This window comes from Leucopleurus acutus (genome assembly GCF_964270905.1).
Source record: "Leucopleurus acutus genome assembly, chromosome: 16".
In the NCBI taxonomy this organism is placed as follows: Eukaryota; Metazoa; Chordata; class Mammalia; order Artiodactyla; family Delphinidae; genus Leucopleurus; species Leucopleurus acutus.
The window spans coordinates 63922272-63983219 of NC_139158.1; the positions used below are offsets into that span (position 1 = coordinate 63922272).

The following is a 60948-nucleotide window of genomic DNA, read 5'->3' on the forward strand; positions in this document are numbered from 1 at the left end:
CACACAAAGTAGTGTGTGCATCAGGACCCAGGGGGAATGAGCAGTGATCCCATAGGAGACTGAACCAGACATACCTGCTAGTGTTGGAGGGTCTCCTGCAGAGGCAGGGGGTGGCTGAGGCTCACCGCAGGGACAAGGACACTGGCAGCAGAAGTTCTGGGAAGTACTTCTTGGCATGAGACCTCTCGGAGTCCACCATTAACCCCACCAAAGAGCCTGTAGCCTCCATTGCTGGGTCGCCTCAGGCCAAACAACCAACAGGGAGGGAACTCAGCCCCACCCATCAGCAGACAAGCAGATTAAAGTTTTACTGAGCTCTGCCCACCAGAGCAACAGCCAGTTCTACCCACCACCAGTCCCTCCCATCAGGAAGCTTGCACAAGCCTCTTAGATAGCCTCATCTACCAGAGGGCAGATAGCAGAAGCAAGAAGAACTACAATCCTGCAGCCTGTGGAACAAAAACCACATTCACAGAAACATAGACAAGATGAAAAGGCAGAGGGCTATGTACCAGAAGAAGTAAAAAGATAAAACCCCAGAAAAACAACTAAATGAAGTAGAGATAGGCAATCTTCCAGAAAAAGAATTTTGAAAAATGACAGTGAAGATGATCCAGGACCCTTAAAAGAATGGAGGCAAAGATCGAGAAGATGCAAGAAATGTTTAACAAAGACCTAGAAGAATTAAAGAACTAAATAACAAACAAACAGACATGAACAATACAATAACTGAAATAAAAAATACACTAGAAGGAATCAATAGCAGAATAACTGAGGCAGAAGAACGGATAAGTGATCTGGAAGACAAAATGGTGAAATTCACTGCCGCAGAACAGAATAAAGAAAAAAGAATGAAAAGAAATGAAGACAGCCTAAGAGACCTCTGGGACAACATTAAACACACCAACATTCGCATTATAGGGGTCCCAGAAGGGGAAGAGAGAGAGAAAGGACCTGAGAAAATATTTTAAGAGATTATAGTGGAAAACTATAATCTCTTAAAATATTTTCTCAGGTCCTTTCTCTCTCTCTTCTCCTTCTGGGACCCCTATAATGCAAATGGGAACATGGAAAAGGAAATAGCCACCCAAGTCCAGGAAGCTCATAGAGTCCCAGGCAGGATAAACCCAAGGAGAAACATGCCAAGACACACAGGTTATCAAACTGACAAAAATTAAAGACAAAGAAAAATAATTAAAAGCAGCAAGGGAAAAATGACAAATAACATACAAGGGAACTCCCATAAGGTTAACAGCTGATTTCTCAGCAGAAACTCTGCAAGCCAGAAGGGAGTGGCATGATATACTTAAAGTGATGAAAGGGAAGAACCTACAACCAAGAGTACTCTACCCAGCAAGGACCTCATTCAGATTCGACAGAGAAATCAAAAGCTTTACAGACAAGTAAAAGCTAAGAGAATTCAGCACCACCAAACCAGCTCTACAACAAATGCTAAAAGAACTTCTCTAAGTGGGAAACACAAGAGAAGAAAAGGACCTACAAAAACAAACCCAAAACGATTAAGAAAATGGTCATAGGAACATACATATTGATAATTACCTTAAATGTGAATGGATTAAATGCTCCAACCAAAAGACAGAGGCTCGCTGAACGGATACAAAAACAAGACCTGTATATATGCTGTCTACAAGAGTCCCACGTTTACCTAGGGACACATACAGACTGAAAGTGAGGGGATGGAAAAAGATATTCCATGCAAATGGAAATCAAAAGAAAGCTGGAGTAGCAATACTCATATCAGATAAAATAGACTTTAAAATAAAGAATGTTACAAGAGACAAGGAAGGACGCTACATAATGATCAAGGGATCCATCCAAGAAGAAGATATAACAATTATAAATATATAAGCAACCAACATAGGAGCACCTCAATACATAAGGCAAATGCTAACAGCTATAAAAGTGGAAAATGACAGTAACACAATAATAGTGGAGGACTTTTAACACCTCACTTACACCAATGGACAGATCATCCAGACAGAAAATTAATAAGGAAACACAAGCTTTAAATGACACAATAGACCAGATAGATTTAACTGATATTTATAGGACATTGCATCTGAAAACAGCATATTACACTTTCTTCTCAAGTACACACGGAACATTCTCCAGGATAGATCACATCTTGGGTCACAAATCAAGCCATGGTAAATTTAAGAACACTGAAATCATATCAAGCATCTTTTCTGACCACAACGCTACGAAATCAGAAATAAATTACAGGGAAAAAAACATAAAAATCACAAACACATGGAGGCTTAACAATACGTTACTAAATAACCAAGAAAGCACTGAAGAAATCAAAGAGGAAATCAAAAACTGCCTAGAGACAAATGACAATGAAAATAGGACAATCCAAAACCTACGGGATGCAGCAAAAGCAGTTCTCAGAGGGAAGTTTATAGCAATATAATCCTACCTCAAGAAACAAGAAAAGGGCTTCCCTGGTGGAGCAGTGGTTGAGAGTCCGCCTGCCGATGCAGGGGACATGGGTTCGTGCCCTGGTCCGGGAAGATCCCACATGCCGCGGAGCGGCTGGGCCCGTGAGCCATGGCCGCTGAGCCTGTGCGCCCGGAGCCTGTGCTCCGCAACAAGAGAGGCCACAACAGTGAGAGGCCCACATACTGCAAAAAAAAAAAAAAAAAAAAGAAACAAGAAAAATCTCAAATAAACAATCTAACCTTACACCTAAAGGAACTAGAGAAAGAAGAACAAACAAAACCCAAAGTTAGTGGAAGGAAAGAAATCATAAAGATCAGAGCAGAAATTAAAGAAACAGAAACAAGAAGCAAGAAGAACTACAATCCTGCAGCCTGTGGAACGAAAACCACATTCACAGAAAGATAGACAAGATGAAAAGGCAGAGGGCTATGTACCAGATGAAGGAACATGATAAAACCCGAGGAAAACAACTAAATGAAGTGGAGATAGGAAACCTTGCAGAAAAAGAATTCAGAATAATGATAGTGAAGATGATCCAGGACCTCGGAAAAAGAATGGAGACAAAGATTGAGAAGATGCAAGAAACGTTTAACAAAGACCTAGAAGAATTAAAGAACAAACAAACAGAGATGAACAATACAATAACTGAAATGAAAAGTACACTAGAAGGAATCAGTAGCAGAATAACTGAGGCAGAAGAACGGAGAAGTGACCCGGAACACAGAATGGTGGAATTCACTGCTGAGAAACAGAATAAAGAAAAAGGAATGAAAAGAAATGAAGACAGCCTAAGAGACCTCTGGGACAACATTAAATGCAACAACATTCACATTATAGGGGTCCCAGAAGGAGAAGAGAGAGAGAAAGGACCCGAGAAAATATTTGAAGAGATTATAGTCGAAAACTTCCCTAACATGGGAAAGGAAATAGCCACCCAAGTCCAGGAAGCGCAGCGAGTCCCATACAGGATAAACCCAAGGAGAAACATGCCGAGGCACATAGTAATCAAACTGGCAAAAATTAAAGACAAAGAAAAATTATTGAAAGCAGCAAGGGAAAAACGACAAATAACATACAAGGGAACTCCTATAAGGTTAACAGCTGATTTCTCATCAGAAAGTGTACGAGCCAGAAGGGAGTGGCATGATATACTTAAAGTGATGAAAGGGAAGAACCTACAACCAAGATTACTCTACCCGGCAAGGATCTCATTCACATTCAATGGAGAAATCAAAAGCTTTACAGATAAGCAAAAGCTAAGAGAATTCAGCACCACCAAACCAGCTCTACAGCAAATGCTAGAGGAACTTCTCTAAATGGGAAACACAGGAGAAGAAAAGGATCTACAAAAACAAACCCAAAACAATTAAGAAAATGGTCATAAGAACATACATATCGATAATTACCTTAAACGTGAATGAATTAAATGCTCCAACCAAAAGACACAGACTGGCTGAATGGATACAAAAACAAGACCTATCTATATGCTGTCTACAAGAGACCCACTTCAGACCTAGGGACACATACAGACTGAAAGTGAGGGGATGGAAAAAGATATTCCATGCAAATGGAAATCAAAAGAAAGCTGGAGTAGCAATACTCATATCAGATAAAATAGACTTTAAAATAAAGAATGTTAAAAGAGACAAGGAAGGACACTATATAATGATCAAGGGATCAATCCGAGAAGAAAATATAACTATTATAAATATATATGCACCCAACATAGGAGCACCTCAATACATAAGGCAACTGCTAACAGCTATAAAAGAGGAAATCAACAGTAACACAATAATAGTGGGGGACTTTAATACCTCACGTACACCAGTGGACAGATCATCCAAAATGAAAATAAATAAGGAAACAGAAGCTTTGAATGACACAATAGACCAGATAGATTTAATTGATATTTATAGGACATTCCATCCAAAACCAGCAGATTACACTTTGTTCTCAAGTGCACACGGAACATTCTCCAGGATAGATCACATCTTGGGTCACAAATAAAAAAAAAAAAAAAAAAAAAAAAAAAGAAACAGAAACAAAAAAAACAATAGCAAAGATCAATAAAACTAAAAGCTGGTTCTTTGGGAAGATAAACAAAACTGATAAACCTTTAGCCAGACTCATCAAGAAAAAGAAGGAGAGGACTCAAATCAATAAAATTAGAAATGAAAAAGGAGAAGTTACAACAGACACCGCAGAAATACAAAGCATCCTAAGAGACTACTGCAAGCAACTCTATGCCAATAAAATGGACAACCTGGAAGAAATGGACAAATTCTTAGAAAAGTATAACCTTCCAAGACTGAACCAGGAAGAAACAGAAAATAGGAATACACCAACCACAAGTAATGAAATTGAAACTGTGATTAAAAATATTCCAACAAACAAAAGTCCAGGACCACATGGCTTCAGAGGTGAATTCTAACATTTAGAGAAGAGCTAACACCCATCCTTCTCAAATTCTTCCAAAAAACTGCAGAGGAAGGAACACTCCCAAACTCATTCTACAAGGCCACCATCACCCTGATACCAAAAACAGACATAGATATTACAAAAAAAGAAAATTACAGACCAATATCACTGATGAGTATATATGCAGAAACCCTCAACAAAATACTAGCAAACAGAATCCAACAACACATTAAAAGGATCATATACCACGATCAAGAGGGATTTATCCCAGGGATGCAAGGATTCTTCAATATACATAAATTAATAAGTGTGATAAACCACATTAACAAATTAAAGAATAAAAAGCATGTGATTATCTCCACAGATGTAGAAAAAGCTTTTGACAAAATTCAACACCCATTTATGATAAAAACTCGCCAGAAAGTGAGCATAGAGGGAACCTACCTCAACATAATACAGCCCATATACAACATATCCACAGCAAACATCATTCTCAATCGTGAAAAACTGAAACCATTTCCTCTAAGATCAGGAACAAGACAAGGATGTCCACTCTCGCCACTATTATTCAACATAGCTTTGGAAGTCCTAGCCATGGCAATCAGAGAAAAAAAAGAAATAAAAGGAATCCAAATCAGAAAAGAAGAAGTAAAGATGTCACTGTTTGCAGATGACATGATACTATACACAGACAATCTGAAAGATGCCACCAGAAAACTATTAGAGTTAATCAATGAATTTGGTAAAGTTGCAGGATACAAAATTAATGCACAGAAATCTCTTGCATTCCTATACACTAACAATGAAAGATCAGAAAGAGAAATTAAGAAAACAATCCCATTCACCACTGCAACAAAAAGAATAAAATACCTAGGAATAAACCTACCTAAGGAGATAAAAGACCTGTACTCAGAAAACTATAAAACACTGATGAAAGAAATTAAAGATGACACAAACAGATGGAGAGATATACCATGTTCTTGGATTGGAAGAATCAATATTGTGAAAATGAGTATACTACCCAAAGCAATCTACAGATTCAGAGCAATCCCTGTCAAATTACCAGTGGCATTTTTTACAGAACTCAAACAAAAAATCTTAAAAATTTTATGGAAACACAAAAGACCATGAATAGCCAAAGCAATCTTGAGGGAAAAAAATGGATCTGAAGGAATCAGAGTCCCTGACTTCAGACTATACTACAAAGCTACAGTAATCAAGACAATCTGGTACTGGCACAAAAACAGAAATATAGATCAATGGAACAGGATAGAAAGCCCAGAGATAAATCCACTCACCTATGGTCAACTAATCCATGACAGAGGAGGCAAGGATATACAATGGAGAAAAGACAGTCTCTTCAATAAATGGTGCTGGGAAAACTGTGCAGCTACATGTAAAAGAATAAATTTGGAACACTCCCTAACATCATACACAAAAATACACTCCAAATGGATTAAAGACCTAAATGTAAGATCAGACACTATAAAAACTCTTAGAGGAAAACATAGGCAGAACACTGTATGACATAAATCTTTTTTGACCCACCTCCTTGAGTAATGGAAATAAAAATAAAGAAATGGGACCTAATGAAACTTAAAAGCATGTGCACAGCAAAGGACACTATAAACAAGATGAAAAGACAACCCTCAGAATGGGAGAAAATATTTGCAAATGAATCAATGGACAAAGGATTAATCTCCAAAATATATAAACAGCTCATGCAGCTCAATATTAAGAAAACAAACAACATAATCAAAAAACAGGCAGAAGACCTAAATAGCCATTTCTCCAAAGAAGACATACAGATGGCCAAGAGGCACATGAAAAGCTACTCAACATCACTAATTATTAGAGAAATGCAGATCAAAACTACCATGAGGTATTTCCTCACACTGGTTAGAATGGGCATCATCAGAAAATCTACAAACAACAAATGCTTGAGAGGGTGTGGAGAAAAGGGAACCCTCTTGCACTGTTGGTGGGAATGTAAATTGATACAGCCACTATGGAGAACAGTGTGGAGGTTCCTTAAAAAACTAAAAATAGAATTACCATATGACCCAGCAATCCCACTACTGGGCATATACCCAGAGAAAAACGTAATTCAAAAAGACACATGTACCCCAATGTTCATTGCAGCACTATTTACAATAGCCAGGTCATGGAAGCAACCTAAATGTCCATCGACAGAAAAATGGATAAAGAATATGTGGTACATATATACAATGGACTATTACTCAGCCATAAAAAGGAATGAAATTGGGTCATTTGTAGAGACGTGGATGGACCTAGAGACTGTCATACAGAGTGAAGTAAGTCAGAAAGAGAAAAACAAATATTGTATACTAACACATATATGTGGAATCTAGAAAAATGGTATAGATGAACCGAATTGCAAGGCAGAAATAGAGACACAGATGTAGAGAACAAACGTATGGACACCAAGGGGGGAAAGTGGGGGTGGGGTGCGGTGGTGGTGGGATGAATTGGGAGATTGGGATTGACATGTATACACTAATATGTATAAAATAGATAACTAATAAGAACCTGCTATATAAAAAAATAAAATTCAAAAAAAAGAATATATAATCTTTTGTATGTATTCAATATTACATGAACATTAAATGAATATAATGCAAAAACAAACAACCCAATTAAATAATGGAAAGAGAACCTGAATAGACATTTTTCTAAAGAAGACATACAGATAACCAACAAACACATGAAAAGATGCTCACCATCACTGATCATCAGGAAATGCAAATCAAAGCACAATGAGATATTACCTCACACCTGTCAGAATGGCTATCATCAAAAAGACAACAAATAACAAGTGTGGGCGAGGATGTGGAGAAAAAGGATCCCCTGTGCACTGTTGGTGGGAATGTAAATTGATGCAGCCACTGTGGAAAACAGTATGGAGATTCCTCAAAAAAATAATAATAGAACTACCATAAGATCCAGCGATTCCATTTCTGAGCATTTATTTGAAATAAACAAAAACACTAATTTGAAAAGATTATGCATGCCTATGTTCATTGCAGCATTACTTACAATAGTCAAGATATGAAAGCAACCTAAATGTCCACCAATAGATGAATGGATAAAGATGTGGTTTGGACGAAGTGAGAGAGTGGCATGGACATATATACACTACCAAATGTAGAATGGATGGCTGGTGGGAAGCAGCTGCATAGCACAGGGAGATCAGCTTGGTGCTTTGTGACCACCTAGAGGGGAGGGATAGGGAGGGTGGGAGGGAGACCCAAGAGGGAGGGGATATGGGAATACGTGTATACGTATGGCTGATTCACTTTGTTGTACAGCAGAAGCTAACGCACCATTGTAGAGCAATTATACTCCAATAAAGATGTTGAAAATAAAAAAGATGTGGTTTGTGTACACACACACACACACACACACACACGTGTGCACACGCAGTGGAATATTTACTCAGCCACAAAAAAGAATGAAATCTTGCCCTCTGTAAAAATATGGATGGACCTACATGGTATTATGTTAAGGGAAGAAAGTCAGAGAAAGACAAATACCATATGATTTCACTTATGTGAAACATAAAAAAACAAAACAAATGAACAAACACAACAAAACAGAAACAAACTCAAACTGGTGGTTGCCAGAGGGGTGGTGGGGTGGGGGGAAGAATGAAATACGTGAGGGAGATTAAGAGGTACAAAATTCCAGTTATAAAATAAATAAGTCACAGGGATGTAATGTACAGCACAGGGAATATAGTCAGTAATACTGTAATAACTTTGTATGGTGACAGATGGTAGCTAGACTTATCGTGATGATCATTTTGTAATGTATAAAAATATCTAATCAATATGTTGTACACCTGGAACTTATGTAATTTTGTAAGTCAACTATACTTCAAATAAAAAGTAAAAAATGAAAATCCCTCCCCCCCAGAAAAGAACTAACAAATACATTTATAACACCCTCCAGAAAATGGGAACTTTGAAAGGAAGGGAGATTCAATTATCAACCCCTGGAGTCTTTTATGTTTAGCTGTTTCTCCAACTGTATGAGAAAAACAAACTAGATTCGCAATTGTTTTTAGCCATGAACCCTTTCTTTGAATGAAATCTCATGAAATGATCCAATATGTAAAATAGAAAACCATGATCATCAAAAGCAGATTTATTGTTATAGTTTAGTTTCAAAAACAAACAAAGTATCATCCAGTGGTTATGAGGAATCTAGGAAAACCTGTCCCAGTAATGCCAACTTTGAGGTAAAGGGCTGACTAGGGCAGCTGAGAAGTGGGATTTTCTGCTTGGTGGGCTTCTTCTCCCTTGCCCGGTCATAGTTTTCAGGGGAGGACAATGTCCCTGGCCCTGTTGGGGGTTCCCATGGCCCTGAGCTCATAGTTTTTTTCTGAAATCTCGACCTATTCCGTTTGAGAGAGTAGAATTCCCTCATCAGATCTTCTACTTCCCACTGCTCTTCCTTCAGCCTCCGGCAACAGTGCAGGGCGGCGGGGTCAATGGGGTGTGCTTCAGTGTTGAAGATGTAACCCCCGGCCCCCAGGATGCACTCCCCGTAGGGGGTTATCACCGCATCGAAGGTGGAGCCATTGTTGTGGATGAAGTTGGTCGGGTCAAACAGCAGGTAGAGGTATTTCACGGTCTCGGCCAGGAAGAAAGACTCCATGCGGTTGTCAAGCTTGTGGTCTCGCAGATCTTTGATCTGCCACGTGGGGGAGGGAAGCAAGTCAGACCAGCATCACAGTACAGCAGAAAGGGTCAGGGGACCCTGTCAGGCATTCCCACTCTGCCACTAGGTGACTGCAGGCCTTTGGGCAAATCACTTAACTTTCCAGAACTCTGTCCCTAAAGTATATTTATATCATAAATCTTACCTGTCACTCCTTCACGGAAAACCCTCTGTTGACATCCCATTGCCCACAGACTAAAATCAAAGTCCTTATCGTGGCCTAACAGGTCCTTGGTGATCTGGCTTCTGCTCCCTCCCTGACCTCATCTCTTCCTGCTCTCTCCCTGGTTCTCGCAGGTCCAGCCACATGGCCTTTCTGTTCTGTGAACAAGCACATGCCCAGCCCGGTTCTTTTCGTTGGTGTCCTCGCAACCTGGAGCACTCCTCCTTCAGATGCCCTCCCACTCTTTCACTTCCTTCAGGTCTCTGCTCAAATGCTACCTCATCAGAATGGTCTTCCCTGGCCCCTCTACATGATACAACAATCTCCTAACCCCTTTATCTTACCCTTTTGTGACTCTAAACATTGATCTAATCATTCTTCTTAATGATGTAAAAATGTAGCATCATTTACTTAGCTAATCCTCCCTTGACAGACATTAAGGAGGTTACCAAGTTTTTTGCTCTTATAAACAACTAATTAGGAGTCTTTATGAAGAGAAATTCATACTGAGTTTACAGTCGGGGATGAGTAAGTTTACTTGCTACAAATATTTATTTTAGCTTCTCAGAATTAGCAATACATTTTCTTAAACGAAACTAATTCTCAGTAGACATCTATTTTACACCAAAAAAATGTGACTAAAACATGGACTTGATGTACCAAGAATTATTATTCTCTTGCCCTGTTTGCCAAAGGCCAAGGAGTCAGTTGCCTGTTCCCATCATTCGCCTTGGAAGGGCTCCAAGAGACTTCATTTTCATGGAAATAAGTCAAGAGTTCCTAAGGGCCCAACGGGCTCATCCACTTTGGCTTTTCATAAAATACAACATATTAGAAACTAAAACATATCATTGCTGTATATTTCTCCTACACATATAGGTCTTTTCTTTAAAAACATGTATCTATGTTTTACTTATAGAATATAATCACATTACAACTTTTTGAAAAATAAGGTTTTTGCTTGTTTTTAATTCCTTACCCTAAAAAAAACCTCTGCAGGCTTTTTGGCAAATAGGCTTCCAGGCTATTTGCTTACACATTTGGTTTTTACATGTCTGTAACCACTGTTTATTTCTGTCTTGCCTGCCTGGGTCCTCTCAGGATGTGACATGGCTCTCATCCTTAACCCTTTCAGTCCATTCCCCACAGAGCAGCCAGAGTGATCTTTCTAAAATACAAATCAGAGCATGTCACTGCTCTGCTGTAAATGCTCCCAAGGCTTATCATTCCAAGCAGAACAAAAGCCAAACTCTTCCCCACGACTTATACAAAGCCCTGCACAATCTAGCCGCTGCCTACTTCTGGGGCTGTATCTCCTCCCACTTTCCTCCTTGCTCACGCCCTCCAGCCACACTGGCCTTCTTTCTGTCTTCCAGATACACATTCTTTGTTTTTTCTACTAAAATGTCAGCTCAGGGGCTTGGTCTTTCTTCATTGCTATAACCCTCAGCCTAGCACAGCGCCTGGCCCGTGAAAGACGCTCAGTAAATATCTGTGAGACCAGTACAGCTGTTCCATTAAGGATCCCTGGGTTTGCAAATAAGGCTATGGGACTCTGTAATTCCCTTCTAGAATCCATTTTACAAGCCTTTTCGCAAAATGTTTCACAATATTCACCCATGCCAAGTAGCCTATTCTGACAGCTAAAGGATCTATGAAGCAGGGAGAACGCCAAGGGCATGGAGTCAAGACCCCTGGGACTAATCCTAGCTCCACCTCTACTAGCTCTGTGACCTTTAGCAAGGCTCTCAGCTTCTGCTCCTCAGTCTCCCCATCTATAAAATAAAGGCATTGCTTATATCTCTAAGGTTCCTTCCAGTGCTAATATTCCAGAGGCTCTTTAGCAGCAGGGGGAGACATTTCCCAATTCTTGGGCCCGTGGAAACACTTACTGTGGCAAATCCACATTCCACCTTGCTGATTTTTTCGATGGATTCCACAGCATCTCTTCCGAGTTCTAAGAGGGTGGGGTCCCCCGTGGCACGGTAGAGGTACATGGCGCTCTCAATGAGTTCTGCAAAGTTCAAAGTAGACCTTCCTTCACCCAGTGGCTGGGCAGAGAAGGCTTGGGGACTGCCTGGGCCAGTGAGAGATTCCTTCTCTCCACACCATGTCCACAGGGTCCCAACTAGGGGGAACATGGGACAACTCACTCAATACTGAATCTTCAGAGCCAATATACCCAGTCTGAAGCTTAGTGGACTTAGTGGACCATGGAATCCCATCCCAAGGGAGAGACAGGCAGCCAGGTTCTGGGATAGGGAAGGTGGCGGAGGCGGCTGCCTATCTCCCAATATCTGTTCCCTCCTTCTTCCTTAGTAAAAGAAGAGCTAACTTTATCCAAGCACATGGACGCCTAGACTAACAACTATTCCCAGCAGGCAGGTGTGGGATTAAGGTCCCTGCCACCAAAGACAGTCATGTAAGACCAGAGAAATAAATTTCTATTTTATCTAAGCTACTACTTTGTATCTGTCACTTACAGCCTAACCTAATCCTAAAACTTAAAAGAGTATGAGCCTGTCATTACAAGGCCCTTTCCAAGATGTGACAGGCCAAAAGATAAAGGTTAAGATACTCAAGAATCAACTTTCAATCTAACAAAGATGCAGCCATCAGTTCTCTGTGCCCAGAACAAGGCAACAGTCTTGCCCTGTCCTACACCACAACTGGAATTTGACGTTCACACATGGGCCCCATCATAAGATGAATATTCGCCAACTAGTCAACAGGAATTGGACCAGATGGGAATATTTATTCCAGAGAAAAGAAAACTTAGCAAAATGTGTTTGTTGCTTTCAGATATCTAGAGAGCTGTTATGGAAAAGATCTGATTTCTAGGGTGGGCCCAGTAGGCAAAAGCTACAGCTCAACAGACTTTCCTACTTCTTCACCTCTTTTTTCTCAGAGAGGAAAGAACACCTCTCCCCTCCCTATACCAACGTCTCCTCCTGATGTTCTACATCCTGTTTCCTCCTAGCCCTTGATCAGTACTTTTCCCCCTTTTGATTTTTACTGCATTACTTATTTTTGGAGAAAAGATCGCTGCCTATCTCTCCAGTTTTCTCCTACTTCTCTCTCTGTTTACCCCACAGGCCTCTAGACACTGGCTAATCTAATCACTCATATTCTAAGCAAAGATTGGGGCACATTTACTGGTAGATGAACACACTGTGTGTGTTCAAAGACAGAAAAGATGGTGTCCTCATGGGAAGCCTCTCCTTATGCTTCTCACAGCTGGCTGACTCAGTATACTCAGTAAACAAGATACTCAAGTATCTTGTTTCTTGTTTTCTCTTCCTCACACATGGGCCTGTGTGTGCTAGTAAATGCTTTAATTTCCTGTATATCTAGCCAACTCTCTAGAAGAGGGTGACAGCCCAAGGTTTAGATTTGGACTTAGGTGGAGGTTAAGCCCTTCAGAGGCTTTTAGGCTAGGTTCTGTGCTCCAGCACTGCTGATCGGATACATGCACCAGAGCGTCAGGGACTGGCCAATCTAATCATAGAATAGTACCTTATCTCCCATTTGCTATTGTTTTGGGATAGGAAGGGTGACTGGTCTAAGACATTTCTGGATTCCTGGCTGTGGTACCTTGCTTTCCACTGAGCATTCCTGCAAACAAAACATGTTGCCTCCTTAAGTAGTGAGCCCCCTGTCACTGGTGGTAATCAAACAAAGATGAGATAACCACTTGACAGGCCTATTGCAGGGGGATTTCGATTAGAAGACCTCTCAGGTTCCCTCTAACCTTGAGAATGCACATGTCTAAGTCTTACATTTAGTCCCAATCTCTGTCTTCATTTTATCTATTGGTAACATGGGATCCAATACCATCTGAGTATTTTCTCTTTAAAAAAAAAAAATGCCATGAGAATAAATGCATGAGAAATACTAAAAACAGCAGCCTCTAAGGAGTCAAAAGTGACTAATTTGCTGCTTCCAGTTGCTGCTTTACTCCCGCTTCTGGTCCCCCTCCAAGACTCCTACAGCAATCACTTAGAGGACTACAGGGTTAGAGGAGGAAGGAAGTGGAGCCGAGGATGGCAGGATGGGCAGAACCCATTAGAAGGCCCATCCCACAGCTAAAAGGCATTCAGGTAGGAAGAGTCTAAAACAATGGGAATGTGACCTATTTTAGGGGGGAGGGGAGATGACTGTGTGCTGACTCAGCTTCCTTCCTCTGTCCCCCTTTCCCTTCCTCTCCTCACAATGTTTAACTTTCCTTCAGTGAGTCATAAGATCGGAGCTGGAAAGGAACTTAGAAGAGTTCTCAAGTGTGTTGTCCCTTTCTTCTCTACATCTTGACTGCTGACCTGCAAGTGGGGAGGTGGACGAGAAGAGATGATTCACTCCTAAAGTCCATTCCAAAGTTCTAACGTTCCATAGATGCACAACTTATCTGACCTGACCCACTGACTTAACGAAGTGTGCCTCCACATCTGAAATCCCAATGGCAAGAACTCAAAAGGCGTCAGCCTGGCTTTTTCCATCTCACTTGCTTGTCTGGGTTTGAAAGAGCATAAGATGTAATCAGGAGACCTGGGTTCCAGTCCTAGCTCCTATACTTAACAGCCTTGGGCAAGCCATTTCAACCCACTAGGCTTCCGTCTCCTTCTCTGAAAATAAGGGGGATAAATAATTCCTAGAAGGAAAACCATCCAGAGCCACTGGAAGAAGCAGATGGGAAAAAAATGGAGCTGTGAGCACTTGTGAGGCACGGAGCCTCATAGATATGCGAGGGGTTGGGGTTCTGAGAATCAGAGCCTGTGGGCTGGCAGTAGGCCAGAGATGCTGCTTACCCGGTCGAAGTGGGTAACCCTCTCGCTTCTCCACTGTATATCCCTGAGGAATGTTGTAGAATTCCGGGAGCCCCCCAAACTGCTTCCAGACGGTGTAGTAGTTCAGGAAGGTCCTCATGGCATTGTCAATGTCCCCAATGAGGGTCTGTAGGAGAGAAGTGGTTGTCAGGCAAGCAGCCACCAGGCAGGAAACTCACATACAAAACCCCACACACGGGCTTCCCTGGTGGCGCAGTGGTTGAGAGTCCGCCTGCCGATGCAGGGGACGCGGGTTCGTGCCCCAGTCCGGGAAGATCCCACATGCCACAGAGCGGCTGGGCCTGTGAGCCATGGCCGCTGAGCCTGCGCGTCAGGAACCTGTGCTCCGCAACGGGAGAGGCCACAACAGTGAGAGGCCCGCGTACCGCAAATAAAAAAACAAAACAAAAACAAAAACAAAACCCCACACACAACCTCAGGGAAAAGAGGAAGCGAAGGCTTTGGAGCCAAAAAGACCTGTGATCAAACCCAGAGTCGGCCATTTACTCAGTGTGCTGCCTCAAACCAGACACTTAACTTCTCTGAGCCTCGTCTCTAACATGCAAAATACAACGTATATTTTACATTGTTGTGAGGGACAGAGGCTGTATACAATGTCCCTGCCTACCAGTACGTGCTCAGTCAATACTGGCTACTAACTGCTTTTAAGTAGGTAAGTCAGCCATCTGATTCAAAATTCTAAGAATAAGAAAAAGATTGATTGTACTTAATCTCACTCACACCCTACCCCCCAGCAAATAACCATTTTGCATTAGTTTGTAAACATAAGCAAAGATGTATGAGTATGTATTATTTCCCCCCACATTAAATACGGCTTATTAAATATACTTTTCTGTAGCTTCCTTTATTCATTTAACAATACATCTCAATTTTTCCATGTAAGTACATAAAGCACTCCCTCCTCCTATTTATACAGTTGCATAGTATTCCATTGCTTGGACCACAATTTAATTAGTTCCCTATTGATAGCTAGTTGGCTTGGTTCCAATCTTTTGCTATTTGCTACAATAATCAATGCTGCAATAAATAACCGCATACATATGTCACCTCAAACATGTGAAGCGTGTCTGTAAGACACATTTCCAGAGCTGGGATTGCTGAATCTGAGAATATATGCACTTGTAATTTTACTAGGTGCTTCTATGTAGCTATTCATATTAGTGTAAGCTCACAGGGAAACAGCTGACCTTCTTGACATCTCCACTGGATATCTCAAGGATAGAACAAACTTGACAGTTTCCAAACAAAACTATCGGTCCCTTCACTCTCCCGCAAAGCTGCCTCCCTCCTCTCACCTCTCTCCTTTTTCAGTAAACGGCACCACCTTCCACTGATTCCACTCTGGCCAGATACCTGCTGGCCATCCTTGACTCCTCCCTCTTCCCCCACTCCCACATCCATTCCATCAGCAACTCCTATCAATTCTCTCTCTCTAAAACATCAAGAGTTTTCTCTTTATCTCCAGAGCCACCACCTGTTCACCTGCATCTTGCACTGGGATGACCTCAAAGGCCTCCTCACTGGTCCTACCACTTGTCTTCTCCAGTCCACTCTTCCCAAGTCAGCCAGAGTAACTGTCTTACTCAGTGGTTTTCCACAGGCTCAGCTTAAGGTCAAGACGCCTCACCATGGCCCTCAAGGCCCTGAGCAATCTGGCCACTGCTGACTTTCCATTGACCGATCTTTCCCTTCCCTGGACTGTGGCCATGCTGCTTTTGTCTCTGATAAACACCCAACTCTTTCCTGCCTCGGGACCTTCACACATCATGTTTCCTCTGCCTGGAACATCATCCCCCACCCCAGTTCTTCACATATCAGCTTGAGCATCACCACTTCTGAGAGGCCTTCTTATCTAAAGTAAGTCCCCATCCAATATTCTCTCTTTTAGCCTCTAATTTGTTTCCTTCATTGCAACTTATTATTTTATGAATTTGTCTAAGTTTTTCTTTGTGTCTCACCCTCTATAAAGTTCACGAGGACAGAGCCTGGAATACAGCAGGCACTCAAATATTTGTTGAGTAAATGAACAAATGTAATGTCTATAAGCCTCCTTTCTTCACCTATGAAACATTGTTTACCTCGGCGTGTTGTGATGATTCTGTGTAAAATGTCCAGCACATAAATCATTCTTTCATAAATATTTATCACCTCTATGTGCCAGACAGACTGTCAGCTTAATGTTAGCTATTAGTGTTATTATAACCTTATAGAGAAATAACCCCAGGACCCGTTCTTAAAGCAGGAAAAGTGCCACACACAAAGCACACAAATCCTATACAAAGACGGCAAAGTGTGGTATATACATACAAAGGAATATTATTCAGTCTTAAAAAAGAAGGAAATTCTGACACATGCTACAAGCATGAACCTTGAGGGACATTATGTTAAATGAAATAAGCCAGCCACAAGAAAACAAATACTGTATGATTCCACTGATATGAGATACCTGGAGTAGTCAAAATCATAAAGACACAAAACATAATGGTGGTATGACCCAGCAATCCCACTGCTGGGCACATACCCTGAGAAAACCATAATTCAAAATGAGTCATGTACCACAATGTTCACTGCAGCACTATTTACAATAGCCAGGACATGGAAGCAACCTAAGTGTCCATCCACAGACGAATGGATAAAGAAGATGTGGCACATATATACAATGGAATATTATTCAGCCATAAAAAGAAACGAAATTGAGTTATGTGTAGTGAGGTGGATGGACCTAGAGACTGTCATACAGAGCGAAGTAAGTCAGAAACAGAAAAACAAATACCATATGCTAACACATATATGTGGAATCTAAAAAAAAAAAAAAAAAAGGTTCTGAAGAACCCAGGGGCAGGACAGGAATAAAGACGCAGACGTAGAGAATGGACCTGAGGATACGGGGAAGGGGAAGGGTAAGCTGGGACGAAGTGAGAGAGTGGCGTGGACATATGTACACTACCAAATGTAAAACAGATAGCTAGTGGGAAGCTGCTGCATAGCACAGGGAGATTAGCTCGGTGCTTTGTGACCACCTAGAGGGGTGGGATAGGGAGGGTGGGAGGCAGACGCAAGAGGGAGGGGATATGGGGATATATGTATATGTATAACTGATTCACTTTGTTATAAAGCAGAAACTAACACACCATTGTAAAGCAATTATACTCCAATAAAGATGTTAAACAAAATAATAATGATGGTTGTCAGGGGCTAGGAGAGGACAGAATGGGGAGTTATTGTTTCAAAGGTATAGAATTTCAGTCTTACAAGGTGAAGAGAGTTATGGGGATGGATGGTGGTGATGGCTGCACAACATGAACATAAATACCACTGAACTGTACACTCAAAATGGTTAACACGGTAAATTTTATGTTATGTGTATTTTACCACAATTAAAAAAAAGAAAAAAATACAATCATTTATTTTTTCTTCCATTACTGGGCATTTGGACCATTTCTAGTTTTTCTTTGTCATGAACTTTGCTGCTGGGAATATCCATGTACAGGTTGCATCTTTCCCTGGTCAATTATTTTCTTGAGGAACATGCATAGAAATAGAATCATGCAAAGTCAAAGGGTGTGATCAGTTGTATGGCTGGGTGGTACAAGCAGGTTTTCCAAGAGGAATGTAGTCACAAATAGTTTTAAGGAAATAGATTTCCTGATCCTTAATTTTCCTAAAATGGATCTGCCTGAAAAGAGGCTTACAACACAAAGGCAGGCTACCCATTCTATCTCTTCCACAACTGTCCTACCATCTTACAAAAGCAAGGTGTACCCACCAACAATCTCCAGCCTTACTGCGGAACATTGTCCTTGGATATAAAAATGTCCTGAGCACTGAACTAGGTTAAATTTAAAATATTAGTGTAGGTGTTGAGAAAAATGAATGGCTCTAACCACTGGGTAACAAATCCTTCTGCAAATCCGATGGCTTTCAATTCTTTGCCTTCAAAAAATTGAAAGAGGAACTGGTCAAGTCGTCAGCAGAGACATCATTAAAAATAACTTTTGATGACAGATCATTTGTGATTTTTTTTAACCATATAAAGAGTGAACCATAAAATACTGCCACATTTGCAGGTCAAAAATGGTTGATGCTGGCAATTTTACATGGTTCAATCTATTAACTCAATGATTTCAAAGAACTGAATGATATTACAATATCAAACTCCTTCCATCTCCATCTACTTATTTATGTGCATAGGCTCCGCGGCACTTACATCTAAAATAATGAAAAGCAGGAATAAAACTGATGCTTAACAGTGCTCTGTTTTAGCAACATGTATTATTCATGCACAAATACATGAACTACTTAAAAACTTTAAAAAGCCCCAAAAATCTCATTAAGAAATGCACTTCCAATAAATTACTTTCAGGTTTATAATCATCCAAAATTGTAAGCTATGAATGTTGTTTTAATCAGTTACATACTAATGATAACTAAATCCAGAAGAAAACAAATTTAATACTCAGAGCTTATGATCACGGGAAATTTAAAAACATTTTAAATTTCTATGTATGAACAAATTTTGTCACAGAGAAATATGATATGGTGAACAATAAAATGCTTTCAGCATAAAATATAATAATTAGGATAAAATCCTGTTGGAGTGGTAGAATGGAAATATGAGTTGGAGGAGAAAAAGGAATGGTATGCAACTATTTAAACTCATAAGATTAAAAACATGCATGGGGCTCTATAATTTTTCAAACTTCTTTTAGGGGACACTCAGCTAAATTTGAAGATCTTAGAAGAGTTGAACCAATATTTAATGTTATCAACAAGTTCTCTCTGAGCTTCTTTCCCCATCTATAAAATGAGAGGGTTGGCTAAAAGTATATAATGGGGAACAAGTTAAATAAATGACAATATATCTATTCAATGGAATATATGCAACTGTTTAAAAAAGTAAAATTGATCTTTATGTATCAATAAAGAATGATCTCCAAGATACATTCAGTGAAAAAGAATAAAAATGTTCCTATTTACGTAAAGAAAAAAGGGTGCTATAAATACGCATATACCTATGTATATGGATTTCTGGAAAGAGGTACAGAAAACTGACAACAAGGGCTGGATTGGGGAGAGAATCTGAGGGTGGGGGCTTGAGACTTATCATTGTATTCCTTGTTGTGCTTTAAAAATTTACCACCAGGCTTCCCTGGTGGCGCAGTGGCTGAGAGTCCGCCTGCCGATGCAGGGGACCCGGGTTCGTGCCCCGGTCCGGGAGGATCCCACATGCCGCGGAGCGGCTGGGCCCGTGAGCCATGGCCGCTGAGCCTGCACGTCTGGAGCCTGTGCTCCGCAACGGGGGAGGCCACGGCAGTGAGAGGCCCGCGTACCGCAAAAAAAAAAAAAAAAAGTAAAGAAGAATTTACCACCATCTACATGTTACTGCCTTTTCTTAATTTCTTAAGATTAAAAACAAGTTGTTTATAAAAATATTAAAAATATTTTAGGACACATAGGGGCTGGATTAGATGGGCTCTAAGATCCCTTCCAGCTGCAACTCTATCAGACCACGTAATGGACACACATAATGATGGCAGACAGAGCAGTCCCAGCTGCTGTCACGCCCTTTCCTAGGCCCGCTGTCAAGAATGAGGATACGTGACAGAAATGTCCAGTGGAGAAATGGTCATTGCCAATGACTATTACCGCCCTGTCTACTTTAAGTGGTACAACATTCCACAGCAAGCTGGAAGTTCAGTTCCTGACACCTTAAAGCTCCCCTTGGAAAATTCAGTTTGGCAGAACTTTAAATCTGTCTCACTCTAAGCCCCTCTCCCATCCCCAATCCACCCCTCCAAAAAAAAGTGCTCAAGCACTTTTTTGACTCATACATTAGAATGAGCTTGCTTTGCCGGTTCCATAGAAAAAGGACCACCCTCTCTGATCGTTCCTACCTGAAGACCAGGCCAGTAGGCCTCCAGAGACTGGAAGACTGGCATGGACACAGTCCCCTTGTACATCTGCACCCACAGGTACCAGTCATCGAAGCGGGTGTAATTCCGAATGGCTTTGTTATATTCTGCAGAGGAGATAAGATGATGGACACATCAGTGATGAGGGACACAAAAAGCAGGCTTTGGCAACAGAAGGATGGACTTAAACATTTGCAAGACCCTAGGGTGGCCCAGCCTCAAAGCAGACTAGGATGCAAGGAGGCACAGAGGAAGGAGCATGGGTTCTGGAGGCAAACTTCCAGGCACAAATTCCAGCTCCAGCTTTACCACTTGTTAGCTGTGACCTCGGGCAAGTTTTTCCCTCTTAAGCCTCAGTCTTATTATCTGTAAAGTGAGGAGAGTAATGTTATATACCTCATGGGACTGTGCAGTCATTTATTCACTCAACAATATTCACTGAGTGCCTACCGGGTGCCAGGCACCTGGGGGGTGGCAAATAAGACAAAGTCCAGCCCTCAGGGAGCTGGCATTCTAGTGGGAACTTGAACTTATAACTCCCCCTAGACTGTAAATCTATGAGAGCTAGGACTTTGTTTTGTTGATTGCAGAATCCCCAACATGAAGATAGTACATAATAAATATGCACAATAAGCATTATCTGAATGAACAAAGTACCAAAAACATGCAAATAAATAAGACAATCTCAAACAGTGTTGTACGGATGAAATGAAATAGTCCATGTTCAGTGCTTGGCACAAAACTTAACACATCAATGGTACTCAGTAAATATTTGCTGAATAAATGAATGGTAGCTATAATTATTATTAGGTGCCCAACAATACCTCAGTATCATTACTACTAGTGTCTAAGGGCCTGAAGGGTAAACTGCTTTTATTCAACAGGCATTAATCTACAGCTGCCTCCTGCAAAGCACTGTGGGGAGTACAGATGAATAAGGCCTGGATGCTGCACTCAGTTAGAAGAGCTATAACTGTGATGATAGCTGACTGCAAAAATGATGCCGGGCTTCCCTGGTGGCGCAGTGGCTAAGAATCCGCCTGCCAATGCAGGGGACACGGGTTTGAGCTCTGGTCTGGGAAGATCCCACATGCCACGGAGCAACTAAGCTCATGCACCACAACTACTGAGCCTGCGCTCTAGAGCCCGCGAGCCACAACTACTGAGCCCACGTGCCACAACTACTGAAGCACGCGTGCCTAGAGCCCGTGCTCCGCAACAAGAGAAGCCACTGCAATGAGAAGCCCGTGCACCGCAACGAACAGTAGCCCCGGCTCGTCACAACTAGAGAAAGCCCGCGGCAGCAACAAAAACCCAACGTGGCCAAAATAAATAAATAAATTTATATATTAAAAAAAAAAAAAGATTCTGAAGGCCCTAAATTCTGAGGAAGAATCAAGCTATTTTCTGGGCAAAGTGACATTTAAGCTGGGCCTTAACGGGTGGACAGAATTCGGACACATAAAGGCAGGAAAAAAGGTATTTTAGGCAAAGGAAACACCATGTGCAATGGCCAGGAAATAAAAAATCCAGGGCTGCATATAGAGAAGCCAGCATGGTTCAGTTGGCTCTTGCAGGAAGGCATGAAAAGGTGTAGCGGGCCTCAAGTGGGCAGTGTAAGTCCATGGTGGTTTTGAATGCAGAGCTGATTCTGTAGGCACTTGGGAGCAACTGAAAGTTTATAAATAAACTACATGTCAATAGGGAAAACCATGGGGAAAAGCCCCCTTACCCTGCCCTTTTTACCTAGGAACATGGCCATGAGCTTCTTATCCTGAAGCAGGATGGCTCCTTTTACCAGGTACTCAAAGTAGGAGTCCACGCCAGCCCCAATGCCCGCGTCCTGGGCCACCCACTTGCCAGTGAGCACATCGATGTGGTTGCCGACCTAGGAGAGAGACATTTGGTGTCAAAGGAGGGCCCAAGACCAAACAAGGATGTCCCCACACCCCTGACTGTCCCGTGAGATACAAGGCAGGCACCCCAGTGCTTCTTGGGAGACATGCAGGCTATCAGGGTACAGGGTTGGGGGGCAAGGCTGGATCATGGCCAGCTCTCTTGCATATATGTCCAGTGGAGACACATCTCATGCACATTTAGGAGGACTTAATTATACACACTGGTCAAAAACTGAAAAAAGAACAATGACTTGGAGTGTTCATGCCCTGTCTAGAGTGAGTGTGAGCTGGGAGATGAGAACGTGCTGTTCCCACAATCTGTCTCAGACTTCTCAGCCTGAGAATCTGCATGCGATTCCAGTGTCTAAAGACGTAAGATATACTTTCCGTATTTCCATAAATCAACTTGGGAAGGACATCCAAGAAACTGATAGAGTAGTTGCTTGTAAGGAGAGGAACTGGGTAGCTGGAGGACGGGTCACAGGTGTCACTGTGTACTTTTTTGTATCCTTTGACTTGTGAACCATTTAAAAATAAATTTTAAAGATTTAAATGAAGAGATATGTTGTCCATATAACTTAGACCCCGATGGAAGCTGATAACTTCACTTGGTACTCATTCAAAGAAACAGCTAATTGTCCTGTGTTAGTTTGGGCAGAGCCCCAGCAAGGAAGCCAGGAAGTAGTTGATTTGGACGGTGAGTCCCTGGAAACTCTGGAAGAGGAGGGGAAAAGTGAGGCAGGGCAGGGAGGCAGCCCTAAAGGGTGTGCTGTCAGGCAAGTTACCACCATGCCCACCATCCCACCGGGCAGCTCTGGGAGTCAGTGTAGAGCATGAGCCTCAGCACGGTCCCACCCGAGGGCCGTGGAACAAGGGTGATTGTCCATAAACTCCCATCAGTATCAGCCACTGATTGAGAACTGCTCTGGGGTAGCATTTAAGACCTGGCGTTTCCAGCCAAGTGCAAGCAGAGCAGGATCCAGGCACCAGAAAAGGCCCGTAGCCAAAGAGACATGGGTGACGGCAACTGGAAGACAGGCCAGTGTGCACGGAAATGATAAAGGGCTGAGAGGATGTGGGCAGGGTGGTCACGGAGTCACTATGGCTTCCGAGCTGGAGAAAAAACTGCCTGTGTTGGACACTAAGGGGGTTACTCTAGTTCTCCAGAGTGGCACCTTCTTAAGGGACTGTCAAGGAGTCCTCACACAAGTTTCACTTTTCAAGCTGACTTAGAACCAGACTTTGCATAAAACGTGCCTCCACCTGAATCACTTTCGGACAACACAGTCCTTATAAGTCATAATGACTCAGCAAGGAGGTATTAATCCATCAATATTATTGCTGAAGTAACTGTGGATCAGAAAGGTTGAGTGACTTGGCCAGGGTCACACAGTTTCAACATAGTAAGGCTGGGGCTCAGTCTCAGTTCTGACTAAATCTAGTGCTATTTCCTGGACAGCTTTGGCTCAATTACTGTTAGTTTCACTGGATCATCTAGTTTAGGAGCCGAAACCGACCTTAAATTTCCATAGGTGAGTAGGTTTGTAGGAGAAAGAAAAACTCTGGGGTCAAATAAGTTTGTGAAACGTTGAGTTAAGCAAAGTTAAATAGATGAATTTATCATAGGATTTGATAACCTTTAACCTGCTCGTGTTCATTACGACTCTCCAAAAAAAGGATACTATTTATAGTGTTGCCCAAGTTTAATTGACCAGTAATCATTTCCTCATGCAACAGCCATTCAACATCTCTCAAATCTTTTGGTTCTAAGAAACACAGTTTTACAAACAAAAATATGTAAAAATGAGGGCCAGACAGGCTGACGATCTAAGGTCACCGAGTGAGTCAGGGGCATGAAGCATATGACCCGCTCCCTAGATCAGAGAAGCTCAAGGAGCCAGAGCTTATCTTGGCCCCTTTTCCTGCCAGAGGATGTGCTCTCATGCTCTCCTCCCCTCTGTGCCAAAGCATGAACTGGAGGCTTGGTCTACTTTTGGTGTCGTGAGCCTAAGCCTTGGATCACTCCTGAGGTCACCCTTAGTTTCCTTCGGCTGGACTGCAACTTGTTGCTCAGAGCCCTGAGCCTCATAAGCAGGGGCCAAGGTGGCCAACTTGAGCTAGACAGGAAGAGTGGCAGCAGACCTACCAGCCCAATATCTGACCGGCTCTCCCAGAGGCGCATCAGGGCCACTCTGGCCACGTCTTCGAACACAGGGTCACCGGTGAGGCTGCTCAGGGTGGCAAATTCCACGATGAAGGTCCCGATCCCTGCTGTGCAGGTGACAGGAGTCTCTCCTGGGTTCACGCCATGAAGCAGGTTCACCGTTCCATACGGCATGCCAGTGGGGGTCTGAAAGGCTGAACAATCGCAAAATTAAGAACCCAGATAGGAGCGGGGAGGTGGGCATGGGTGGACACAGGACCAAAGCCTGAGGCCTTGTCCAGCACTTCCCTTTTGTCTCCTGGGTGATCTGCTAGAGACTGAGCCAAAGAAGGATAAATGTCACAACTGGAGGGCCCTCAGTGGCCACCTAACCCAGATGCTGTCAAACACTGCTCCTCATGCCTTGGGCTCTTGCCTGTGGTGAGCAGGGAAGCAGCAGGCTGTGCTCGGGGGTATCACACTCCACACATGCTCACTTTAGCTAGAGCACCTCTACTTTTACTTATTTTACATTATGCCTCAGAGCCCAGGCAAGTAACTGAGTGTGAAGCAGGCAGGGCTTAAGCCACAGGCAGTGGGGGAGCTGGTGGCACAATGAAAAAGCCATTCATCTACTTCTTAAAACACCATTCTGACCAAATGAAACATATCTGAAGACTGTAAACAGTCCCAGAGCAGCCAGTTTAAGATCCCTGCTCTAAATAAAGAGTTTCAGGGGCTATGTTATATTCTTTAAAAAGGATATAAACCACAAAACTGCCAATGTGGTCCAACCCTCAATTCACAGGTAGGAAAGGTCAGGCTTGTGAAGAAATGACTCAGAGATCACAGAGAGAGCCAAATGGAGCTGGGACGGGAATGACTATCACGTGCCCACTCCCCTTCCCCCCGCAATGGGCCCAGAGCCCTGTCCACCTCACCCCAGTGCCTTCCAATTCAAGGCAAGGAACTAAGACAGCAAGTCAGAGGCAGAGATTTCCTCTCCAGGCTGAAAGGTCAAACAACCCCAAAGCAGCCTATGCGTCACCAAACTGTGAACAAAGTTGTCAAAACTTCCAAGAACCACAAGGTCCAGCAACTTTACTGTAAGAAGAGAAACTTGCTATCTGGCAGACATGAGTGGTAAGCAAGGAGGATTCAAGTCACAAGCAAGAAGGGCCCAAAGGGATAGTTCAGAGAAGTCAGGCAGTATTAAAAAGGGGGTGGGGACGTGACAGAATCCTGTTTCTCAGCGTGAATGCACTTTTCAATATGTATATTTCTCAATACAAAAAAAAGAAGGGAGCAACCAGACAGTTTCCCTCCAGGGATGAGTCACACAGGACATGACGTTTGTAAGGAGACATTCAGGCCGTGAGTGAGACCTGAACCCAGTTCGCTCACTCTCCTCAGCTCTTCCCCAAGGATGAGAGGCAAGTCCTGGGTGAAGGGGAGAAGTGAGACGGCCAAGAGGTTGGTGGAAAGCACAGTGTAACGTGTTTGGGTGTGAACAGCTCTCAGAGCCTCCACCACACCCTGAAGAGAACACAGCGTCCCCGCTGATGCTGCCGAGCCCAGCTACTGCCCCTCTGGACAAACACTGCAGCTTGGCCTGCAGCCCTGGACATGGCTCAGCTACAAAACAAGTCCCTCTCATGTCTCAGTGGTGTTTGAGGTTCTCCAAGAACTTTCTCCTCTCTGACCTCATTTCACGTCTCCCCAGAGGGAGGCAGGAATTATGACTCCCATTTGATAGACGGGGAAATTGAACCAAGGAGAGGAAGAGCGGCTTGGTCAAGCTATTGGTTGTCAGAGCCGAGTCTAGAACCAGAGGTTCCGAACGCTCAGACCAAGGCTCTTCTCTGGAACCCTTTCATTCCAGTGGCGTGTGGGCCTGGGAGGGGCAAAAGCACTCACTCAAATAAGCGCAAGAGCCTTCCAGCCACCAGGCTGGCCTTCAGCGCTCCTCGCAGACATTAATGAGGTCAGCTCATCCATCCTAGCCTAGCCGTCAAAATGCCAAGGACTCTCCTGTTTTCCATGGTGGGCGCCAAGAGGTAGAAATACCAAGTGCTTGGGTGAGCAACACGAGCAAATAATTCTGCACAGCCACCCTCTTCTCCAGCAAGAGCAGCAGGACCTACCGGACTTCATCTCTGCCCCATCTCCATGTGGGTCTTACCTGGGAGGAGTTTCCGGGCTGCCTCCTCAGCCATCCTCAGGAGAGGTCCCGAGCAGGGCCATCCAGCCTCCACTTCTACCCCAGCCCTCTTTGATAGCAGGTGAGCAGACAGAAGTCCTCCTACTACTACAGATGGTACAAAAAGCAAGTGTCAGAATCCTAAGGACCAGTCTTTCCCTTGTACAAATTAAACTTAATGCTCTGTTCAGTGGCTCACTGGGAAGGGGCTGGAGCCATGTAGCAAAAGAAGAGTCCTTAACCCCCCACACTGGTACAGTGTTAAGTTCATGAAGTTTTTTTTTCTCTTGGTGGGTCACAAAAATAATGGTTATCGGGCTTCCCTGGTGGCGCAGTGGTTGAGAGTCAGCCTGCTGATGCAGGGGACACGGGTTTGTGCCCCGGTCCGGGAAGATCCCACATGCCGTGCAGCGTCTGGGCCCGTGAGCCATGGCCGCTGAGCCAGCGCATCTGGAGCCTGTGCTCCGCCACGGGTGAGGCCACAACAGTGGAGAGGCCCGCGTACCACAAAAAAAAAAAAAAAAAAAAAAAGGTTATCATTTTTTTGCAGTCCCTACTGTATACCAAGCACTAGGTACTACTGTGCCCTCTTCAGACGGAGATACTGTGGTTCAGAGAGCTAAACTGACTTGCCCAGGGTCATCCATCTAGTAGGTGGTAGGGCCAGGTCTGTCTGACTCCAAAGTCCACGCTCGTTGCACTTGGTCACTGTCTCCCCATCACCCCAAGACCAAGGGAGGATACTTATTACCTTGATTTTATTCATTTATCTATTTCAATGTATTACATAATATTTAGGACTTATAAAAAGATACAAAGGTTAGCTGGAAATATGGCTAAACAGATATCCTGAATGGCCCTCCCACTGAAAAAACTGGTAACCTTGAGCTTCAGTTTTCCCCTCCTCCTGGCAGACCAGGAATAAGAGACAAAGGCAGGACCTACCCAGAGTGGGAAGTCTGATAGAAGATCCCTCCATGAAGTTGGGATCTGGAAGAATTATATACCCCGTGTAAAGATGAATTAAAAATAAACCCTACACACCTCCCCTAGCATAGAGTAAGGAAAACTGTATACCTCAAATCTCAATGCCAAGTAAAGTGAAGAAAAAAAAATCTCTCCTAAGAATTAATAACCACAAACTGGTATCCACTAAGTTTTACAGACTGAATTCACACTAACTGTGTAGTCTAGAAAACCTCAAATCTTTAGCCTAAGGTGGTTTTAGCAGATAATGCCTCCAGCCACATGGCAAGAGTAAACAAAAAATATATCTGGAAAAACCCACATTCAACCCGGGCCTCAAAGAATCCCACAGGTAAAACCTAGGCAATAAGTGTTCATTAAAAAATAAATAGGGACATTTAGAGAAGAGCTAACGCCTATCCTTCTCAAACTCTTCCACAATATAGCAGAGGGAGGAACACTCTCCAACTCATTCTACAAGGCCACCATCACCCTGATACCAAAACCAGACAAAGATGTCACAAAGAATGAAAACTACAGACCAATATCACGATGAACATAGATAAAAAATCCTCAACAAAATACTAGCAAACAGAATATAACAGCACATTAAAACGATCATACACCATGATCAAGTGGGATTTATTCCAGGAATGCAAAGATTCTTCAATATATGCAAATCAATCAACGTGATACACCATATTAACAAACTGAAGGAGAAAAACCATATGATCATCTCAATAGATGCAGAGAAAGCTTTTGACAAAATTCAACACCCATTTATGATAAAAACCCTGCAGAAAGTAGGCATAGAGGGAACTTTCCTCAACATAATAAAGGCCATATATGACAAACCCACAGCCAACATCGTCCTCAATGGTGAAAAACTGAAACCATTTCCACTAAGATCAGAAACAAGACAAGGTTGCCCACTCTCACCACTATTATTCAACATAGTTTTGGAAGTTTTAGCCACAGCAATCAGAGAAGAAAAAGAAATAAAAGGAATCCAAATTGGAAAAGAAGAAGTAAAGCTGTCACTGTTTGCAGATGACATGATACTATATATAGAGAATCCTAAAGATGATACCAGAAAACTACTAGAGCTAATCAATGAATTTGGTAAAGTAGCAGGATACAAAATTAATGCACAGAAATCTCTTGCATTCCTATACACTAATGATGAAAAATCTGAAAGTGAAATTAAGAAAACACTCCCATTTACAATTGCCAACAAAAAGAATAAAATATCTAGGAATAAACCTACCTAAGGAGACAAAAGACCTGTATGCAGAAAATTATAAGACACCGATGAAAGAAATTAAAGATGATACAAACAGATGGAGAGATATACCATGTTCTTTGATTGGAAGAATCAACATTGTGAAAATGACTCTACTACCCAAAGCAATCTACAGATTCAATGCAATCCCTATCAAACTACCACTGGCATTTTTCACAGAACTAGAACAAAAAATTTCACAATTTCTATGGAAACACAAAAGACCCCAAATAGCCAAAGCAATCTTGAGAATAAAAAATGAGCTGGAGGAATCAGGCTCCCTGACTTCAGACTATACTACAAAGCTACAGTAATCAAGACAGTATGGTACTGGCACAAAAACAGACATATAGATCAATGGAACAGGATAGAAAGCCCAGAGATAAACCCACGCACATATGGTCACCTTATCTTTGATAAAGGAGGCAAGAATATACAGTGGGGAAAAGACAGCCTCTTCAATAAGTGGTGCTGGGAAAACTGGACAGGTACATGTAAAAGTATGAAATTAGAACACTCCCTAACACCATACACAAAAATAACCTCAAAATGGATAAAAGACCTAAATGTAAGGCCAGACACTATAAAACTCTTAGAGGAAAACATAGGCAGAACACTCTATGACATAAATCACAGCAAGATCCTTTTTGGCCCACCTCCTAGAGAAATGGAAATAAAAATAAAAATAAACAAATGGAACCTAATGAAACTTAAAAGCTTTTGCACAGCAAAGGAAACCATAAACAAGACCAAAAGACAACCCTCAGAATGGGAGAAAATATTTGCAAATGAAGCAACTGACAAAGGATTAATCTCCAAAATTTACAAGCAGCTCATGCAGATCAATAACAAAAAAACAAACAACCCAATCCAAAAATGGGCAGAAGACCTAAATAGACATTTCTCCAAAGAAGATATACAGATTGCCAACAAACACATGAAAGAATGCTCAGTATCATTAATCATTAGAGAAATGCAAATCAAAACTACAATGAGATATCACCTCACACCGGTCAGAATGGCCATCATCAAAAAATCTAGAAACAATAAATGCTGGAGAGGGTATGGAGAAAAGGGAACACTCTTGCACTGTTGGTGGGAATGTAAATTGATACAGCCACTATGGAGAACAGCATGGAGGTTCCTTAAAAAACTAAAAATAGAACTACCATACGACCCAGCAATCCCACTACTGGGCATATACCCTGAGAAAACCATAATTCAAAAAGAGTCAGGTACCAAAATGTTCATTGCAGCTCTATTTACAATAGCCAGGACAAGGAAGCAACCTAAGTGTCCATCATCGGATGAATGGATAAATAAGATGTGGCACATATATACAATGGAATATTACTCAGCCATAAAAGGAAATGAAATTGAGTTATTTGTAGTGAGGTAGATGGACCTAGAGTCTGTCATACAGAGTGAAGTAAGTCAGAAAGAGAAAAACAAATACAGTATGCTAAGACATATATGTGGAATCTAAGAAAAAAAAAAAAGTAAAAAAGGGTCATGAAGAACCTAGGGGTAAGACGGGAATAAAGACACAGACCTACTAGAGAATGGACTTGAGGATATGGGGAGGGGGAAGGGTAAGCTGTGACAAAGTGAGAGAGTGGCATGGACATATATACACTACCAAACGTAAAATAGATAGCTAGTGGCAAGCAGCCACACAGCACAGGGAGATCAGCTCAGTGGTTTGTGACCACCTACAGGGGTGGCCTAGGGAGGGTGGGAGGGAGGGAGACGCAAGAGGGAAGAGATATGGGAACATATGTATATGTATAACTGATTCACTTTGTTATAAAGCAGAAACTAACACACCATTGTAAAGCAATTATACTCCAATAAAGATGTATAAAAATAAATAAATAAATAAGGGACTTCCCCGGTGGCTCAGTGGTTAAGAACCCGTCTACCAATGCAGGGGATACGGGTTCGAACCCTGGTGCAGGAAGATCCCACATGCCGCGGAGCAGCTAAGCCCGCGAGTCACAATTACTGAAGCCCACGTGCACAGAGCCCATGCTCTGCAACAAAGAGAAGCCACTGCAATGAGAAGCCCATGCACTGCAACGAAGAGTAGTCCCCACTCGCCACGACTAGAAAAAGCCCACCCGCAGCAACAAAGACCCAACGCAGCCAAAAAAAATAAAGTTAGTTAATTAATTTAAAAAAAAAGAATCACTGGGTCAAAATTCATTGAAATGTGTAGATCTGTGCATTTCAGTATATGTAAATTTACCTCAATAAAATGAATGATTCATTAAAAAAAAAAAAAAAAAGATTCATTGGGAACCTGCTAAAAATACTGACTGTGGGACCCAACCCAGAGATCCCAATTCATTAGATTTAGAGTGGAGTCTACACAGCTGAACTTTTTAAAATGTCCCAAATGCTTGTGATGGGCAGCCAGGTTTGGAAACTAATACCCTAGCCTTGCACTATGTAACACAGTAATTAGTAACCACATGTCACTATTTAAATTTAAATCCATTAAAATTAAATGAAATTTAAAATTCAGTTCTTCAGTTGCAGTAGCCACCTTTCAAAATGTTCAATAGCCACATGTAGCTAGTGGCTACTGGACTGGACAACACAGATATAAAACATTTCCATCAACAATGCAGAAAGTTCTAACAAACTTTCAATAGGCAATAAGCTACAAGAAGGCAAGGATTACATCTTTCTTGCTCTTGGCTGAAAGCCTGGTACCAAATATATGTTAAATATGTGAGTAATCCTGGCATATTTCTTTTCAGTCTTTTCTCTGTCCCCTGCTCACTTTCATGTCTGAAACTGATGAGGGATCCCGAGACCTCCCTACCCAACCCTACAGGAGGGAAGACTCTGTCAATCTGGCTTGAGTCAAGTGCCCTGGCAAGGCTGGCGCTTAAGATCCTGTTTATCACCTCTTGGTTTACACAGAAGCCAAAATTCCACATTCTCCTTTCTTCCAAGGGCCCTAGAAGGCAGCCCTCACCTCGGATGTTGGTTTCAAACACAGAGGCGTTCACATCAATATCAAAGTCCACGTTGTCCTGGAGCACTTCAACCACTCTTTGGAATTCTGAGACATTCCCCAAAATCTGAAGGAAAGAGAGACCTGACAGTGAGGCTCTCAGGCTTGTGGGCACTGAAGATGCTAGATTCAGAGTCTAGGATCCTATGCTGGTGTGAATCCTACTTATTCAACTTCAGACCTACAGTTTCTGTTCTAGGACTGCTGGTAACAGGAGAAAACACTGAGAGCTGGAAATCACACAGACCCAGTATCAAGAGACTGGTAAAGTAAATTCTTTGGTACCAATTTAAGAATTTTTATGTACTCATTTAAATGAAACCAATATAAAGACTGTAGACCACATAAGGAAATCTTAGCTTGACATTTACAGTGGATATTTATTGTTTTTAACCTTGTCACATTCAGCCTTATAGAAAATACTGCAGGTTGGTTGGCCCAACATTGATTCTCAATCTTCTTTACCCTTGTAGCTCCCAGCCATAGAGGCTAGAAATCCACATATTTGCTTTCTCAGTCTCATTTGCTACTGGGTGATTGTGTTACCCAGGCAATTCTGAGCTTTGTAAAGTCTACTAGGGGCACTTCTCAGAAAGCTCCTGTTTTCCTAACAGAAAGGGACAAGACACAGTTGGCATGGCTTTTACTCTTTTTCTTTCTGCTGTGAAAGCAGACTTGATTTCTGGAGCTGTGGCAGCCATCTTATTAGGCCATGAGGTACTAAGCATGAGAATGAAAGTCAGTATACTAATGATGGTAGAATGGAAGGATACAAAGAGCATGGGGTCTCTGATGGCACAGTTGAGCAGCTGATCCAATGCTAGAAATTACCTTCAATCAGATTTTCTTATACTTGAGAAAATTAAACCCTTTTGTTTAAACCATCAGTCAAATGCAATCCTGATGCCTTTTATTCTGATATCAGTGTTCCAATTTTCCCTTGAGGAATCACCTTTCTTCCACAGTCACTCCTGTAATTTGAAGAAGCTAACTCCATCCCTTCAGCTGCAAGAATGGGCACTTCACCTGGACCAGCCAACGTACTATATCCCTTGGCCAACTGATTGATTCAGGGATAGATGTGTAACCCAAGCCAGATCAGTGAGACTCAGCCCACGGAATTAATGGAAAAGGACTAATTCTCTCCACACACAGGTTACTAAATGAGTGGGATGTGCGTCTGGAGCTACCATTGGCTACCCTGCCAGCTTAAGGAGAGCCTGAGAATACAGCCAGCAAGGAAAGTAGAAATAAGAGATGGAGAAAGAGATTCCTAATGACGTTATTTAAATGTCTGGAACCAGCTGGGTTTGAGGTCAGTCTTTACCTGGACTTTTTAGTTATCCGACTCAGTAAATTTCCTTCCTGTCTAAATCAGTTTGATCACTTGCAGCTGAAACAATCCTGACTATCTCAGCATTCAAAGCCCTCTATGATTTATACCTAATCTATCCTTCTAACCATGTCTCTCACTGTTCTTCTGTCGACTTTAGTACCCACTGTTCCCTGATTTTCTGCCCTCAGACATGCTGTTCCCTCTACCAGAAATCTCACTCTGTGTCTTCCCATTTCCAAATCCAACCTATCTTCGATTATCTAAATGTCACCTTCTCTAGGACTCCTTCGATTCCTCCAGCTGAAATTAACCTCTTCCTCCTTTAAAAGACTCCAGCAAGTTTATCCCCACAACTCTCAGGGCATCTATTTCTTTCCACATTATGAGAATCTTTGCATAGGCAGGAGCCTCCCTCATTCCTGCACTCCCCCAGAGGGCTGAGCACAGTGCATGAAGCAATTACTCATAAAATGTTTGTTAAATGATGACATGAATCTTTCTCCACATTGTAGCCAGTGATCTTCTCAAAACAGGAATCTCATTTCCTACCCTCTTCTTGAAAAAAATTCCACTGGCTTCCACTGCCCCCAAATTAAAGATCAAAATGAAAGATGAAAATAAAAAGCCCAGGTGAAGAATTCATTTTTCACCCACAGTCAAGCTACCAAAAGAAGAAGGATATTGGTCATGCAGTGTTGGAGAGGAAAAGGAATAGATGAGACACTTACCAACAAGGTGTCCAGAGCATCAATAAGAGTCAGAGAAAAACTGTAAAAGGACAAAAACCCCAGCTGCTTAGTAAGAAAATCAAACAAACACCAGTTATTAAGGCTGCCCCAGATCAGAGACCCCAAAAACTAATAAGTGAAGCACAGCGATGCCTCTGCCAGTCCCACCTGAAATCACAACAGAGAAGCCATCGTGAAAATCGCCGGGAACCTCTGACCCATTTAACGTACCTGGGAGGTGGGCTGATGTATAACATCTCATGCAAATAGCTCGACTGTAGTTAAACACATTGCCTATATTCTCTGGCATTCTTCTCCACCATAGGGAGGCAGTATAAGATTGTATCTCAGAGCGCAGGCTTTCCACATCTAAGAGTTTATCTCGCAGTGCACAGAACTGTAGCCTTGAGAATGCTCATGGCAATATTGTTTTTAGAACAGCAAAAAGCTAGAAATAACCCAAATGTATACCAGTTGAAAAGTGATTAACCAAACTGTAATACATTCAAACAATACGAAACTATGAGGTGGTCAAAAAGATTGTTATCAAGAGTTCTATGGGCTAAGGGGAAGACATTCAAATTATATAGTTAAATGAAAAAGACAAGGTACAGAATAGGCAGTGTCGTGTGTCGTATTCTAACTGCATTTTTCAAAAAGAGACAATATAGACAGAAAGCAGATTAGCAGTTTTTTGGGCCAGTGGTGGTGGAGGGATTAACTATAAAGGGCCACCAGGGAACTTTCCAGTGTGACAGAAATGTTCTCTATCCTGTGATGGTGCTCACTACACACTTAAAATGGGTGCATTTTATATAAGTTACACCTTTAAAAGGTTATTTTAAAAGATACACATATACATACCTATATGATGGTATAAACCAAAAATATTTCTGGAAGGATACACAAGAAGGTTAATAGTGGTTGGAGTTCTAGGGTATGGGAGATATTTATTCTATTATATGATATTGGACTGCTTGAATTTGCCATTTACTTGTATTACTTTTTTCAACTAACAAACGAAAACCAGCACAATTTGTGTTGAGCTTAATTTCTCCAGTCCCTAGCATATTCATTTGTAAAACAGAGATAACAGCAATTAACTCCTAGGGGTGTTAATTAAATGAGATGACACAAGTAAAATGCTTAGCACAGTGTTTAATCAAGGTTAGCTAAATGCAATGATTCTTCACTTACTCAGCGAGGAACAAGACAGAGAATTCCATCTCTCACAGATTTTTCTTCTAGTGGAAGTGAGAAAGACAAACTAACACATAAGTGAAAATGACAGTATAAGAGTGAGAAGTGCTACGAAGAAAGTAAAAAGGGTGGTTGGTGAGAGTGACCTGTCGGGGTGGGTATTTAGGGGAACTGATGCTAAGGTGACAGTTTGAGCTGAGATCTCAAGAAGCAGTCAGGGGTGTGAGGGTAATGGGGGAAGTGGGTTTCAGTTACACTAACAACAAAGGCTCTGAAATTTCATGTTTAGGAGAGTTACATCCCCTCCTAGGCCTGTTTGCCCACTTATAACATGAAGGCGTTGGGTCTTCTGACTTTTTGAAGCCCTTCCACATATCCTAAGCCTCCAGAGATTTGCCCAAGTCCTAACAGCTGGTGTCTGTCACTGCTGTGGCCAGAGCCCGGAGGTCCAGACCACCAGGCTAACCCAGCCTTTTTCCACTATGGGAATCCAACTTCCCAGGAGGCTGGGTGGATCCTGGTGGTGCTGGCCTGAATTAGGGGGAACGCGACCCCACGCTAGCTAGGAGGTTTTTCTGGAACCGGTGAGATCATGAAGCCACCAGCTCCAGCATACCCGCCCGCCTAGGACCGGACTGCCAGACCCAGGCCGCCCCCTTGCTCCTCCGCTCGCACTACCTGCCCCAGGTGTCGTGCCCGTCACAGGTGAGAGGTCGCAGCTCGTCGTAGGGAAAGGCATTCTCCAGGTAGCTGTCGTAGGCGTGGTAGAACATGGCCTTGACTCGCGCCCTGGTGCGGGGTACGAGAAATAAGTCAGAGGGCCACCAAACGAAGCCAGGCAGAGGAAAGGACAAGAATTAGGGCGGAAAATGGTAATCACCACCTGATTTCTGCGAGGAGCCCAGTGGCGGGGTCCCAGCAGGTCGGGGGGGTGGTCTGGGATGGAGGGAATGGGGAAGGGACCAGGTCTGGGATTCCCATTCCCCAACTATGGAAGGGCGGGGAGCCTGACCCCCTTCACCTGTAGTGGGCGGGGTCGGGCGCGGTGCCATCCGGGCCGGGCGCACCATGGTGCAGGGGTAGCAGCGCACACAGGAGGCCAAACGGGACGAGCAGCCGGAAAGGCATAGAGCGCGTGCCCTGTCAGCGCCGCCGCTGCAGCAGCAGCCGCAGCCACCCGCACATCCTGCGACCCTCTGCTGGTTCTTCCGGGAATTAGGAGCACTGCGCCTGCGGGCCGATGAATCATCCATTCACTTCCGGACTACAAGCCCCAGAATACAATGGGCGGTGGAACCCAAGCAAAGAGCATCTTGGGACATGTAGTCTCTGAAGCGGAGATCAACGTGTCTTAAAAGACAGTGGCTAGTACAGCTACTATTATTAATTAATGTTTTAGCAACAACATTTTTAAAATATTTCTTAAATTTAATTATTTTTATTTAAGTATAGTTGATGTGCAATATTATATAAGTTACAGGTGTACAGTATAGTGATTCACAATCTATAAAGTTTATAACTCTATTTATAGTTATTATAAAATATTGGCTATATTGTGCTATATATTGTGCTATACAATATATCCTTGTAGCTTATTTGATACGTAACAGTTTGTACCTCTTAATCCCCTACACTTATGTTGCCCCTCCCCCCTTCCCTCTCCCCACTGGTAACCACTAGTTTGTTCTCTATATCTGAGTCTGTTTCTTTTTTCTTATAGTCACTAGTTCATTGGTTTTTTTAGATACCACATATAAGTGATATCATACAGTGTTTGTCCTTCTTTGTCTGATTTATTTGACTTAGCATAATGCCCTCCAAGTCCATCGAAGTTGTTGCAAATGGCAAAAGTTTCATTCTTTTTTATGACTGAGTAGTATTCCATTGAATACATATACCACATCTTCTTTACCCAGTCATCTGTGATGGACACTTAGCTTGCTTCCATAACTTGGCAAATGCAAATACTACTGCTATGAACATTGGGGTGCGTGTATCTTTTTGAATTAGTGTTTTTGTTTTTTTCAGATATATACCCAGAAGTGGAATTGCTGGGTCATTTGGTAGTTCTATTTTTGTTTTTTTTGAGAAACCTCCATACTGTTTTCACAGTGGCTGTACCAATTTACATTCCTACCAACAGTTTACAGAGGTTCCTTTTTTTCCACATCCTTGCCAACATTTGTTATTTGTGGTCTTTTTGATGATAGCCATTCCTTCAGGTGTGAGATGATATCTCACTGTGGTTTTCATTTGCATTTCCCTGATGATTAGCATTGTTGAGCATCCTTCCATGTGCCTGTTGGCAATCTGCATGTCCTCTTTGGAGAAATGTCTATTCAGATCTTCTGCCCATTTTTTAACTGGGTTATTTTTCTTTTTTGATATTGAGTTGTATGAGCTGTTTATATATTTTGGATATTAACTGCTTATTGGTCATATCATTGGCAAATATTTTCTTCCATTCAGTAGGTTGTCTTTTTGTTTTCTCGATGGTTTCCTTTGCTATGCAAAAGCTTTTAAGTTTGATTAAGTCCTATTTGTTAATTTTTGGTTTTATTTCCTTTGCTATAGGAGACTGATCCAAAAAAACATTGCTATGATTTATGTCAAAGAATGTTCTGCCTATGATTTATTCTAGGAGTGTTATGGTTTCAGGTCTTACATTTATGTTTTTAATCCATTTTGAGTTTATTTTTGTATGTGGTGTTAGAGAATGTTCTAATTTCATTCTTTTACATGTAAGTGTCCAGTTTTCCCAGCATCACTTACTAAAGAAACTGCCTTTTCTCCATTGTATATTCTTGCCTCCTTTGTCATAGATTAATTGACCATAAGTGTGTGGGTTTATTCTGGGCTCCCTATTCTGTCCCATGGATCTATGTCCCAGTTTTTATGCCAGTAGCATACTATTTTGATTACTGTCTTTGTAGTATTATCTGAAGTCAGAGCAAATGGTTCCTCCAGCTCTGTTCTTCTTTCTCAAGATTGTTTTGGTTATCCAGGGTCTTTCGTGTTTCCATACAATTTTTAAGATTATTTGCTCTCGTTCTGTGAAAAATGCCATTGGTAGATTGATAGGGATTGCACTGAATCTATAGATTGCCTGGGGTAGTATGGCCATTTAAAAATATTAATACTTCCGGGCTTCCCTGGTGGCGCAGTGGTTGAGAGTCCGCCTGCCGATGCAGGGGACACGGGTTCGTGCCCCGGTCCGGGAAGATCCCACATGCCACGGAGCGGCTGGGCCCGTGAGCCATGGCCGCTGAGCCTGCGTGTCCGGAGCCTGCGCTCCGCGATGGGAGAGGCCACAACAGTGAGAGGCCCACGTACCGCAAAAAGAAAAAAAAAAAAAATATATATATATATATATAAATTCTTCCAATTCAAGAACATAGTGTATCTTTCCATCTGTTTGTGACATCTTCAATTTCTTTCTTAGCAACAGCATTTTAAAGGACTTGTGTACTAAGACTGTATGGGTACTTTAAATACATTATCTTTTTTTAAAACCACCTTATTAAGCATGAAGGCAGAGACCAGTGGGGCCTCAATATTTATTAGTGGATGTATTTAAAGATGGATGAAGAATGTTCAGGCTTTATCATAATTAGAATTTTATTGAGTTTCCCAAACGAGTTCCTTGCTAATCATGTAAGAGACAACTTACTTCCAAAGCTGCTACTCTCAAGATTTTCAGAAATCCCTTCAGTTCTAGGAATTCATGAAATCTTGCCATTCCTTTCCTCCCATTTGGGACATGGTCACATCATCATGGTCTCTTCAGTCTCCATCCCAATGCAGAAGCTACCCCCTCCCAATCCCCTGGACCATCTCAGCCCTGCACCTCAGGGCTGCAGCCCTGTAGGTTACCCCATGTGAGAATGAAGACCTGGGACACTATAGCTTTGAGAAGGTTGTGACCCATTTTTCCACTTTCCTTCTTGCAAGTTCCCAGAGTTTTGTCAGCCCTTTGGACCATAGCAACACACATGACTTGGGGCAGTGTGATGTGCAGTAGAATCAACCCTAGATTTGAAGTGCGACCAGGACTTCAATCCCAACTTTATCACTTAAAGCCTCTATATGTGACCCTAGGCAGGGCCCTCCCCTTCTGTGAGCCCAGCTTCTTCATATGTAAAATGAGGAATTTGAACAAATGGATCTCTGAGGTCCTTTTAACCTGAGCTTTCTGTGATGCTAGGATTGGCCATCCTCTGCTCTTTGCTAAAAAATGGCAGCTCAGTGCCTCGAGCTGCAATGAAGGCATGTTTGGTCTCCTTTGGTCCAAAGTCCTTGAAAATATCCCTCAGATATATATATCCTGAAATTTCGCCAGTAGATACGAGAATTAAAACCTTGACTTACCCCAGAGATCTTGAGGTAGTACAGTACAGAAGTTAAAAGTGTGGGCTTTAGATTTGAGCAGACCTGAGTTGGAATACTAGCTCCATCACCTGTTAGGAGTGTGGCCCCACCAGCTTTTCTTCTGAGCCTCATTTTACTCATCTGTAAAATAGGAATAATATTAGTATTATATTCACCTAATAGGATTATGAGGGTTCAGTGAGCTACTGCATATAAAGTGCTTGTCACAGTGCCTTTCAGAAGAGACAAACAAAAGATATTAGGATGCTTTTGGAAACTCTTCTTGGAAGTGCCAGATGGAAGGGAAAGGAGATGACAGTAAATTGAGACTTGGATACCAACACAGGGGCACGGTGTTAGTTTTCTGTGACTACGCTAACAAATTATAATTACCACAAACTTGGTGTTTTAAAGCAACAGAAATGTATTCTCTCACAGTTCTGGAGGCCAGAAGTCTGAAATTAGTTTCACTGGGCCAAAATCAAGATATTGGCAGGCCCGGAGCCTCTAGGGAAGAATCTGCTCCTTGCCTCTCCAGCTTCCCAGGGAAAAGAGAATGTTACTGACATTCCTTGGCCTGTGGCCGTGTCACTCCAATGTCTGCTTCCGTGTTCACATCACCTCCTCCTCTGTGGATTAGTATCATATCTCCCTCTGCCTCTCTAAGGACACTTATGACTGCATTTGGGCCCTACCTAGATAATACAGGATAATCTCCCATCTCAAGATCCTTAACTTGATCACATCGGCAAAGACCCTTTTTCCAAACAGGGTACACTTAAAGATTCCAGGAACTAGGACCTAATTGTCTTTAGGGGGCCGTTTTTTTTTTAGCCTAGCATAATAGGTACTAAGCATTTTTTGGGTCTGGGCCCTTCCATGCTATGAAACTCAGCCAGGCCTAAGTGTCCTTCTCTACATAAGTCCTGTCACTTATCTTCTTGTCTCCATTCAAAACTCTCATGCGGATTAAATGTTTGCAGGGAGAGTGGGGCCAGGTTGCCTGGATTTGGTAATGATCGGTCTCTTTTGATGAGCAAGATTGAAATACTCATAATTTTTCTTTGTTTTCTGTTTCTAGCTTGATAAAAATGTGCATTTCCACACTGTCACAGAGCAAATACAATCATGACTTATATTTTCACAATTTATATGGTTGATTTCATCGTTTTTCATGAGAAAAACTCTTTTTTTTTTTTAACCTTTTGGAATGTATTAGGTCTCTTCCTTCTTGGCTTTACCTCTCACTCTGTGATTATAATACTAGATTCTAAAAGGTTGTGGTCCATCAGAGAAATGTCAATCTTGAATATTTACTCATGAAGACTCAGAGTAACCTTAATTTCCTGATTCAAAATCTGGAAATTGACAATGCTACAAAGGATGTCTGGGGGTTAAATGGGATAGTGGTGAAAATTCTAGCACAGTGACTAGAACGTATTAATTTCTTTTTTTTTTTTAATAAATTTATTTATTTTATTTTTAGATGGGTCTTCGTTGCTGCGCGTGGGCTTTCTCTGGTTGCAGCCAGCAGGGGCTACTCCTCGTTGCGGCGCGCGGGCTTTTCACTGCAGTGGCTTCTCTTGTTGCGGAGCACGGCCTCTACGCACGCAGGCTTCAGTAGTTGTGGCACATGGGCTCCGTAGTTGTGGCTCGTGGGCTCTAGAGCGCAGGCTCAGTAGTTGTGTCGCACGGGCTTAGTTGCTCCGCGGCATGTGGGATTTTCCCAGACCAGGGCTCGAACCCCTGCCCCCTGCGCTGGAAGGCGGATTCTTAACCACTGCGCCACCAGGGAAGCCACGTATTAATTTCTTAATAAATATTCTCTTCCCTGCGCCCCATTCCTCTTTTTTTAAAGGTGGGGGTATGTTAATTAGTTCCATTTATTGAGCATCTGTCCCTAATAATCCCAGCTGTTACAGGCAATAATTTCTGCCCTCAAGAACTTGAAGCACAGTGCTGGGTATACAACGAAGATTACAAGTCAAGCCACAGACCTTTCCCTTGAAATGCCTGAAATTTTGCTAGAAAGGAAAGACATCTTTTGGAGAATACCTGGAATCACAGAGTGTTCAAGTTTTCCTGTGCATGTTTGGAGGATGGGCAGAGTGTATTAATACCCCAGGTCAGTATTCTTGAACTCTGTGTCGAGTGGAGCAAGCCGTGGACTCGTGGTCAGAAGTCCTTCGTTCTATTACTGGTTTAGTCATTGTCTCTGTGTGATCTTGGGCAAGTCACTTTCCCTTTTGGGGATTCAGTTTCCAAATGTGGAAAATGAGAGAATGAGACTACCTTTCATACAACAAAAATGTTAACAGATTCATAGAGTTATTGCAAAAAATCAAGAAGCAGAATTCAATACACATTAACCGCAGAAATTTTCCCCCAGAAACAATCAAGAAGCAGAATAAAACTGTAGGATGACACTCCAAATAAAATTTGATTATTTCCCAACTGAATAATAATAATAATAAAGAAGAGGAGAAGGAGAAGGCCAAAATGTCTAGATAATAGCAAGAATTTATATAGCAGTTACTATGTCCCAGGCTCTGTTCTTGGGACGTTCGTCCTCACCACGATCCTCTGACACAATACTATTATTATTACCATTTTAAAGATTTTAAAAATTGAGACACAGATTTTAAAAATTGAAGAGAGGTTTAGTAATAATCAACGTCTCACACTGAATAAGTTGTAGAGCCAAGATTCAGACCTAGTCTATATTCTACTACATTGATGAAATTAATGACAATTGTATAAATAAAAGTCCAAAACAGAATTAAAACGTGGGGATCTGATTGACTTCGGCAGTATCCTCTAACTTCAGCTTCATGCGATTCTACATTCACCATTCCCTTCCTTTTTGCTGGAAAGTCAGAATAAAAGGTTCCATTCCCTGAAGCTGGAAGCCCAGGCATTTTAGTTTTCCTTTGACCCAGTACTCTTAACTACTTTTAGCAGGGAAGTATCTGGAAGTTCCTTTTCTAGCATCTGGAGGTCATATGGTTCAAGCAGATTCTCTCAACTCCCAGAGCAGAGCTTGCATACTACATACTTTTGGACTGCCAAGAGATGGCTAGTTTGTTCCTGGGAAATTTCCCATCTGTTGCTTTGTAGAAATGCTCGAATTTCCCGTCCCCAGTATATACAAAATCTAGAGCACGTCAGAGCCCTAGAACACGTTTTTTTGTTTGTTTGTTTGTTTGTTTTGCGGTACACGGGCCTCTCACTGTTGTGGCCTCTCCCGTTGCGGAGTACAGGCTCCGGACGCGCAGGCTCAGTGGCCATGGCTCACGGGCCCAGCCGCTCCGCGGCATGTGGGATCCTCCCGGACCGGGGCACGAACCCACGTCCCCTGCATCGGCAGGCGGACTCTCAACCACTGCACCACCAGGGAAGCGTTTTTAATGCTCATATTCCATGTAAACATTCTCTAGGCTAAATCTGCCTAGAGAAATTTAGTCATCCTGGTTATATTTAGGCAAAAGTACAAAATCAAGAAATGACCACCCACAGATGGTCTCATAGTCTGGTTAGTCCCAGGCCCTGAGCCAGATTATAATCTTTGAGATCTCAAGCCTTGAAAATGGTATCCATCCCTCATATGCAATTCAAAACAAAAATAATCTTATTCTATAAAATAAAGGGAGGTGATAGCCAAAAGATGGAAGCAATGCAAGCATCCATCAATGGATAACAGGATAAACAAAATGTGATATAAATACAATGGAATATTATTCAGTGTTAAACAGGAAGGAAATTCTGACACGTGGTACAACTTGGATGAACCTTGAGGACATGATGCTAAGTGAAATAAGCCAGCCACAAGAGAACAAATGTTGTATGACACCATCTATATGAGGTACCTAGAGTAGTCAAATGCATAGAGACAGAAAGTAGAGGGTGGTTGCCAGGGGCTGGGGGAAAGGCAATGTGTTACTGTTTAATAGGTACAGAGTTTCAGTTTTGCAAGATGAAAAGAGTTCTGCAGATGGATGGTGGTGATTGTTGCACAACAATGTGACTGTACTTAATGCCATTGAACTGTACACTTAAAATGGTTAGGACGGTAAATTTTATGTTATATGTATTTTACCACAATTTTCTAAATTGAAAAATTGAAAAAAAATAAATGGATAGTGGTCCCCAAAATTTCTGATTTTTTTCCATGTTGCCTACTGCACTGCCTTTTTGGAAATATCCAGTTCTTTCAAAAATATATATACATGTTCTTAAGGAGGGGAGAGATATGTGCCTGCTTTGCTGATGCCCAAAGCAGATACTTCTTCTGCCTATTTAATGAGACAGAATTGGCATTACAACACCCCAGGCTGAAGGAAGGAAGAGCATAGGGTCCTGCAGGGTTCCCCACTCAGTCTACCAGTTCTATAGGTCCCAACTCTGATGCTGGGGAGAAGGAAAAAAGCCTAACAGAATGAAAATCCTTTCAGCAAATATTTATTGAGAGCCTTATAATAATAACAGTATCTACTAAACTAAACTTACCAGTGTTAAGAAAAACTATCTAAAACATGTTACTAAAGTAAAAAGATGATTATGTGACCTTTTGATGTCACAATAAAGCACTGATCAGCAAGTCTACTTAAGAGTCATCTGCCTCTGAAGAGCAATTTAACATTTACACAACTGATTAGGGCCCAGACATTTCACAATTCTGTTAAGTAATAGGACGGGATGATTTCCTTTTCTGTCTAGTAGAGAAGATAATCCTTAAGGTTATGGTTTTATTACCCTGTAGGACCTTAATCCATTTGAATATAATTTAGCAATATCATTTCAATATTTTTCTTTCCAGTGACTATAAAACCCCCAGTTTTCGGGAGGGGGAGGTGGCCGTGGCGGGATGAACTGGGAGATTGGGACTGACATGTATACACTAATATGTATAAAATAGATAACTAATAAGAACCTGCTGTATAAAAAAAAAAATTAAATTTAAAAAAAACCCAGTTTTTATATTCTGTTTTGAACTAGCTTTGTCATCCTGCTAGCCCCCTTACTAATGAGTTAAATGAAATTTTGACCCATGCTCACTGTTTGTATGAGAATTATGTGTTTAACATGCTGAGAATTAGCCTTTACACTAAATGTCAGATCCTAGGTTAAGCAATTCACAGACCCATGATACCCCTTTGAGGTAGTTTCTATTTTTATTCCCATTTTCCAGATGATAAAGCTGACGCACAATAAAAGATTAAATACTTTTCTAAGGGCCAATTATGTGCCAGGCATTTTGCTGGTCACAATTTTCTCTCCTTCCCTAGATGTTCTATTTATTTGTTCATTCATCCAATAAATATCTATTGAGCACTTACCATGTGCCAGGTACTCTACTAGCCTTGTGTTACAGAAACGTTAAAACCCATTCCCTGCCCTCTTACAGCTTTTGGTATGAAGGAGAAATGATGCTTAAACAGACAATTATCATGGAAAGAAGTTAGCTGTGATGAGGGGAGAGGGCTACGGTAGAACAGAGGGAATATCCAACACAGATTTGCGTGACATCAGGGAAGGCTTCCTGGAGTAAGAGACACCTACTCTAATAGGTGTTAGGTGCGCCAAAAAGGGGGTGAGAATTATCTGAAGATAAAGTCTCCATTCCTTAGTATAGTATGACAGACTCTTCATCGGACTCCTACTTACCTCTTCACATCACTTTGCCCTCCCCGCTGCCCACCTATTCCGTTTTGGCCACACTTAAGTACTACTAATTTCTAAAGCATGTTATATTCTTTCTCCTCTCATATTATATTCTTTTGCACCTTCTTCTCCCTCTATCTGAAAGAACTCTTCCCCACACCTTCTGCCCTTCCCCCACTGCCATCCTTCATTTGCCCTGCAGGACCACCTTAGGCATCACCTCTTCCAAGAAGCCTTCTCTGACTCCCAGGCTAAGTTAGAGGACTCTGCTCTCATAAGCTTGATCCCCCTCGTGCTCCCCAACCCCAGTCCTCTACGTGCTATAGACTAAGATACCAAAAATACTACGTGCCCGGATCTGTACTAAGTGGTTCACTTATATCATTTCATTCTCACCACAACTCTATGAGACAGGTATTATTATTCTTCCTATTTAACTGATGGGCTCAGGGAGGCCAGGTGGCATGCCCTATATCCCACAGCTAGCAAGTGGCCAAGCTGAGATGTGAGCCCAGGCAGCTTCACCCCAGAGCCCATGGCCTCATCCTTGGTGTTACACTCAATACCACCTCTGCTCTGGGTCCTGGGAGGAGGAAGCAGGCTGAGAAGAAAACACAAAGATGCCTTCCAGGGGGTTACAGTCCAGGAGAGAAGACAAGGGGATAGAAGGTGACAATATAGCTACAATGAAGCTACCAGGGGAGGCAATGTTCCCTTGGTTTTGTGAGTAGAGTGAGAAGTCAAATATAGCTGGGGTCATCCTGCAAGGCTTTCAAAAGGAAGTGGTATCCCAGCAGGGCTTTGAAGGAATGGAGAGGACATGGAGAATTCTAGAGAAAAACAGCAGGAGAGTAAAATATATATAACAAGGATAATACCTCATGAAGAATTGTCTTCAACAGCGCAAGGTTAGTTTAACACTAGAAACAATGCATTTGCCAGATTAACAAATTAAAGATGGAAAATCATATGATCATTTCATTAGATGATGATAAAGGATTTAAAAAACTCGAAACATTTATGTTAAAAACTCAGCAAACTGGGAATAAAAATAATCTTCCTAAAGAAAAAAAGATTCTTCCTTACTCCAATAAACGGTATCTGGTTTTTTTTCAATATAGCAAACATCATAAAAGCTTTCCTTTTTTTTTTTTTTTTTTATTCGGTACGCGGGCCTCTCACTGTTGTGGCCTCTCCCGCTGCGGAGCACAGGCTCCGGACGCGCAGGCCCAGCGGCCATGGCTCACGGGCCCAGCCGCTCCGCGGCATGCGGGATCCTCCCGAACCGGGGCACAAACCCGCGTCCCCTGCATCGGCAGGCAGACTCTCAACCACTGCGCCACCAGGGAAGCCCAAAGCTTTCCTTTTTAAGCCAGGAAAATGAAAAGAATACTCACTTATATTTTCTATCATTTCTATTCAACATTGTACTAGAGATCAGAGCCAGAACAATAAGTTAAGAAAAAGAAACTATAAAAACGAAAGGAAGGAATAAAACTATCACTATCTACTAATGATGTGACTATGCATATAGAAAATCGAAAGAATCTACAAATAATTACTGAAATAAATAAAATAGTTAAGGTTTCTAGATACAAAATCAATGCAATAAAATTATCAGTATCTCTATATACCAGCAATAAACAGAACATGAAATTTCTTGTAATTACCATTGTCAATAACATTTTAAAATATGAAGGACCTAGGGGAAAAAATCTAACAAAGGATGGGCAAGATGTCTAGAGAGAAACTCATGTAACTCTGGGAGACACCAGAGGAGATAGAAATAGAAATAAATGAAGAGATATACTCTATCATGCGTTGGACAATTCAATATTGTAAAGATGTCAATTTTCCCCAAAGCCATTAACACATTAAATGCAATACCAACTAAAATCCCAACAACTTGACAAAATGATTCTAAAATTTATGTATAGAAATTCAAGACTCAAAAATAGCCAAGACATGGGAATTCCCTGGTGGCCCAGTGGTTAGGACTCCTGCTTTCACTGCCGAGGGCCCAGATATGATCCCTGGTCGGGGAACTAGAATTCCGCAGGCTGTGTGGTGTGGCAAAAAACAAAAAACAAGACACTATTGAAGAACAAGGTGGGAAGACTTGATCTGCAAGAAATGAAGATATATTATAAGTCTATACTAATTGAGAGACTGTGACATTGGTGCAGGGAGAGAAGAATAGGCCACTGAAACAAAAGAAACACATTTACTATAAGTCAGAGATGTCACTGCAGATCAGTAAGGAAGGGCAGACTTTCAAGAAGTGGTGCTGGGACAATGGGCTATCCACATAAGGGAAACTAATCTTTTCTTTTTTTCTTTAATTTAATTTATTTATTTTTATATAGCAGGTTCTTACTAGTTATCTATTTATACATATTAGTGTATATATGTCAATCCCAATCTCCCAATTCATCCCAACACCACCACCACCCCACTTTCACCCCTTGGTGTCCAAACATTTGTTCTCTACATCTGCGTCTCTATTTCTGCCTTGCAAACTGGTTCGTCTGTACCATTCTTCTAGATTCCACATATATGCGTTAATATACGATATTTGTTTTTCTCTTTCTGACTTACTTCACTCTGTATGACAGTCTCTAGGTCCATCCACGTCTCTACAAATGACCCAATTTCGTTCCTTTTTATGGCTGAGTAATAGTCCATTGTATATATATACCACATCTTCTTTATCCATTCACCTGTTGATGGACATTTAGGTTGCTTCCATGACCTGGCTATTTTAAATAGTGCTGCAATGAACATTGGGGTACATGTGTATTTTTTGAATAATGGATTTCTCTGGGTATATGCCCAGGAGTGGGATTGCTGGGTCATATGGTAATTCTATTTTTAGTTTTTTGAAGAACCTCCACACTGTTCTCCATAGTGGCTGCATCAATTTACATTCCCACCAACAGTGCAAGAGGGTTCCCTTTTCTCCACACCCTCTCCAGCATTTGTTGTTTGTAGATTTTCTGATGATGGCCATTCTAACTGGTGTGAGGTGATACCTCATTGTAGTTTTAATTTGCAGTTCTCTAATAACTAGTGATATTGAGCAGCTTTTCATGTGCTTCTCGACCATCTGTATCTGTATCTTCTTTGGAGAAATGTCTATTTAGGTCTTCTGCCCATTTTTGGATTGGGTTGTTTGTTTAATATTGAGCTGCATGAGCTGTTTATATATTTTGGAGATTAATCCTTTGTCTATTGATTAGTTCACAAATATTTTCTCCCATTCTGAGGGTTGACTTTTCATCTTGTTTATGGGTTCCTTTGCTCTGCAAAAGCTTTTAAGTTTCATTAGGTCCCATTTGTTTACTTTTGGCTTTATTTCGATTACTGTAGGAGGTGGGTCAAAAAAGATCTTGCTGTGATTTATGTCAAAGAGTGTTCTGCCTATGTTTTCCTCTAAGAGTTTTACAGTGTCCAGTCTTACATTTAGGTCTTTAAACCATTTGGAGTTTATTTTTGTGTATGGTGTTAGGGAGTGTTCTAATTTCATTCTTTTACATGTAGCTGTCCAGTTTTCCCAGCACCACTTATTGAAGAGACTTTTCTCCATTGTATATCCTTGCCTCCTTTGTCATAGATTAGTTGACCATAGGTGTATCGGTTTATCTCTGGGCTTTCTATCCTGTTCCATTGATCTATATTTCTGTTTTTGTGCCAGTACCATATTGTCTTGACTACTGTAGCTTTGTAGTATAGTCTGAAGTCAGGGAGTCTGATTCCTCCAGCTCCATTTTTTTCCCTCAATATTGCTTTGGCTTGGGCTTCCCTGGTGGCGCAATGGTTGAGAATCTACCTGCCAATGCAGGGGACACGGGTTCAATCCCTGGTCTGGGAAGATCCCACATGCTGCAGAGCAACTAAGCCTGTGCACCATAACTATGGAGGCTGCGTGCCGCAGCTACTGAAACCCATGTACCTAGAGCCCCTGCTCTGCAACAAGAGAAGCCACCACAATGAGAAGCCCATGCACCGCAACGAAGAGTAGCCTCCACTCACCGCAACTAGAGAAAGTCCGCACGCGGCAACAAAGACCCAACCCAGCCAAAAATAAATAAATAAAATAAATACATTAAAAAAAAAAAAAAAGGGCTTCCCTGGTGGCGCAGTGGTTGAGAGTCCGCCTGCCGATGCAGGGCACACGGGTTCATGCCCCGGTCCGGGAAGATCCCACATGCCGCGGAGCGGCTGGGCCCATGAGCCACGGCTGCTGAGTCTGCGCGTCCGGAGCCTGTGCTCCGCAACGGGAGAGGCCACAACAGTGAGAGGCCCGCGTATCGCAAAAAAGAAACAAACAAAAAAAGATTGCTTTGGCTATTCAGGGTCTTTTGTGTCTCCATACAAATTTTAAGATTTTTTTGTTCTAGCTCTGTAAAAATTGCCATTGGTAATTTGATAGGAATTGCACTGAATCTATAGATTGTTTTGGGGGTATAGTCATTTTCACAATATTGATTCTTCCAATCCAAGAACATGGTATATCTCTCCATTTGTTTGTGTCATCTTTGATTTCTTTCATCAGTGTTTTATAGTTTTCTGAGTATAGGTCTTTTACCTCCTTAGGTAGGTTTATTCCTAGGTATTTTATTCTTTTTGTTGCAGTAGTGAATGGGAGTTTCCTTAATTTCTCTTTCTGATCTTTTGTTGTTAGCATATAGGAATACAAGAGATTTCTGTGCATTAATTTTGTATCCTGCAACTTTACCAAATTCATTGATTAGCTCTAGTAGTTTTCTGGTGGCATCTTTAGGATTGTCTATGTATTGTATCATGTCATTTGCAAACAGTGACAGTTTTACTTCTTCTTTTACAATTTGTATTCCTTTTATTTCTTTTTCTTCTCTGATTGTCACAGCTAGGACTTCCAAAACTATGTTGAATAATAGTGGTGAGAGTGGACATCTTTGTCTTGTTCCTAATCTTAGAGGAAAGGCTTTCAGTTTTTCACCATTGAGAATGATGTTTGCTGTGGGTTTGCCATATATGGCCTTTATTATATTGAGGTAGAAGGAAACTAATCTTGACCTCTATTTCCCACCATACACCTAAAGGTGAAAGACAAAAGTATAAAGCTTTTGAAAATAAATAGGAGAATATCTTCGTGATCCCAGAGTAGGGAAGGATTTCTCAAGCAAGGAACAAATAGCATGAACTAACAGAAAAGACGATAAAGTTGACCATCTTAAAATTAGGAATTTCTGTTTATCTAAAGATAAGATAAAGAAAGTGAAAAGATAACATTTGTGTGCTCTGTGTTCAGGAAACCAGAAGGAGCAGGTTTGGCTGAGACTGGAATACTTGGAAAGATAAGGCTGGAAAGATAAACAGGTACCAAGCCAGGAATGCCAGGCTCCCACCACTTGCTAGGCAGGCAGGAGCTGGAATCATCCTACTTTAGGGGCTTCTTTTCGTGTTTCCTAAGTTGGGGTGTGTGAGTGTGTACAGGGGGAAATTTTTTTTTTAACATCTTTATTGGGGTATAATTGCTTTACGATGGTGTGTTAGTTTCTGTTTTATAACAAAGTGAATCAGTTATACATATACATATGTTCCCACATCTCTTCCCTCTTGCGTCTCCCTCCCTCCCACCCTCCCTATCCCACCCCTCCAGGAGGTCACAAAGCACCGAGCGGATATCCCTGTGCCATGCAGCTGCTTCCCACTAGCTATCTACCCCACGTTTGTCAGTGTGTATATGTCCATGACTCTCTCTCGCCCTGTCACAGCTCACCCTTCCCCTTCCTACAGGGGGAAATCTTGAGGAAGATTCATATCTATTCCTTTGCCTCTCCTTCAGGAAATCCTACTTAATGTCTGCCCTCCATTCTTCCTGTGGCACAGTCAGTTCTGTTTGCTGCCCCCAAAGCCAAGTTTCTTTCTTCTCTCTCCCACCTACTGAATACGTACTGTGTTCTGGCACTTTGTACGAGTCATCTCATTTACTCTTTCAGGATGGCCTGATAGTTAAGAAAACATATTTGGGATACAAGTCACTTGGATTTGAGATCTGTCTTTACTAGTTGGGTGTCTTCCAGCAGGTCAAGTAACTGTTCTATGCCTCTGTGTCCTCAACTGTAAAACGGGAGTAATGGCTATGTCTTCCTACTTTTCATAGGGCACTAGTGAGAATAAAACACAAGTACTCTGCTGACTTAATACCATGCTTAGCACATTGTAAGCTCTCAATACATGTTATTGTTATTATTTCACATCCTAAGGGGTAGGTGATCTCTGAAGGGACCACACTCCGCTGTTATCTGTTGTTATCCGAGTTGGGCCTGGTTGCTTCAACTGCCTCTCTTCAGTAGCTAACAGGGAGGGAGAGGGCTGGTCCTGTGAAGTCCCGCTGGGCACTCTGCCAGTCCCCAGCTCAGCCTAGCTCCTACGGACCTGGCAGGGCCTCTCCTCACCTACTGGGGCTGCACCGGCACTGGCCCCTGCTCAGCTTCCTGTCTCCCTTATCTACCCCCCACATGTGCGCTCTGCAGTGGGAAATGCTACCACTTGCTTCCTTTACTCAACAGGACCTCATTCTTTAGTCCGCAGTCAAATCCCAGCAGCTGGCCCTGTGCCCACTCTGCTCAGTGGTTTTCTGCCCCTCAGCCACCCAGGCCAGATGCAGCAGAGGCTCTGCCTCCAACCCTCACCCCTGGCTTTAGAAAGGGAATGGGGACACCCCTTAAGCTGCCCCCACTTACCAGCTTCCCCAGCCCCAGTACTCTCTTTGTTCTCCCTGTATCCAACCCCATACACCCATCCTCTTTGAGTTCCAATCTCTGCTCTGAACTTCTCAACTCTGTGACCCTGGGCAAGTTAATTACACCTTCTGTCCTTTAATTATCCAATCAGTCACATGGAGACAACGAGCCTGGTGCTATCTGCCCCAGAGGAAGTGATAAAGGGGTAGCACTTAGTATAAATTTTTGGCACATTTTATATTATACATAACATAAATATTCAAGCATGTTGGAAGTATGTGTTCAAAAATATACTGATGGAGAGTTATCTCCTCAAATTTTTGAGATACTATGTGGTGGTTAAATTCACAAACTTTGGCATCAGAGAGATGTGGGTTCAGATTTTAGCTTTTGCTCTATGACCTTAGGTAAGTCACTTACCCTCTCAAAGCCTCAGTTTCATTAGTAAAATGATGTTAATGAAACCCACCTGGTAGGGCTGGCATATGAATGTGAGATTATTTGTGTAAAGAGCTTAACACTGTTCCTAGCCACGATAAATGTTACCTATAATAATTGTTGTCTCTGCTATTTAATTTTCAGGACACTGGTGTGTGAGGAGGGTGCTTGGGAAACAGCTGTAGCTGCTGCCACTTCTGTCCATGACAGATCTTAGCTTGGTGGGAAAGATCTCTCTGTAATTAGCTCTGTGCATATTGGTGTGGATCCACTTTAACCCCAGTGACCCAGGCCCTATCTGCTTAGATCAAAGACTCACAGCTCTCAATTGGTTCAATCATATGCTTTATTACCCTCCATCCCAAAGTACCCTTCTAAGCCCCCAAGGGAGAAAAAAGGCAAAGCAAAAATGCACAAACTCACCAGGAATCAGATAAAGCAAAGTAAAACCAAAACAAAGTGCCACTTACATCCAACCATCTGACGTCAATGGCTAGCAAGGAAGTAGAGCCAGGGAACTCTCACGCACTGCTGGGGTGTAAATTGGCCCAAACTTTTTGTAAATCAGTGTGGCAATATCTAGTAAAATTGAAGGTATGCATATACCCTATGACTCAGCAATGCTACTCCCAGGTTTGCACCTACAAAAACTCTCCCACCCATGCACAAGAAAATGTTTATAAGAACATTCATACCAGCACTGTTTATAGCAGCAAAAACCTGGAAAAAAGACTGTAATGTCTAACAACAGGAGAATGGATAAATAAATTGTGATATAGTCATAAGATGGCATATTACAGAGCAGTGGAAATTAATGGACCTACACAGGGCAACGTGAATGAATCATTAATATGTCAGGTAAAAAAAGCACTTCAATACTATTTCTATAAAGCTCAACTTATGCAAAATACCACTATATATTACTTAAGGATATATGCATATATTGTGCAAGTATACAGAAATGTAAGGATATAAAAAACAGCAAATTCTGATTAGTGGTTACTTTGGTGGTGGGGCACGGGGGAGAGAGATGCAGTTGGGGAGGAGTACAGAGGGGGCTGCAATTATATTGGTAATATTTTATTTCTTATGCCGAGTAGTGGGGCCTTGTATGTTTGTAATAAAATTCAAGCATGAATTAATTCTTCAAATATGAATTATTTCATAATATTTTTTTACAAAAGGCAAGACAATATAATTGGCAGTGATTTAAGTCCTTTTGCTTTCCTGAGTCCCAGTCCAGGAAAACAAGGCCCCCATTCTCCTTCTAACTAGACCACTTTGACGAACTGGAAAAAACTTTGTTATTTCTATGCTGGTTTATAACAACTGAGAGGTAAGTATGGACACTCTTGCATATTTTCAGCTCAGAGACTGGGAGTCTGGTATGTGCCTAGGGTTTGCCCCAATTCCACTACGACATCTACTCTCCCTCCAAGAAACAGTGTATAAAATAAAAAGTTAAAGTCCCCCCTCAGCCCTTTATCTAATCCCATTCCCCAGAGGTAATCTCTACTGACAGTACCCTTCCAGGCATTTTCCCTATGCATATATAAATACATAGATACACAAATAAAGTTTTTTTTAAATATAAGAATGGAATTAAATATGGATTACTTGGACAGAAGTAAAAATTTTAAACTAAAAATAGATGGAATTTTACTATATGTATCGTTTACTATATAAATCGTTCTGCAGTTCCTTTTTTCATTTATCAGTGTCTCATGTCAACACATCAGTTCATAATGTGTCTTCTACCACAATCTGTTACTTAAACTTCTAGTTTTAATCCAACAAGAGATATATGATCACATTCTAGATGCAAAATTTTCAAACAATACAGATAGAGTGATAAAATCCTTCACAAAATAGAGAAAGCCTTTCACAAGATTGTCACCCCTAACGCATACACCAAACACACACACACACACACACACACACACACACACTTACTCTCAGGCCCCTCCCTGGAGATGAACTACTGCTATATTTGGTGTACATCTTTCCAGATTCCTTTACTCGCATAAAGAAATAGGTTGTTTAGTTGTTGTGTGCGTGGCTGACACATAAACGGTTCTAAACTGTACATAATATTCTGTAACTTACTCTTGGTTATTTAGGCATATAATCACTATCTCACTGAGTCATCCATTAGCTGACATTTATTATTTATTATGCTATTATTTATGATGTGCACTGTTCCAGGCACAGTAGCAAATAAGATGGACAGCCTCTATCCTCATGGAGCTTACATCCTGATGGGACATTCAGACAATAAACATGTAAATGAATAAGTAAAATCATTTCAGGTAGTGCTAAGTAATATGATGAAAACAGAGTGGGCATTGGGCAGAAAGGGTTTTTTTTTAACAACTGCATAGTATCCCACAGTATAGATTAACAGAGTTTGGGAGAGTGACTTTCAAATTTTTCTACTTGCTTCCTAGAGTAAGAAATAAACTTCACACTGCTACCCAATATCCACCATAGAAATATATACACACAGAACCAACACACACACATATACAACTGAACAAATATTTCATGAAATAATGTTTACCCTTATTAAGGGTGATGCACTGAAAACTTTTATACTGTTCTATGTCATTCTTTTATTTTTTTTTTAATTCCTTACATCTCTCTGGGCCTCAGTTTCCCCACCAGGAACATGCTGATCTCAACATCCTAGAATCTGCTCTAAGTTGATGCCCCACCCCCTGACTCAGCGAAGGCAGGACTTCTCTCTGGCCCTTCTCCCCCTTTTCCACTCCCTGTTCCTCAGAAGTTGCCCAGGGAAAAGGGAAAAGGCAGGTCCCTGCAGGCAGGAGAGTGTGATTCAGGGTGGGGCAGAGGGAGGGAAAGAGAGAGGCCCGCCTCCTAGTAGGAAATGTGACTGGGTAAGAATAACAGTTTATAAGCCTGCCGACCTCTTTCTCTTCCCATGCCCTGGCCACCTTCCAGCCTCCTCCGTCCAGTCTCCTCCCCTCCCAGACAGTCCTCACTTCTTTTTCCCCTAGGCTGCAGTCAGCCGGAGCCCCCAGCCTGCCAGAGCCAAGAGCCCAGGTGGGGTCGAGAAGCTCAGCTACAGGATGTTGACAACACTGCTGCCCCTGCTGCCACTACTGCTCCTGCCCTGCTGGGCCCTCTGTAGCCAGGAAGCCTCAGATGGTGAGTCGAGGGCACATCTCGTGCCCCGGGATGGTTCTGGAGACTCTCAGCCTGTCTGGGTACACAGGCAAGACCAGAGGGGAGCTTATCCCACAGTGTCTGTGTCTGCAGCCGGCTGGATCTCTCCAGCGGGCAGGCAGGTCCTGGGGACTGGTTCGTGTCCCAAAGCCAAGGTGAGGAAGCATAGTTCAGCCCCTGGGAAGGGGGAGATGCAGGAGGCTGGGGGGAAACAAGACTGGAAAAATGGGAAAGGGGCTTGTAGAAAGGGTGAGAGAATTAGCCATGGGGAGAGAGGAAAGATGGGGCGAAGTCTGGAGAGGGAGGTCTGAGGGTGATGGGGGATGGAGGTGAGTTTAGGGAACATGGGAAGAGACTTAGGGATGAGACAAGAGATGGAAGGAATGAGAGACACTGGGAGAACTGACGGGAGACTTGGGGAAAGACTGGGGCTGAGACCTGTGAGGCAGAAGAGGAGACTAGATAAGGTGGAGGAAGACTGGGGGCAGGCTGGTGAGGGGAAATCCGGGGGAGAGACAAGCTGCGGTTGATGGGAGAACTTGTGAAGGATCAGGCTGCCACAGTGGCTCCATTTAAGCAGGGAAGGGGAGTTACTGCCTTGCACTGTAATTGCACAGGGGCCTCGTCTCCCCTCTCCCACAGCCTCTGTAGCTTCAGTCTCCCCCTCAGAGAGAGAGCAAATAATAACCAGTATTCAATCAGTGCTCACTATGCTTAATACGTGTATTGACTCATTTCACTCCCACAAAATCTTTACAAGGTGGGTGATATTATTATCTCCATTTTACAAAGGAGGAGACTGGTCAAAGCAGTTAAGAACCTTGTCTGGGGGTGACCCACACAGAAATACTCGTTCACATCTGCAGACACAGAGCACAACTTCTCAGATGCAAACGTGGACAAGACACATGTCCCCAAGGAGATTTACATCGCCAGACTCATTCCCCCCTCAGACATTCTCTGGGCACCAACTCCATGCCAGGCCCTTAGTGGGTGTAGGAGGCAGAGATAACCAGACATGATTCCATAGCCTAGAGGAATGGAAGCCTGTGTGTTTGGAGACAGTTATGCAGAATCTGGGATCGCTGAAACTGACCCACTGTGTCTGAGAGGGTAAAGAGAAGCATTAGGAAAACTTCTTCAAGGAGAGGGCAACAGCTGGGTCTTAAAGCATGAACAGAAGTTTGCCAGGAGGCACAGCAACCCTGGCATGCTATTCACATGTCACCTGAAAGGCAGCATGACGGACTCCAAATACTTTGAGGTACTATCTAAGCACAGGGAAGAGGCCAAAAAAGGCAGGTGGGGCCCAGTCTCCGGCAGCCTTGAATGTCAGGCTAAAGACTTTGGACTTGATTCTACGGACAGATATCCTATTTGGAGACAGTATAGTTGAGTGGCTAAGAGTGCTGGGCTCAGACTGCCTGCATGCTAACCTTGACTCTGCTATGCCACTTTCACCTGTTTTCCACATGGACTGGGGTTAGTAATAGTAGCTACTACATCAGGTTAATGGAAGGAAAGCACAAATAGGATAATGATGCATGTAAAGTACAGTGCCCAGGTCATAATAAGCACTTAATGGCTATTACTATTGTTGTTGTTGATAGGGGACTGTGTCCCTGGAGGATTTTTAAGCAGAAGGACATAATCTTATTTCTGGGCCAGGTGGAGGGCAGATTAGAAGGGGTGACACTGAAAGATGAGTGGAAGGGGGGATGAGGAAGGAAGTTACTACTCCAGGACAGATGAGAACCACTGAGGCCTGAAGTGGGGCAGTGGCAGAGGAGACAGAGAACAGGAGATGGAATTGGGACTTCATTGTAGGTCAGGATTTGTTAACCAACCGGAAATGGGGGGCTGGGGAGGAAGGGGTGAGAGAGAGAAAGCAGACCAGAGTGGCTCTTCCACTGACCGTCTGGATTATCCTGGGGCAAGTGGCTCCTGCACTTCTAGCCTCAGTTTCCTCATCTGTAAAAACAAAGATAATAACCCCTGTCCTGCCTTCCTGGCAGGGCTCCTGAGAGCGTCAAATGGAAGGAAGGGTGGGAGGGCACTTTATGGTTTAGGAAGGGCCAAGAAGGCCGACCTCTGGGTGGGGAGTTATTATCTCGGGTTACACGCCGACCCCTCCCACGCCGGCCTGGGCCCGACGCGCTGACTCCTGCCCCCAGGCCCGCGGTACCTCCACATGATCCAGGTCTCCTACTTCCGCAACCCCTCTCAAGTGTGGCACCGGGGCAACGCGACGCTCGGGGGGGTCCTGACGCACGTTCTGGAAGGCCCGGGCAACAACGTCTCGATCCAACAGCTGCAGCCCTTGCAGGAGCCCGAGAGCTGGGCTCTCACAAAGAACTGTGTGAATCGCTACCTGCAGGAGTTCCTGGGCCTGGTGCAGGTGGTGCACCACGAGCGGGGCGTGGCCTGTGAGTGACGCACGCAGGGGCGGGGGCTGGCGAGAGTGGGCCCTTGAGGTGGGAGGCGCGGCCTATGGGCGGGACCTAACTGGGGGGAGGGTCTGTGGAAGAACCGGGCGGGGCCAAGTTCTGGGATGGGTGTCCTCGCCGGGCGTGGTCTTTTTGCCTTTGCTGATTGCTGGGTGGGAGATGGAGGCTGGAGAAGAGTGGGTGTCCTAGCTGACGTACTGTACTGTCCGTCAGGCCCTCTTCCTGCTGGCATGACCTCGGGGTAGCCCCTGTTAAGAGGCCCTGTCCCTGATCCACCCTGCACCCTGAAAGCTCACTTCCCCCTGGCGGACATGCCCCGACACCTGACACCCTTCCACATAGACCCCTGACCCTGAATCCCCCATCTACAGTTCCTCTGACCATTCGCTGCTTCCTGGGATGTGAGCTGCCTGCTGAGGGCTTGAAAGCCCGTGTCTTCTTCGAAGTGGCTGTGAATGGGAGCTCCTTTATGAGTTTTCAACCGAAGACAGCTTCATGGACGGCAGGGCCTCAGGCATCTTCCAGTGTGGTCACCTACGCCCTGGAGCAGCTCAACAAGTACAATCGTACTCGGTACGAACTGAGGGAATTTCTGCAGGACACCTGTGTGCAGTACGTACAGAAACACATCACCGGGAACAGCTCGAAAGGTATGGTGGGATCGGGGAGGGCCCTGTGTGTTGGGTGGGTTCCAGGCAAATGCGTGGACCTGAAGGATGGATACCTTGAGCAACAGAAGGCCCAAGGCTGGCGGTTTGGGACAGAGTACACACACCTTCCGTAAATTGGTGAACTAGCCCTCCCCGCCCCGCTTCCTCTGGGGAAGGAATCCCTTGGGGTTTGATTCAAACCATGGACTCCTTGGGGGTATGTTCTTCAAGCTAACTCTCCGCGTGTTCTGCAGGAAGCCAAGCAGGCCGCTCCTACACTTCGCTGGTCCTGGGCATCCTGGTGGGCTGTTTCATCATCACTGGAGTGGCTGTAGGCATCTTCTTGTGCACAGGTGGACGGCAGCGGTGTTAATTACTCTCCAGCCCTCTCTGAAAAAGAGCTAGACTGATGGGGCCTGGCAAAGGAAGATCTCAGCTCACTGCAAAACTGTACAGATTCCCCATCTGGGACATTATACTCCAGAAGATTTAGAATGGCAGCTCATTTCTTCTCCGAGACCCGCCCACCAAGAGTTTGAGGGAGGGGAGGGGAGGAGCCTAGGTAGACAGGGTAGTTGGTTTGCTAAGAACCTAAGAACTGGCACCTTTGCTGAACTGGTCTGCGAAGTGAATGCTTATCTATGTTTGTGGAAAACAGATGATGGAGTTGGGGCAACGGAGGTGGTCTGTGGCCCACCCATCTTCCAAAGACAGAATCACCTGAGGCGTTCAAAACACATAACCAAATAAAACAAATCATCCACAACCCAAACAACCAACATTCAGTGCTTCCGGGTATGTTAGACTTGGGAAGGGACACTGGTATTATACAATAGAGGTAGAAATAACCAGAGAAATGATGGAAGTGTGCAATCGAAGTAATATGGGAGCAAGGAATTATTAATTAATCAATTAATAACATTAATAAAATTCCTTACTTGTGTATACAGCATTATTATTTCCTCTACTTTGCAAAACTTTGGGGAAAGTAGCCTATACCCTTTGCTTCTACTTCCTCACCACCCATTCTCTCTTCAACCCACTGCAATCTGACTTCTCTGTAAACTGGTCTAAGATAATCAATGACCTCTAATTGTGAAACCTTCATCTTCCATGATATCTGCAACATTTCACTTTGTGGACTAGGGCTCTCTTTTTACCCCAGCTTCTGAGATAGCATACTTCTCATCTTTAAAAAGTGTTTTGGCTTCTCAATCAATCCCTTTGCCTATGTCATCTTCCTCAATTCACCTTTGAAATGTTGACTTCCTTAGAATTCCTTTTTTTGGCTCCTTTTGTTCCCCTTTAAACTGTACCCTTTCTGGTGACCTACTACCTTCCATGACTTCAAATACTGTCTCTATGTGGTGGTTTCCATGGGGAAACAATGTCATGGTGTCTTTGAGAGCATGTGTTTTGTCATAAGACAGGCTCGAGTTTTACCTCTATGAGCCAGGCATTTAACTTCTTCAAGTCTTTGTTTCTTCATAAACAAAAGGTATAATAAAATATACTAAAAGGGTATAATAAAAACAATACCTATCTCATAGAGGCATTATGAGTATTAAATGAGATAATATAAGGTAATATATATATATATACTCAATAAATATAGCCTTTGCTGCTGACCTCCAGACCCCCCCATTTGCCTTGCTTCTTGAAAATCATCTGTACCTTAATATTTTGCAGACATTTCAGAGTCAACATGTTCAAAATGAAATGCCATATCTGTCTCCCCAAACCTGGTCTCCCTATTCTGATTACTCTCAGTTAAACAGAATTACCATCAAATCACATCAATATAGAGACCTCACTGTTAACCTTTATTTACTCCCTTTTTATCCCAACCTATAAAATACAATAGCTGTAGAATCGTCTCCCTCCTTTCCACTCTATTGCTTTTGTTCAAGATGTCATAATTCATCTCTTTCTCTCTGGTAGGCACAGAGGTGTACCACCCAGTTCTGCCTTCCAAAGGAAAGACGTGCTATTCAGCTACAGGAAGTATAGTCAGCAGATAGCCTCTAGCTGCTTCAGTTCCTTCAGGGTCTGCCTCACCCACAGAGAACAGTCCTGCACAAGGTCATGCTCATCCTGGGGCTGTCTTCATCCAGTGCCTGAACGAAGCAGGGGGTATACAGGTTCAGCC

General features: G+C 42.7%; 2 protein-coding genes across 2 annotated transcripts; one reads left to right on the top strand and one right to left on the bottom strand.

The window, feature by feature from the left end:
- Positions 1-9041: 9041 nt before the first annotated feature.
- Positions 9042-36514, bottom strand: LOC309973108 (ER degradation-enhancing alpha-mannosidase-like protein 2). The gene is made up of 11 exons (XM_082857079.1): positions 36340-36514; positions 35997-36107; positions 34119-34158; positions 32016-32121; positions 26764-26889; positions 24585-24796; positions 22287-22428; positions 20523-20647; positions 14590-14734; positions 11680-11801; positions 9042-9597 (listed from the first exon to the last, which is right to left on the bottom strand). Exons 1-11 carry the CDS (start codon positions 36444-36446, stop codon positions 9097-9099), a joined length of 1737 nt encoding a protein of 578 aa, XP_082713205.1. The 5' UTR covers positions 36447-36514; the 3' UTR covers positions 9042-9096.
- Positions 36515-55558: 19044 nt separating this feature from the next.
- Positions 55559-59172, top strand: PROCR (protein C receptor; the record flags this gene model as incomplete). The annotated part of the gene is made up of 4 exons (XM_082858297.1): positions 55559-55684; positions 57877-58128; positions 58521-58799; positions 59054-59172. Exons 1-4 carry the CDS (start codon positions 55606-55608, stop codon positions 59170-59172), a joined length of 729 nt encoding a protein of 242 aa, XP_082714423.1. The 5' UTR covers positions 55559-55605.
- Positions 59173-60948: the final 1776 nt, after the last annotated feature.

Excerpts from the sequence above, each read along its gene's own strand:
- LOC309973108 (XM_082857079.1), bottom strand. The coding sequence starts at position 36,446 with ATGCCTTTCCGGCTGCTCGTCCCGTTTGGCCTCCTGTGTGCGCTGCTA. Across the intron at positions 20,648-22,286 it reads GCTCATGGCCATGTTCCTAG|AATATAACAAAGCCATTCGG; the intron begins GTAAAAAGGGCA and ends TCTCCTCTGCAG. Across the intron at positions 9,598-11,679 it reads TGGAATGTGGATTTGCCACA|ATCAAAGATCTGCGAGACCA; the intron begins GTAAGTGTTTCC and ends CCCACGTGGCAG.